At 39.6% G+C, this 72089-nt stretch overlaps 2 protein-coding genes across 2 annotated transcripts; one reads left to right on the plus strand and one right to left on the minus strand.

Moving 5' to 3' along the window:
* Positions 1–34127: 34127 nt before the first annotated feature.
* LOC138889660 (uncharacterized) lies at positions 34128–35662 on the minus strand. Its single transcript, XM_070172994.1, has 4 exons — positions 35558–35662; positions 35215–35456; positions 34818–35100; positions 34128–34730 (listed from the first exon to the last, which is right to left on the minus strand). The coding sequence occupies exons 1-4, from the start codon at positions 35660–35662 to the stop codon at positions 34128–34130; spliced, it is 1233 nt and encodes a 410-aa protein (XP_070029095.1).
* A 17402-nt stretch (positions 35663–53064) lies between these two features.
* LOC104239701 (putative glucose-6-phosphate 1-epimerase) lies at positions 53065–56939 on the plus strand. Its single transcript, XM_009794417.2, has 9 exons — positions 53065–53408; positions 53516–53650; positions 54632–54706; positions 55266–55322; positions 55406–55563; positions 55656–55787; positions 55886–55988; positions 56167–56266; positions 56362–56939. Exons 2-9 carry the CDS (start codon positions 53573–53575, stop codon positions 56577–56579), a joined length of 921 nt encoding a protein of 306 aa, XP_009792719.1. The 5' UTR covers positions 53065–53408; positions 53516–53572; the 3' UTR covers positions 56580–56939.
* The last annotated feature ends 15150 nt before the right edge of the window (positions 56940–72089 follow it).

Genomic DNA, 72089 nt, shown 5'->3' on the forward strand with positions numbered 1-72089 from the left:
AAGAACTCCAAGAATCTCTTAAATTATGTTTTCGATCAAAAACTTTATCAAATCTCGTCCGAATGACCTAAAACTTTTCACACACATCCCAAATGACATGACGGAGCTACTGAAACTTCCGGAATTCCATTCCGACCCTCTGATCAAAATCTCACTATCGGACCGGAAACTTCAAAAATTCAAACTTCGGCATTTCAAGCCTAAATTAGCTACGGACCTCCAAAACACATTCCGAACACGCTCCCAGCCCCAAATTCACCTAACGGAGCTAACGGAACCGTCGGATTTCCATTCCGAGGTTGTCTCCCCACTGTTCCGACTTCGGTCAACTTTCTAACACTTAAGCTCTCATTTAGGGACTAAGTGTCCCAAAAACTCCTCAAAACTCAAAACTGAGCATCCCGGTAAATCACATTAGCAGAAATAAACTTGGGGAAAGCAGTTAATAGGGGATCGGGGCATTAATTCTTAAGACGACCAGCCGGGTCGTCACATCCTCCTACACTTAAACATTCCTTCATCCTCGAACGAGCATAGAGACATACCTGAAGTAGTGAAAAGATGAGGGTAATGGCTGCGCATATCCTGCTCGGTCTCCCAGGTCGCCTCCTCGACCGGCTGGCCCCGCCACTGAACCTTTACCGAAGAAATGTTCTTTGACCTCAACTTTCTAACTTGCCTGTCCAATATTGCCACTAGCTCCTCAACATAGGATAGATCCTTGTCCAGCCGGACTGAACTGAAATCCAGCACGTGCGACGGGTCACCGTGATACCTCCGGAGCATCGAAACATGAAATACTGGATGCACTCATGCCAAGTTGGGAGGTAAGGCAAGCTCATAAGCAACCTCCCGAACTCGCCTCAATATATCAAAAGGGCCAATAAACCTCGGACTCAACTTCCCTTTTCTTCCCAAATCTCATGACGCCCTTCATAGGCAAAACCCGAAGCAGAACCCGCTCACCAACCATATGGGAAACATCACGAACTTTCTGATCTGCGTAACTCTTCTGTCTGGACTGGGTTGTACGAAGTCTGTCTTGAATCACCTTAACCTTTTCCAAGGCACCCTGAACTAAGTCAGTGCCCAATAATCTAGCCTCGCCCGGCTCAAACCAACCCATCGGAGATCTACACCGTCTCCCATATAAAGCCTCATACGGTGCCATCTGAATACTGGACTGATAGCTTTTGTTGTAAGCAAACTCCGCCAATGGCAAGAACTGATCACAAGACCCTCCAAACTCAATCACACACGCGCGGAGCATATCCTCAAGAATCTAAATAGTGCGTTCGGACTATCCGTCCGTCTGAGGGTGAAATGTTGTACTCAACTCTACCCAAGTACCTAACTCATGCTCAACGGCCCTCCAAAACTGTGATATGAACTGAGTACCTCTATATGAAATGATGGAAATCGGGATACCATACAGACGAACAATCTCCCGGATATAGATCTCCGCCAACCGCTCTGAGGAATAAGTAGTACACACAGGAATAAAGTGAGCGGACTTGGTCAGCCGATCCACAATCACCCAAATAGCATCGAACTTTCTCAAAGTCCGTGGGAGCCCAACTACAAAGTCCATGGTGATCTGCTCCCACTTCCACTCCGAAATCTCTATCTGTTGAAGTAACCCACCTGGTCTCTGGTCCTCACACTTCACCTGCTGACAATTGAGGCACCGAGCTACAAATCCAACTATATCCTTCTTCATCCGCCTCCACCAATAGTGTTGCCTCAAATTTTGATACATCTTCGCGGATCCTGGATGAATAGAATACCGCGAACTATGAGCCTCCTCCAATATCAACTCCCGAATACCATCAACATTGGGTATACAGACCCGACCCTGCATCCTCAATACCCTATCATCATCAATAGTCACATCTCAGGCATCACCGTGCTGAACCTTGTCCTTGAGGACAAGCAGATGAGGGTGATCATATTGCCGCTCCCTGATACGGTCAAACAAGGAAGACCTAGAAACCACACAAGCTAGGACTCGATTGGGCTTCAAAAGGTCCAATCTCACAAACTGGCTGGCTAAGGCCTGAACATCCATTGCCATAGGCCTCTCTGATGCTGGTAGATATGCCAAACTCCCCAAGCTCTCCGCCCGGCGACTCAAAGCATCGGCCACCACATTGGCCTTGCCCGGGTGATACAAGATAGTGATGTCATAGTCCTTCAGCAACTCTAACCACCTCCTCTAGAGCAAATTTAGATCATTTTGCTCGAACAAGTGCTGCAAGCTCCAATGGTCAGTATAAATATCACAAGGCACATCGTATAAGTAATGGCGCCAAATCTTCAGGGCGTGAACAATGGCAGCTAACTCAAGGTCGTGAACAGGGTAGTTCTTCTCATGTATCTTTAACTGTCTGGACATGTAGGCAATCACCCTACCATCCTGCATCAATACCGCTCCGAGGCCAACCCTCGAGGCATCACAATAGACTGTATAAGACCCCGAACCTGTAGGCAGTATCAAAATTGGGGCTGTGGTCAAGGCTGTCTTGAGCTTCTGAAAGCTCACCTCACACTCCTTCGTCCACTGAAATGGAGCACCCTTCTGGGTCAACCTGGTCATACGGGCTGCAATCGATGAAAACCCCTCCACAAAACGACGGTAGTAGCCAGCCAAACCAAGGAAACTGCGGATCTCGGTAGCTAAGGATGGTCTAGGCCAACTCTGCACGGCCTCTATCTTCTTCGGATCCACCTGAATACCTTCACTCGATATCACGTGGCCTAAGAACGCCACTGAATCCAACCAAAACTCACATTTCGAGAACTTGGCATATAACTTCTTCTCTCTCAGAGTCTGAAGCACAGTTCCCAGGTGTTGCTCATGATCTTCCCGACTCCGGGAATACACCAGAATATCATCAATAAACACAATGACGAATGAGTCAAGATATGGCCGGAACACACTGTGCATCAAATGCATAAAGGCTGCTGGGGCGTTGGTCAGCCCAAATGACATAACAAGGAACTCGTAATGGCCATACCGAGTCCTGAAAGAAGTCTTCGGGATATCTGGTTCCCGAATCTTCAACTGATGGTAACCTGAGCGCAAATCAATCTTAGAAAACACCCGTGCACCCTGAAGCTGGTCAAACAGATCATCAATACGAAGCAAAGGATAACAGTTCTTAACTGTAACTTTGTTCAATTGGTGATAATCAATACACATACGCATAGAACCATTATTTTTCTTCACAAACAAGACAGGAGCACCACAAGGAGATACACTGGGCCAAATAAAACCCTTATCAAGCAATTTTTGTAACTGATCCTTCAACTCAGGAGGAGCCATACGATATGGGGGAATAGAAATGGGTTGAGTGCTCGGCAAAAGATCAATGCCAAAATCAATATCTTTATCAAGCGGCATGCTTGGAAGATCAGCTGGAAACACATCGGGAAAATCCCGTACTACTGGAACTGAATCAATTGAAGGAGTATCAATACTGACGTCTCTCACATAAGCTAAATACGCGGAACACCCCTTTCCAACCATATGCTGAGCTTTAACAAAAGAGATAACTCTACTGAGAGTGTGATCTAAAGTACCACTCCACTCAACACGCGGAATACCTTGCATAGCCAGCGTCACGGTCTTGGCATGACAATCAAGAATAGCATAATGGGGCGACAACCAGTCCATGCCCAGAATAATATCAAAATCAACCATATTGAGTAACAATAGATCTGCTCTGGTCTCAAAACCACAAATAGTAACCAAACACGACCGATAAACGTGGTCCACAACAAGAGAATCTCCCACAGGAGTAGAAACATAAACAGGAGAACTCAACGAATCTCGGGCTACACCCAAATACGGAGCAAAATAAGAAGACACAAAAGAATAAGTGGATCCTGGATCGAATAGAACCGATGCATCTCTGTGACAAACCAATATAATACCTGTGATGACGGAATCGGAGGCAACAGCCTCGGTACGAGCAGGAATGGCATAATATCTGGCCTGGACTCCCCCTCTAGGGCGACCTCTACCTCCCCGACCTCCACCTCTAGCTAGCTGAGTAGGTGGGGTAGCAACTGGAGTTGTAACCATAGCCTGAGAACTCTGCGGGGCACGCTGTGGCTGAGAAGTCTGTGGAGGTGCACCCCTCCCAAGTCTAGGGCACTCCCTCACCAAGTGGCATGTGTCACCACACTCGAAACAAGCTCTGGGAGGACGTGGTGGTTGTGACTAGCCAGGGCCAGGTCTGCTAGACTGACCTCTGAAAGCACCCCACGCAGGAGGCGCGCTAGAAACCGGAGGTGCATAATATGGCTCCTGAGATCTGGAGGAGTTGGAGCATTGCTGGCTGCTGGAAGAGTTGAATGAAAGGGGCGACTCATATGGCCCCTACCATGACGACCTGCAGCTAGGGTATGGGCACCAAAATAATGGCCCGACTCACGAGACCTCTTGGCCTCCCTCTCCTCTCTCTCCCTAGCATGCATACCCTCAATCCTCCTAGCAATGCTCACCATCTGCTGATAAGAAATGTCCATCTCCAACTCACGAGCCATGCTAGATCTGATGGGAGGAATAAGCCCCTCAATAAACTGGTGAACCCTCTCGCGGACAGTAGCAACCAAGGTTGGTGCATGCATAGCCAATCTGGTGTAATGGATAGCATACTCTGAAATAGTCATAGCTCCTTGGTGCAAATGCTCAAACTCTGCGCGCCATGTGTCCCTGAGGCTCTGAGGAACGAACTCTCTCAAGAACATATCTGAGAACTGGGTCCAAGTCAGTGAAGCAGCCTCGTCTGGACTGTCTAACTCATAGGTGCGCCACCACTCATAGGCGGCTCCCTGAAGTTGGAAAGAAGTGAAGGAAACCCCGCTCGATCCGGTAATACCCATAGTGCGAAGAATATGGTGGTAATCATCCAGAAATCCCAAGGCATCATCTGTCGCTAGTCCACTGAAAATCGGAGGATCATACTTCTTGAACCTCTCGAGTCTTCGCTGCTCATCCTCAGAAGCAGCTGCCCCATCCTCGGGCTGAACTGGTACTATAGTCTATACAGGAATGATCTCTAGGACCTGCTCAACCTGCACTCGCTGCTCAGGAGTGCGGGCGGCGGGAGTCTGTGCCCCTCCCCCAGCCTGGGATGTGGCTGCAGCAAGGGGAAGTAACCCTGCCTGAGCCAGCGTGGTATACATACTCATAAATTGTGCCAATGTCTCCTGAAGGGTTGGAGTAGTAGTGGTTGTAGGCGTTTCAGGTGCCTGAACTCCGGCTGGATCTGCTGGCGGTACCTTAGCGGCAGCTCGCACATGTGCTCTGGCTGCACCCGTGCGCGTCCACGGCCTCTGCCCAGACCCCTGCCTCTGACGGCTGCAGGAGGGGGTGCGGGTGCCTGATCATTCCGAGTAGCACGTGTCCTTACCATTTGTGAGAGAATAGAAGATAGAAGTTTAGAATTGATGTCAAAAATATCGCACGACAACGAAATCAATGAAGTGAAGAATTTTCCTAAATAGTTACATAGCCTCTCAAAGATAAGTACAGACGTCTCCGTACCGATCAGCGAGACTCTAAATAACCGGCCTGTGTTCCGTGACTCCTATGAACCTAGAGCTCTGATACCAACTTGTCACGACCCTAGTTCACCAACTGTGAACATGTCATGACGGCACCTAGTCTCCGTGACCAGGTAAACCTAACACTTGCGGAAACATAATAATTGCGGAAAAATAGAATACCATATTTAATTATCTAAAAAGGAAATTATACTGAATGCCGCTAGGCATATACGACTCAATATCTCAAGACTAAAACAATCCCAAAACCCGGAAACTCACGGGAAAACACAGGCTACAGAAATGTATAGTGAGGCTCCAAACTCCAGAATATCTAACAAACGGAAGGAAAGAGAACTAAGTACTAAAGATAGAATAAAGAGGGAGACTCGTCGGTCTGCGGACGCAGCAGATCTACCTCGAAGTCTCCATAGTCCTCCTGCCTCACAGATAGTGCGGCTGAGTAGAGGTACCTGGATCTGCACATGAAAAAAAAACATGCGCAGAAGAGGCGTGAGTACACCACAGCGGTACTTAGTAAGTGCCAAGCCTAACCTCGGTTGGGTAGTGACGAGGAAGGTCAGGGCCCTACTGAGGTTATATAAAATATAAATATGGCAAGATAAAATAAGCAGTGCAATTAAGAACCTACAGTAAGGATCTATGCAGGATAATAAGAGTACAATAACGGAAACAATGATGAAAGCAAACCATAAGGAAAGTAACCGGGGATCTCTAAGTATCCCGAGGATCTCTTAGTATCCTCGACATGTACTAGTGATCTCTTGGTATCCCGAGGATCTCTCGGTATCCTCAATATAAGCCAGGGATCTCTTGGTATCCTAAATATGTACTAGGGATCTCTTGGTATCCCGAGGATCTCTCGGTATCCTCAATATATGTGCAGGAGATCTCTCGGGAATCTAACCCATAGTCCCAAAGTAAATGTGCAGGGGGAATCTCCCGGGAATCTAACCCGTAGTCCCAAAGTAAATGCGCATGGGGAATCTCCCGGGAATCTAACCCGTAGTCCCAAAGTAAATGTGCAGGGGGAATCTCCCGGGTATCTAACCCGTAGTCCCAATTTAAAACACAGAGCAGCAATACAAGAATATTAAATTAAACGCTAATTTCGTACCAAGTAAACATTTACTTCTAGCCTAACATGCTTCACGTAATGCAATTCAGGAAATTTAAGCAAATAGGCAATTAAGTCAGCTAAACATGCCTTTCTAGACTAGCAACATGCTAAATTCACAAGTAGAATAAAACAAGAAAAAGAACTCAATTGAAATAATTAAGGAAAAATCGAATTTTCAACAATTAGCTCAAGTACGCGCTCGTCACCTCACGTACAGGGCATTTTAATTATCAAATATAGCACATCCTAAGGGGAAAGGTCCCCCACACAAGGTTAGACAAGCCACTTACCTCGAACCGGCTCAAAATCAACTAGAAACCACGCTTTTTCCACGATTATCCTACTCCAAATGGCCCAAATCTAATCAATTCAATTGCATATCGTAAATATCATTTCAAACAAATGATCCTATGTTTTAATTCAAAGCTAATACGTGAAATTATGGAAAATGACCAAAACGCCCCTCGGGCCCACATCTTGGAATCTGTAAAAATTTATATTCCCAGAAACCTCGCACTCTCACGAGTCTAACCATACAAAAATTATACAATTCCGACACTATTTAGTCCTTTAAATCATCATTTTATATTTTTGAAAGGTTTCACAATTTTCTTCCCAAATTCCCTCTCAAATCACGAATTAAATGATGAATTCAGTGTTAGATCCATGTATTCTAGCCAAATATGAGTTAAAATCACTTACCCCGATGAATTTCTTGAAAAACCTTCGAAAAATCGCCAAACTCCGAGCTCTCTAGGTCAAAATATTAAATATAACCCAAAACGTCGTATTTATAGGTATCCCTCAGGTTTCTAGCTACTGCGTGCCGCACCAAAACTCACGCGGTCCGCGCAAAGGAAACATGCGGCCGCACAGGCCTCCCTCTGTAGTAACAGGCTTTAGTATTTTGGCCATAACCTTTGCTACAGATGTCCAAATTGCGATATCTTTACCTTTCTGGAAACTAGACACGAAGGGCTACAATTTTTGTTTTGCATCACCTCAAAATCCCTTGTATATCAAATGATATGAGCTTCCGAAGTAGGACCAGCGGGAGGGCCCTTCACCGTGGCCGCGCCCCACTTTGTGCGGTCCGTGCGACGCCTACCACGGCCGCGCCTGCTTTTGTGCGGTCCGCACAGCACTCAACGCGGGCGCACTAATTTTTGTGCGGACCGCGTGAGTGAGTTTTGGGGTCTGCAACCCCTGTAGACCTGCTACAGCTATGATTTTTGCACTAAAACATCCCGGAACTCCCGGAACTTGAAACCAATTATACCAACATATCCCATGACATCGCTCAAACTTGATCAACACTTCGGAATGCTTATAACAACATCAAATCACCAATTTCACATAGGATTCAAGTCTAAGAACTCCAAGAATCTCTTAAATTATGTTTTCGATCAAAAACTGTATCAAATCTCGTCCGAATGACTTGAAATTTTGCGCACACATCCCAAATGACATGATGGAGCTACTGAAACTTCCAGAATTCCATTTCGACCGTCGGATCAAAATCTCACTATCAGACCGGAAACTTCAAAAATTCAAACTTCGGCATTTCAAGCCTAAATTAGCTACGGACCTCCAAAACACATTCCGAACACGCTCCCAGCCCCAAATTCACCTAACGGAGCTAACGGAACCGTCGAATTTCCATTCCGAGGCTGTCTCCCCACTGTTCCGACTTCGGTCAACTTGTTAACACTTAAGCTCTCATTTAGGGACTAGGTGTCCCAAAAACTCCTCAAAACCGAGCATCCCGACAAATCACATTAGCAGAAATAAACTTGGGGAAAGAAGTTAATAGGGGATCGGGGCATTAATTCTTAAGACGACCGGTCGGGTCGTCACAGCTATGCTTATGAAGATGGCAAACAAGCAGTTGGCAGTTTTCAAGATAGCTGTCAGAGCGGTAACTAAGGTTTTTGAAGCTCCAAAACATTTGTTCTTCTACAGATCATATGTTGGCCAACTTTTTCGCTTTAGGCTATACCTGCTTATCGTGCGGGCTGAGACGGGATGAATGGGAAAAACTCCAGCCCGTTCGGTTATCGGGCGAGCTGTTTAACGGGCTGGGATAATGGGCTGGGGGCAGGTTGGGAAATTTTGGGTTATTTAGGGACCGTTCAGGTTTGGGCTAAACGGGTTCGGGCGGGCCGGGCTAAGTGTATATTTTTTTTAAATTAAATTTTGTTTTTCTTATTCAATGTTATTGATACTTAAGTATTTGCAAACTTTTAAGGCTTAGAATTAAACTTTGAAATTTAAAGTTTAACGTTTTAAATTTAAAATTTGTATTTTAAAATTATAAAATTGAAATTAGAAAGTAAGTGGCTACAAAAAATTATTTAATAAGACCAATAGGCAATATGTAAGGAGTAAACTCCGAAGGCTTTCATTTTATATTTTTAATACTTCAAATTAATTGCAAGTTCTTTTTTGATTTTTTTATTTTTGAACTTGCAAATTAAAAGATTACAATAACAATAAAAAAATAAGAAATGGTACATCACATACTTTGCATCATTTTTGTAAGTTCTTCCATGTCAACATGAGGTTCTAGGTTTCCGGCATTGGTTGAATCGGAACCATAAACCATTATATCTCCAATTTCTTGGTCCTCCTCTTCGTCTTCCTCGGCACGCCTTGATTTCGCCGTTCTGATCTTATCCAATCTCTGAGGCACACTAGAATTTCCAAAGCGTTGCTGCCCAATGAATGACGGGTATCTCCTAGATGCTACCTTGCTTGGCTGAATGCGCTCTCTGATGCGACTGTTGAAATTGGCACATTTAGCACGTCTCGAGCCATGGCCGAAAAAACATGAAATTTATTTGAGTTGCTCTTCCACCAACCCAGCGGTAGAAAATCCTTTGTGAGGGGCTCTGGTGACTTTTGCAAGTAGAATTGAAGTTCATCAATATTCCTGCTACTGGTTTGTTGATGCTCTCCTAGTGTAGACCAAATCAGATAATCTTGAACACCATCATCATCATCCATAGTTGTTCTAGATGTTGAAGGATTAGTTGAAGGAATATTTGCATCTACAACCGAAGAAGCATCAACAATGTTAGCATAATAATTATATAAAGTTTGTAAATGTGTGTGTAGCTCAGAAATACAAGTGTCAATATCAGGAGTTTCAGCTGGTCCAATATCCATATAAGTATATAAAGCTCTAATTAATTGGCGACACTTTATCATTTTGACAGTAGGGTTTGAAATAGCACCAATTAGGTAAATATGAGGAATTGGGTAGAAATATTTTTTAAACCTATCTAGCATAGATTCAACAACAGTAGCATATCCTTTTCTCTTCTTCAAATTATGTAGTAAAAAGAGAAATTTCAACAATATGAACTAAACCATTTGCAATAGTCGGATAATAAGCTCCAGAAAACTCAAGTGTAGCCACATAAAGTTTTTGTAAAAATTGTACAACATCATGAATAACATCCCAAGTTCTAGATGTTAACAAACGGCTAGGATCGGTACAATGAGAATTAGCAACTTCAGTTATAGACATTCTATATTTATAACAACATCTTAAGAATAAATAAGTATAATTCCACTAGTAACTATTTCTTCAGGCATGAGTCTTGGTTTTAGTTCATAGTGTATATATTTTTCCTTAAATGCATTTAATATAGCACTTCTATTATTTTCTTGAATTACACCAACAGCTCTCCTAACTAAAGTAATTTCATCTTTAAATAATACAAGGCCACTCTTCACAATCAAGTTATAAAGATGACATGCACATCTAACATGAAATATTTTAGGAAGTGGTGGGTATAGATGCAATTTTAATATTGTAATAGCAGCATTGTTGTTAGAAACATTATCAAATGGCATACACAAAACGTTTTCGGCAAGATTATAAAATATAGCAACTTCATGGATAGTATTACTTATAAATGCACCAATATGACTTTTATCTTCATCATATTTAAAAGCAATAATACATTTTTGCATACAAAATTTATCATCTATCCAATGGCATATAACAGTCAAATAATCATTTCCATTTACAGCACGGCCAATATCAGAAGTAAGAGCAACTATACAAGGAAGACTTGCGAACAAATAACGTATATATGTCTGATATTGTCCAAAAAGCCTAAAGATATCAGCTCTACAAGTACTTCTAGGAATACCTTTAAACATAGGGTTATAAATTCTTTGAATATAAGTAACAAGATACGGTAAAGAAGAAATACTAAAAGGTAAACAACCTAAAATAATCATTTTAACTAATTCTTCTCCTTTCTTAATATCGTATTTATCCATTTACCTCCCAGTACTCGGGTTAAGTTTTTGTTGCCCAGATTGCTCATCTACTCCCCAATCAAGAGGGTGTTTCTGTTCCATATGCCTACGAAGTTTACCCGTTCCCCCTCCCTTACCAGATTCATGTTTATAATGTTCACTACAAATTTTACATTTTACATAAAAAAAAATTATCTTCTAGTCTTTCAAAAAAATGACCAACACTTACTTCTTAATCGTCGATTCTTCTTATTAGGAAGAGGAGGCCTACTTGTTGCACCCCTAACATTTTGAGTTTGACTAGCATTACCAGGTGTAGGTGGTGGTGTTTCAAGATTATCGGGTGATTGAATGTCATCTAACATATCATCTAAATCATCATCTACACTAAAATTTTCTTGCATTCGCTCATAATCTACATTTAAATTTTCAGGTGAACTTTCAAAAATATGTGTAAAGTTACTAGAAGAACCAACACCGCCTCTTGTTCTTTTGAAAGTTTTCTTACTACCACCTCTACTAGTACACGCTTTTTTGGCCGCTCTAAGTAAATCCATTATGTAAATTAAATTAAGAAATTAAATTAATAATTCTAAATAATAATATAAGTGTAAGCCAAATAAGAGAAAGAGATGGAACGAGTGTACCAGAATTCCGGATGTCGCGCTAATTTTATCAAAAATCAAACTTCAATTGATAGACCGAAACTTGATAGTTGATACTTGATACTTGATACCACACTTCACTTGAATACTTGATATTTGATAATAATAATTTTGTAATAGCTACACTAAATAATTGATGAAACTTGAAATAATAAATAATTGAGAATTTAAGAGCTATAATATCAAGAGAAAATTAGAGTAGTAAGAGAGTGAATTGTTAGAAAAAATGAAGAAGAAGGGGGGCTATTTATAGATTTTAAAAGGTTAAAAAAGTAATTTTTCAATTATTAGGGGTGGGAGGGCTATATTTTTAATGGGGGAGGCAAAAATGGCCATTTATGCAAAATCTGGCCATTCCCCAATTGTCATTTCTCAATTTGACCGTTGGCAACGGTCCAATTAATTTTTTAAAAAACATTAAGCAACGGTAATGGGCTCCTAACGGGCTGCAGCCCGTTAACGGGTCACGGGCTATGCTGGTTTGGTGTACCGTTAAGCAGAACATGCTCGTCCAAAATCCGCCCCCAATCAACCTGTCCCAGCCCGCACAATAAGGAACAGTACCGGGCTGACCCGGGTTGAAGTGGGTTGAAAATGGGTCAGCCCGGCCCGATTAACACCCATAAGTTTAGGCAATCCATATCCTAGACACACTAGCCATTCAATCCACATTCTCGCCCCAGATAGGCTGCCCACTAAGGAGTAAAGGCTCTCTCCAAGAAGTTCTCAATTCATTGAGTAACTCAAGACTTTTGGTTAAGAGCGAATAATCCCAACTATACACCATATCATTTGGCGATTTCTTCAAAAATATAGGAAAAAAACAGTACTAGCAATTGCAAAGGTGCATTTAGGATTTTTATAACATGGGTACACCACTGAAGAGAGGAGAAAAAAGAAACTATTAAGTGGGAATTGATCTATGCTCCTCTACGTACAAAGCTAAGCATTCAATCAAGTGCACTATTTAGCATATTTAGAGCATGGTTGCCAGGAAAATAATATAAGATCAGTTTTAGCAAATACTCCTCCCGTTTACTTTTACTTGGCACGTTTTGACTTTTCACGCCCCTTAAGAAATAATAAATGAAGTGCATAATTTACTATGATACCCATATTTATTGATGTATATTTTATTGGATTTGAGAAAATGATTTGAAATGAGTAATAAATATTGTGGGTATAACAGGAAATTTTTTTGTCTTCTCTTGATATGCGTAAAGTGACAAGTAAAAATAAAAATCTATTTTTAGTATACATGTCAAGTAAAAGTGAACAGAGGGGGTATGTAATGAAGAGATCATGGGTTCACTTGCTCATAAAATAGGCTATAAATCCGTCCCTGGTTGATTGGGTCATTAAAAGTATCTATAGGATTTTTGGGTGCAGTAATTCTTATTGTGTACTCCCTCCGATCCACAATAAGTGAGAAATTTACTTTTTTATTTTGGTCCAAAATAAGTGTCTATTTATATAATCAAAAAAAATTTAATTTATTTTTCTAAAATTACCCTTATGTAAGTATCCCTAATAATCCTCACATTTTAGTAGAGAAGTAAGTGCTACTATAAATATGGTATAACATTTAATAAAGGGTAGTTTAGTCATACTAACTATTTTCGCCTATAATTTAGTATTTTCTTAATGGGTATGCCCAAAGTAAGAGTCCTAAACCTAAATGGCAAGTTTTTGGACTCAAAACACGTTTCTAAAGTTTTAAAAAAAAGTTACTTTTCTACCTAAAATGTAGTATTATACTGCATTTTACTTTAACGGAATTTTAGCCGTTAAAGTAAAGCGCAGTATAATACTGCATTTTACATATAGCGCAGTATTATACTCTGTTTTACTTCTTTTTGGGGCCCACCAATAAGTGTTCTACGGTTAATTCACATAACAATAATTCAGATATATAAAGCGCGGTATTATATTGCGGTTTACATAAAAAAATTCTGCACCCCCAGCTAGTACTTGTCTTATTTAAAGGCGTTAGGATTTTATGAAAATCCATTTAAAACTTTCCTTCAAACTTTCGTTCATACTTTTCTTCTTCTTATCAAGCATTTTTTATAAATGCCTGAAGAGCCAAAAATAAGGGTTTTATTATATTGGGGGGGTGAGGTTGTAATGGGGAATAACTCTGTGAGGTATAGTTCACCTCCACAGTGTCATGTTAAATTGCCGCTTACAATGGAGTACGATAAATTGGTATCATTGTTACATAAGAAAATGAGTGTGAGAAAACGTTCGGTGAACATTAAAGTAACCGGTAGATTTTCGTATTCTGTGACTCCGCAGGGGTTTGCTTATTATTCTGAGTTTAACATCAAAGATGATGAAACTCTTAGAGATTTTTTGAGGATTACGGATGAATACAGGGAATTTATTGTAATAAAATTATTGAAAATGTACGTCAAGGTTAAAGATGTTCCCAATAATGAGGGTGTGCATAGTAGGGATAACCCCCAGTCATCGGGTGGTTATTCTAGAGCAGTTTTTGCCGGACTGATTCTTGATGAAAGAGCTTGCGTTGATTTAAACTTATCACCATCGGCGAATGAGCAGTGAGGAAATAATTTTTGACTTTATATAATCCACAAGACGACTAGTAAACTTCAATTTTTCTATGCTTTAGTGGTGTTTATTTTATGTTTGAATTGGATTTTTATTAACACTCAAGCGTGTATGTCACCTCAATATAGCACAACGATATGCAATTCGGGGTTCCATACCCTCGGGACATCATTTACAATCATTACTCACCTCAATCCGGTCCAAACTCGAGCCCGCGACGCCTTTGCCCCTCGAATCGGCCTCCACTCGCGTCGAATCTATCCAATATCAGAATCACGGCGTCAAAATATGCTAAGGGAACGAAGCCCAAGTGAAATAATCAATTTACAACTTAAATCCCAAAAATACCAAAATTCGACCCCCCCCCCCCGGGCCCATGGCTCGGAATTTGACAAAATTCACATCAATAGATTCCCAATATCTCCACGAGTTCATACATATCTGCCAAAATTCGACCACAAATGGTCCCTCAAATCCTCAAGTTTAGGTCTATAATACCAAGCCCTAGTTTTCCCAATTTTAACCCTTAAATCCCATTAACTATAGCTCTAATCCGTGAAATAATACTATAGGAACGAGTTTTAGGTCCAAAATCCTCACTTCAATGAAGTTCCCTTGAAATCCTTCTTCAAAATCGTCCAAAAAGCTCCAAAGCTGACTTAGAAATGGTGGAATATCTCAAAATATCGCGAAGGAAGCAATTTATATGTTCTGGCCCAGGGAATTTGCATCTGCAGCCACATTCCCGCTTCTGCGGTACCACATTTGCGGTCAACGAAACACTTATGCAGTTTCCAGTTAAGTTACCAATATCGCATCTGCGATGCACCAGCCGCACATGCGCCATCGCAGGTGCAGTTCACCAACCGCTTCTGCGGTCACAGCCTTTCCAGCCTATCTCCGTTTATGCGGCCAATCGTCCGCATATACGGCGTCGCACCTGCGGTCCCCAATCCACAGGTGCGGAAACAACAAAACAGCAAATCTGCAGCTTCACCAAAATTCCAAACTTCTCTGTTAACCATCCAAAATCACCCAGAGGCCCCCAGGACTTCAACCAAAAACACAAACATACCCCATAACCTTATTAAAACTTATACAAACCTTCAAAACACCTCAAACAACATCGAATCAACCAAAACACATCGGATTCAAGCCTAAGTTTTCAAAATCTTCTGAATTCCGCCTTTGATCAAAAACCCAACCAAACCACGTCCGAATAACCTGAAATTTTGTACACACATCCCAAATGACACAACAGAACTACTACAACTCTTGGAATTACATTCCGACAACTATATCAAAATCTCACCTATCAACTGGAAAATGCCAAAAATCCAATTTCGCCAATCCAAGCCTAAATCTACTCCAGACCTCCAAACACCATTTCGATCACACTTCTAAGTCCCAAATCACCTCCCGAAGCTATCCAAACCATCGGAACTCACATCCGAGCCCTCTAACACATAAGTCAGCATTCGGTTGACTTTTCCAACTTAAGCTTTCTCAAAAGAGATTAAGTGTCTCAAACCTTACCAAATCTTTTCCGAACCCGAGCCAACCAACCCGATCACACATAGAATTGATAGACAAAGCAATAAGAAGCAGAAATAGGGGAATCGGAGCGGTAACTCATGAGACGACTGGTCGGGTTGTCACATCCTCCCCAACTTAAACAAATGTTCATTCTCGAACGAGTCAAGAAATATACCTGAAGCCTCAAACAGGTGAGGATATCTGGTTCGCATCTCCCGCTCGGTCTCCTAGGTAGCCTCCTCCACGAGCTAACCTTTCCACTCAACTTTCACTGAAGCTATATCTTTTGATCTCAACTTTCAAACCTGACACTCCAAAATAGCTATTGGCTCTATATCATAGGTCAAATCATCATCCAACTGAATCGTTCTAAAATCCAAAACATGAGACGGATCCCCAATATACTTCCGGAGCATAGAAACATGAAATACCAGATGCACACTCGACAAGCTGGGTGGCAAAGCAAGCTCATAAGCCACCTCCCCAATCCTCTGAAGCACCTCAAAAGGTCCAATGAACTGATGACTCAATTTGCCCTTCTTCCCAAACCTCATAACACCCTTCATAGGTAAAACCTTCAACAGAACCTTCTCACCAACCATGTAGGACACATCCCGAACCTTTCGGTCAGCATAACTCTTTTTTCTCGACTGCGTTGTATGAAGCCTCTCCTGAATTACCTTCACCTTTTCTAAAGCATCCTGCACCAAGTCTGTCCCCAATAGCCTAGCCTCACCCGGTTCAAACCAACCAACTGGAGATCTACACCGCCTCCCATACAAAGACTCATATGGAGCCATCTGAATACTCGACTGGTAGCTGTTGTTATAAGCGAACTCTGCAAGCGGTAAAAACTTATCCCATGACCCTTTGAAATCAATGACACAAGAACGCAACATGTCCTCTAATATCTGAATAGTGCGCTCGAATTGGCCGTCTGTCTAAAGGTGAAATGTTGTGCTCAACTCAACCTGAGTACCCAACTCTCGCTGCACAGACCTCCAAAACTACGAAGTAAACTAAGTGCCCCTATCTGGAATGATGGAAACTAGGACACTATGCAAACGAACAATCTCCTGGATATAGATCTCTACCAACCGCTCTGAAGAATAGGTAGTACACACAGGAGTGAAGTTCGCGGACTTGGTCAGCTGATCCACAATCACCCAAATAGCATCGAACTTCTTCAAAGTTTATGGGAGTCCAACTACAAAGTCCATAGTGATCCGCTCCCAATTCCACTCTAGAATATCCATCCGCTGAAGCAAGCCACTGGTCTCTAATGCTCATATTTCACCTGCTGACAGTTGAGACACCGAGCTACAAATCCCACAATGTCTTTCTTCATTCTCCTCTACCAATAATGCTGCCTCAAATCCTGATACATCTTCACGGCACCCGGATGAATGGAATACCGCGAGCTATGGGCCTCCTTTAGAATCAACTCCCGAAGCCCATCCACATTGGGCACACATATCCGGCCATGCATCCTCAACACCCCATCATCACCAATAGTCACATCTCTAGCATCATCGTGCTGAACTCTGTCCTTAAGGACAAGCAAGTGCGGATCATCATACTGGCACTCTTTGATGCGATCATATAAGGAAGATCGAAAAATCACACAAGCCAATACCCAACTAGGCTCCGAAATATCTAACCTCACGAATCGGTTGGCCAAGGCCTGAACATAAACTGCAAGAGGTCTCTCCCCAACTGGAATATATGCCAAACTCCCCATAGTCACCGCCTTTTGGCTCAAAGCATCGGCCACCACATTGGCCTTTCCCGGATGGTATAATATAGTGATATCATAATCCTTTAGCAACTCCAACCACCTCCGCTACCTCACGTTAAGATACTTTTTCTTGAACAAGTGTTGGAGGTTACGATGATCAGTAAACACCTCACACAACACACCATACAAGTAATGCCTCCAAATCTTCAACATGTGAACTATGACAGCCAACTCCAAATCATAAATGGGGTAGTTCTTCTCATGGGGCTTCAAATGACGAGAAGCATAAGCGATAACTCTACCCTCCTGCATCAATACACAACCAATACCAACTCTTGAAGCATCACAATACACGGTATATGAACCTGAAGCTGATGACAAAACTAATACTAGAGTTGTGGTCAAGGCTGTCTTGAGCTTCTAAAAGCTCTCCTCACACTTGTTTGACCATACAAATGAAGCACCCTTCTGAGTCAACTTGGTCAAGGGCGATGCGATGGATGAAAATCCCTGGACAAATCGGCAATAATAACTTGCCAAACCAAGAAAGCTGTGAATCTCTGTGGTTGAGGACGGTCTGGGCCAACTTTGAACCACCTCTATCTTCTTCGAATCAACCTAAGTACCCTCGCTGGACATTACGTGCCCCAAGAAAGCCATTGAACTGAGCCAAAACTCACACTTGGAGAATTTTAAATAAATCTTCTCCTCCCTCAATCTCTACAACACAACTCTCAAATGCTCTACGTGCTCCTTTTGACTACGCGAATACACCAGAATATCATCAATGAAGACTATGATAAATGAGTTGAGATAAGGCCGGAACACGCTGTTCATCAAATGCATGAACGCTGTTGGGGAATTGGTTAGCCCGAAAGACATCACCAAGAACTCATAATGACCATATCGGGTCTTGAAAGCTGTCTTAAGAATATCCGAGTCCCTGATCTTCAACTGGTGATAACTCGAACGGAGATCAATCTTGGAGAACACTCTCGCTCCCTGAAGTTGGTCGAATAAACCATCAATGCGAGGCAAAGGATACTTGTTCTTAACTGTTACTTTGTTCAATTGCCTATAATCAATGCACATCCTCACAGTGTCATCCTTCTTCTTCACAAATAAAACCAGCGCACCCCAAGGTAACACACTAGGCCGAATGAACCCTTTATCAAGGAGTTCCTGAAGCTACTCATTTAACTCCTTCAACTCCACTGGTTCCATACGATACGGCGGAATAGAAATGGGTTGAGTGCCCGGCACTAGGTCAATACCAAAGTCAATATCCCTATCTGGTGGCATACCCGGTAGATCTGCAGGAAACACATCGGGAAAATCCCTCACAACTAGAATAGAACCAATATTGGGGGTCTCTGCACCAACATCCCTCACAAAGTCTAGATACGAAAGACAACCCTTCACAACCATATGCTGGGCTTTCAAGAATGAGATTACTCTACTTGGAACATAATCAGTCAAACCTCGCCACTCAATTCATGGCACACCCGGTACAGCCAATGTGACTATCTTAGCATGTCAGTCTAGAATAGCACAACACGGAGATAGCCAATCCATGCCCAAAATGACATTGAAATCCACCATACACAATAATAAAAGATCCATTCGGGTCTCTAGACCCCAATAGTCACCACACAAGACAGGTACACAAGGTCTACAATAATAGTATCGCCCACCGGGGTAGATACATGAACAGGTGAAGCAAGAAACTCATGAGACATACCCAAATAACGAGCAAAGTATGATGACACATAAGAAAAAGTGGAACTGGGATCAAATAATATAGAGGCATCTCTGTGGCAGACTGAAATAATACCTGTGATAAGAACATCGGAAGCAATAGCATCGGGTCTAGCTGGAAGTGCATAGAAACGGGCCTGACCGCCACATGATCGACCTCTCCCTCTAGGACGGCCCCTAGCTGATTGACCTACTCCCTTAGCTAGCTGTGCGGGTGGTGATAAAGTAACTGGTGCTGAAGCCGATGACTAACCCATCTGCTGAGATGAACCTGCAAGACAACGAGGGCATTGCCTCCACATATGACCCATCTCTCCACACTCATAACAACTCCCAGGTGCTGGAGAAGGGGACTAAAGGGAACCCCTAGCACCGGAGTGACTAGCAAGTGCACCTGGCATAGAAAAGCCCTGAACTGATGGAGCACGGGACGAACTCTAAGCTGGAAGGGCACTAAGTGATGACTAGCCCTGATGAGAACTGTGAGAACCATGACCCAATGATTCCCCATGATAACTTGGGCGAGCTAGTTGAGTATGCCTAAATGGACGACCTCTGCAGTGCTAAAACTGACCTCTTGAAGGAGTACCACTGTAACTACCATATCCTCGAAACCTCTTAGCCTCCCTCTCCTCTCGCTCCTGGCGACAAACAGACTCAATCTCCCGAGCAATGTCTACAACCTCCTCAAAGGTAGCACCAATCACCCTCTCCCTAGTCATGAGAATACGAAGCTGATAAGTGAGGCCATCAACAAACCTCCTAATCCTCTCTCTCTCTGTCGAAACCAACCAAATAGCATGACGAGCTAACTTGGAGAACCTCATCTCATACTGTGTCACCGTCATCTCTCCCTGATGTAACCACTCAAACTGCCTACGCAGCTCCTCTATGCGAGACTACGGCACATACTTCTCCAGAAATAGAACGGAGAACTGCTGCCAGGTAAGGCGTGCTGCACCAATAGGCCTACGCCTCTCAAAAGTCTCCTACCAAGTGAAGCTAGCTCCCAAAAGCTGATAAGTAGTAAAAGAGACCTCGCTGGTCTCTAGAATACCCATTGTACGAAGCATCCTCTAACACTTATCTAAGAATCCCTAGGAATCCTCGCCCTCAGCACCACTGAAGGTCGGAGGCTGAAGTCTACCAAACCTCTCCAACCTACGCTACTCGTCCTCTAGCATGGCAGGAACTACATAGTCCTGAGCAGCTACAACCGGCTGGGCTGGATGTGCCCTTGGTGTCTGAAGTCCCTGCACGACCTGCTCAGGTGTGCGAGCGGCGGGAGTCTGATTGCCTTTCCCGGCCTGAGAAGTAGCTGCGGCTGTAGTGACTGAAACCGCCTGAGTTAGGCCAGTGCAAACTGATAGAATCTGAGACAAGGCCTCCTGAAGACCCGAAATCACAATGGGCACAACTGGTGCCTAAGATGGTGCTGCTGGAGCATCCATAACTGGGACCTGATCCTAAACTGGGGTGGTCGGTATGTTTGTAGGTGCTGGCCTAGCTGCTGTGCAAGCCACACATCTGCCCCTACTACGACTACGACCGCGTCCTCGGCCTCTAGTGGCCACAACTTGTGGTATTGGTGGTCGTCCATCCTGACCGGTAGCGCATGTCCTCACCATCTGTGAGAGAATAGAACAACAAAAGTTTAGTACTCGGATCAACAAATTCACACGATAAGAATTTCAATAATACGAAGGTTTTCCTAAAGGTTTTGCAGACTCTCGAGGATAAATACAGACATCTCCGTACCGATCCGCGAGACTCTACTAAACCTGCTCATGACTCGTGAGACCTATGTAACATAGGCTCTGATACCAACTTGTCACGACCTTAAACCCGGACCCGGTCGTGATGGCGCCTCTCATGAAGACAAGGCCAGCTGACACATTTCCAATTCCGTTTTTAGCAATTAAACAATAAGCATTTAGTCTTAACCATGATATAAATCCAAAAGTAAGTAGTGACAATACAAATAATTTGCGGACTACAACCCAACACAGCCCGATACCGGGGTCTCACTAGTCACGAGAATCTACCAATTCTAACACAAGTCTGAAAAGTCTACAAAGCTATTACAAAGCCACTACTAAGGGAAAAGAAATGAGATAAAGAGGGAGAAGCACGGGACTACGGACGCCAAGCAGCTACCTCGTGAACTCCAAAGTCTGTCGGGAGCTCTCAACTCATGCTAGCAGGATCAGCAATGCCTGAAGCTGCACACGGGGTGCAAGGAGTAAAGTGAGTACTCCAACTCAGTGAATAATAATCATAAATAAAGACTGAAATCAAGAAATCACGTAAGGCACATTACAAGCTATAATGAAGCAGTAAAAGCCGGTAAAACAGTGAAGCAGTAAAGATGTGCAAAATTATTGAGTTTAGTTTAAAACTTCATAAAAGGCCTTTTTAACAATTAAACAGGTAAATGACAGGAAATAAGGAAGATAAGCACATAAAGGTTTGTCCCTCGGGCACCATGTCAACAAATCCGCCCCTCGGGCTATATCTCACAACACAATGGGTACCCGAGCTCATTGGGTGTGTGCAGACTCATGGAGGGGACCCTTACGGCCCAAGCGCAATATCAAGTCATCTCGTGGCATCACCACTAGGTTCTCGGTCTCATATCAACAAGCCACCTCATGGTGTAAATATCTCAGGCCCTCGGCCTCATAATCATAATTAGTGTTTCCTCACAAATACGCCCTCGGCCCTACTCAGTCAAAATCCTCACAAACCGCTTGAGCAATAATAAAACATGATTCTCTGCCCAAATAACATTTAAAAGATCATTTAAGTGTTAAAACATAGTAAACATGGCTGAGATATGAAAACAGTGGAATATAGCATGATTGGGTTCAAGTATAAAGTCAAAACAGTGAGGAAATATCAATAAAAATCCCCTAAGGGTTCAAATAGTTGGCATGAGGCCCAAATATGGCTTTCAGCCCTAAACATGATGTTCACAAATAGATTTCAGTCAAATACATGGTAAAATAGTCATTCGGGACGGACTAAGTCACAATCCCCAACAGTGCACGTCTCCGCGCTCGTCATCAAGCATGTGCGTCACCTCAATATAGCACAACGATATGCAATCCGGGGTTTCATACCCTCGTGACATCATTTACAATCATTACTCACCTCAATCCGGTCCAAACTCTAGCCTGCGATGCCTTTGCCCCTCGAATCGGCCTCCACTCGCGTCGAATCTATCCAATATTAGAATCACGGCGTTAAAATATGCTAAGGGAACGAAGCCCAAGCGAAATAATCAATTTACAACTTAAATCCCGAAATTACCAAAACCCGACCCCCCCCCGGCCCATGTCTCGGAATTTGATAAAATTCACATCAATAGATTCCCCATCTTTCCACGAGTTCATACATATCTGCAAAAATCTGACCACAAATGGTCCCTCAAATCATCAAGTTTAGGTCTCCAATACCAAGCCCTAGTTTCCCCAATTTTAACCCTTAAATCCCATTAACTATAGCTCTAATCTGTGAAATAATTTCATAGGAACGAGTTTTAGGTCCAAAATCCTTACCTCAATGAAGTTCCCTTGAAATCCTTCTTCAAAATCGTCCAAAAAGCTCCAAAGCTGACTTAGAAATGGTGGAATATCTAAAAGTATCGCGAAGGAAGCAATTTATATGTTCTGGCCCAGGGATTTCGCATTTGCGGCCACATTCCCGTTTCTGCGGTACCACATTTGCGGTCAACGAACCACTTCAGTGGTTTCCAGTTAAGTTACCAATATCACATCTACGATGCACCAGCCGCACCTGCGCCATTGCAGGTGAGGTTCACCAACCACTTCTGTGGTCAAGCCTTTCTAGCCTTTCTCCACTCCTGTGACCAATCGGCTGCATATGCGGCGTCGCACCTGCGGTCCCCAATCTGCAGGTGTAGAAACAACAGAAGCAACAAATCTGAAGCTTCACCAAAATTCCAAACTTCTCCGTCAACCATCCGAAATTACCCCAAGGCCCCCGGGACCTCGACCAAAAACACAAACATACCCCATAACCTTATTCAAACTTATACCAACCTTCAAAACACCTCAAACAACATCGAATCAACCAAAACACATCGGATTCAAGCCTAAGTTTCCAAAATCTTCCGAATTTTGCTTTTGATCAAAAACCCAACCAAACCACGTCCGAATGACCTGACATTTTGAACACATATTCCAAATGACACAACGGAACTACTGCAACTCTCGAAATTCGATTCTGACCCCTATATGAAAATCCCACCTATCAACTGGAAAATGCCAAAAATCCAATTTCGCCAATCCAAGCCTAAATCTACTCCGGACCTCCAAAATTCATTCCGATCATGCTCCTAAGTCCCAAATTACCTCCTGAAGCTATCCAAACCATCGGAACTTACATCCGGTTGACTTTCCAACTTAAGCTTCCTCAAAAGAGACTAAGTGTCTCAAACCTTACCAAATCCTTTTCGAACCCGAGCCAACCAACCTGATCACACATAGAACCGATAGACAAAGCAATAATAAGCATAAATAGGGGAATTGGAGCTGTAACTCATGAGACAATTGGCCAGGTCGTCAAAATACATGCCTTGAAGTGCTTTCAACAAGTTGTTTTTGGGGCAACCAACTATGTTGATAGGCAATACAGTATTGCTGTATGCATAGCCACAAATAGTGGGCAGCTACAGCCATTGGGTGTTGAGCATTATTGGCCGCTGAAATCATTTAAAATGGTGTGTAACAAGGACTATTTGCGCAAGCTGCAAGTGCAAAAGAGAATGCATATACGGAACCAAATGGATGTTGGTGATACCGTTTATGCGCGTAAATATGGCATATGCTCGCAAATAGGACACGATCGTCATAAATGTCCTCCAGCTGGTGTGGGTGGCGGTGGTAATCCAGCTCCAGCTCCTGGTGCAAGTTCGTCGAATATACCCAACTATCAAGGATACACCTAGTGTTTTGTTTTCGTAATGTTTTTTGTAATAAGTGTCTGTACTTGTGTATGTTGCAATATCTATCAAATAAAATTATATTCCACAATCTTGTTACATCTTATTTTTAAACATGACCTTTTGAATTTGGATATGTATAGCGCGGTACAATACTACATTTTGTGTGTTCTCTTACCTATAAATAACGGGCGCATTGTAGTTATTTTCTGCGCTTAACAATAACCAATAGCAAATATTTCCATAAAAGCAAGGTTTTTCTTTACGCTTTAACAAATGTCTCAACCCCTATTATGTCCCAAGGTGCGAGTGCGGCAAAAAATGCATGATTCACGATTGTGCGAAGAAGCTGGACGCCGCTACTGGGCGTGTATGAACAAGTTTTATAGGGTTCCTGATGAACCTGTTTGCAATTTTGAGGTATGGATTGATGAACCATGTCAGCATGAATACTACAAAGACAAGTTGTATTCTCTTCATTGTTTGTGTTTGAAGCAGTGGAAAAGAGAGCGTCAATCCAAACGAGAAGTTGCGGAGTTGATGGAGAAACTCAAGGAGGTACAAGAAGAAAAAAATAAGCTGGAAGACAAATTTAAGTGGTTGGAGCAGAGAATACTAGGCGGTCGTGACTAAACAATGACATGTACGTGTTGAGCGTAGTAGTGTATCTTTATGTTTCCCATGTCATGTATTTTCATTAGTTGTACTGAATTTATGTTATGTTAGGTTTGCTATGTTTGTGTTTGTGTTTTAGTGTTAAAATAAAATTGTTATTAAAGTAAAATTCTTGATATTATTTACATAAAATACAAAAAAAAAATCAATGTGTCCAATAGCATGTGTGCTTCAATTCAGCTGATGGCCTAAGGCGTATCCCCTGTCGCTCGGGTACACTATCAGGATCATCCTCATCACATCGCCTCTTTATATGAGGCTGCATTGCAGCATGATCGTTAGTAGTGCTGGCAGGATCGGTAGAAAGGGTCATTGGTCCGCCAGTAACCTACAAAACAATTACTAAGCTTAGTATATGAAAATGTATATTATTAATGTATGTGTTAAGTAAAAAATATTTTCTTACCATTGTCTCGTCGGGCTCCTGAATATAAGAATTCGTGGTGTCCTCATCATCACATAAAGTGGCCTCCGTGACGGGCTGGGATGAAGCCTTAATAAGAAAATAAAAAATTAATTTATGGAAAATCATTGAGAAAAAAAATAAATTAAAATTTATTAGTAATACAAACATACCTACGCCTGTGATAGATCCGCCACACCCGACGACGATGAGCCAAAACTCAACCTGCGCCCACCATCCACGTCTCAGGTCGGCCTATCCTCAGCTGCGGTCGATAAGACTGAAAAGAACTACTCTATATTTGTGGTGAATCTCGTGCATGTGATCAACAATGGATCTGACGGGGTGACCTGCGATGCTGGCAGCTCCAGCTGAAGGCTGTACGATGGCATGCTGCTGGAAGGCTCGTCCTTCTGAGGGATGTAACCCGACTGATCATCTCCAAGATCCTCATCAGGTGCCTCAACAGGTGGATCAACAAGTGCCTCAACGCCCCTTTGCTGGGGACCACCTCCTCGCCATCCCCCACCACCTCGTGGGGCACCCCTGCCTCGTGGGACAGCCCTGCCTTATCACACCTCCTTTTTAACATCCGCCCGAGGGGGATATAAGGGAGTTTTTCCACTTTAAGTGACATTATTCGATATGGGATTATTTAATTTATTAGAGTCGCCACTTGGGATATTTATTATGGTATCCCAAGTCACCGGTTTATTTTGAATCCCAAATTGAGGAAATGTCAACTTTATTTTAAAAGTTTGCGAACCAGAAATTCTAGATAAGGAATTATGTTAACCCGGGAGAAGGTGTTAAGCATTTCTGGGTTACGTGGTTCTACCATGGTCGCTTAGCAATTTATACTTGGCTTAAATTGTTTAAACTATTCATTTTTAGGACCTATGTGCATTTACCTTTTACCGCTTTTAATCACTTGATTTATTCGTAATTAAAGAATCGAGTTACGTGTACGTATACTCATTTCTTTTGGCGCATCAAAAATCATGTCATGCGAATGTGTCCACAATTAATGACGCATTGTTTATTTATTAAGAAAGTTAGGTTGAAGTTGCGCGAACACATCTCTCGATTTGTTTTTAAAACAAAATTCGTAATTATATTACGTGAACGTATACATAATCACTATATTAGTAAGTCGAGCCTAAAGCAGACTACAAGTGTTTAAGAGGATGTGAGGGCCATAAGTTATGGGTTTTATTTATGTATGGCACACCTTAATTTTATTTTTTACAAGGTTTGTATTTCACCTAAGCAAAGTATAAGGATGCTAATAATTACTCTAATTTAGAATTCAATAAAGATCTATTAAATTGTGGACATGCTTAAAGGGTGAAAGGCTAGGCTTTTAAAATCACTTTAAAATAAAGAGCTTTGGGTTTGGTCCAATAGTATCCTATCGCTTAATTAAATTAGGAAAACCCAGCTTTAAAAGTTGTATTTGGGCTCAGAAATTGGCCCAGCAGAAAAGAACTTAAAGACCCTCTGCCCCTATTGGAATTTTGATCGAGTTTTGCCCATACTGGGCCATAGACGGGCCCAGTTGTAATTGTCTAACGTCTGGGTCTATCCACCTCTACCCTTAACCATACATACACACTTATGACAAATGAGCTTACAAATCACGTGTTTTAAACAGAAATAGAATATAAAGATTAAACATGATTTTGTACTGAAAATTAATCAACTGAACATAAAAAAATGATCCATGATAAAAAGGCTCCTAGACTTACTAAAAGTTTGGGCCTATAGACTAGGCCCAAATCATTTGAAGTTAGTCTTTCACTTGGGCTGCAAATTTAGCCCTTTTTTAATCGAATTAGCAACCTTTTGGTTCTACTGAGTGGGCTCAAAGCCCAGCTTCTTTACACCACTGCTGCTTTGTAAAATATATCAAACACATAATTAGACTCCTAATGTGTCTTAGTACATGACATTAAAACCTGATTCATTACAGTCTTCAAGTAAACTAAACAGCTTTTCAAAATCAATGCCTTACATTACAACTTATTACATAAACTAACCACATTAAGAGCTAAACTATTACAAATCTGCATGACTGACATCATGAAGAATTTCTGCCTCTTTTGGACATGATTTGTCCATTAGAGCTTGGTCTCCTCTTGTCAAAAACAGCATGATTCCATATTCCAGCTTTTGAACCTGCTGATTTGGCCAACTAGTGACCAAATCTGCAGGCAGTAGCTCATAGCCAAATAGACAAAGAAAGAAGACAAATGGCTTTAAGTAAGGGAAAGCTATCTACTCAAATAAAGGAAAGAAGAGAAAAATGACTAATGTTTCATAATCAACATTAATAACTAGAAGATTTGGCTAAAGACATAAATAAAGCTATTTTTGCAAACTAAAACTATAAGGCATTCAAGTATTAGCTAGGTTTTTCATGCTCAAACTTTTAAACTCACATGGTCAAAGTTAATCACATTCATATCAATATAAGCTAAATACTAGCATGAAAGGGCATTCACTTCTACAAATACCATTTACCCATTTGATTTTATATCATTTTAACAAGTCATTCATGGCATTACATAGAGAAAAAGCTGAGGTTAAATACCTAAGCAGCAACAACAAGACCAGCAAATAACAGGAGAAAGAAAAGAAGGAAGTTGGCTGAAGCTTGCAAGGACTGAAACCAACACAGCAGCCCAAAATCAAACCCAAACCCCAATAGTTAACAGCAGCTAAACCAGTATATCCCCAAAGAAACCAAGAATCTTCACTTTTAATTCATTTCTCAACTCATGAAGACCAGGAATATCAAGGAAAGATTTAGAGTGTTTTTGTTTTAAAACCAAAAGAAAAAGACTCAGCTCGTTTTTAGAGAAAAGCAGTAGCTAAGATTAGAGAGTATTTTAGGGTTCTTGAAATCTTATTTGTTTTAGAGGAAGGTATCTATATATAAGCTGCCTAGGATAGGTATTCTTTTGGAATATTCCTTATCATATAGCTAAAAATAGAACTGTCCTTTTTTCCACAGCCCTGGTACAGCTGTCCCTTTTATCCTATTTTCAGCATCTTTTTCAACAGCTAGGACAACTGTGCATTTTCTAGAAACTTCTCTTCCTAGATATTTTCTGAAAATTGTCCTAAGTCTTTTTAATTCAATTAAGACCCTACAGGTTTCTAATGATTTTCAATTCAAGGTAAATAAGGACCCAGCCATAAGGATTCAAGGTCCAAAAACAAATGATGTAATTTAAACACTAATATTTACCTAATCAGTAAGAAAGCTCATTTAATTAATCCTAAACAAAACACTGAATTTAAACAATTAAACCTCTAAACAACAATCAAACCAAGATTAAAACAAAGCTGTAAAGAAATCCTAGAAATTAGACTACTTAGTTTATAAATCAAAACAAATTAATTAACTAAAATCAACATTTAGGAATCTGCCAAAAACTAGTTAATTGCAGACTACAGGAGAGGAATAATCAAACAAAAATGGAAGCAAAACAAAATAGTCATGCAAGATTAAAATCATTTCAAAAGAAACTTAGGTATTAATCTAGCCGAAATAACAAAAATAGAGAAAAGAAATAAAATGGAAATTCCAACAGTTATTTTTTAAGAAGAAATCATACACTTGAGCCATGAAAAGCAAAGAAAACCTAAACATGCTGATACCCGGAAATTTTAAGAGAAGAAGAACAGAGAGAAGGATTATTACCTAAAAAGAACGAAAAGAAAGTCTTCAGATAGCACTGGATTGACACATGGGTCCCAACTTCTCCAAAATAACCCAAAATCAACGCTAATCGGTTGTTCTTGCCAAGAACAAACGACTAGCATACATTTCAGGCCAAATCGAGCCTTGGAACTTAACGAATTAGACAAATTTGGCAAAACTGAGTAAGCTAGGGTTTTTTCGGGAATTAAAAAGGGGAATTTAGGGGTAATAGTGATGAGGGAAGGCTGTGAGTTACTTGGTGTAATTTTCAAGCTATTTGGGTGATTTGGACTTTTTGGGCATCGATATTAGATTTAAGATTCGAGATGTTTAGTGATGATTCGAGGGAAATAAGTTAGAGATTTGGAAAGGGGAGAACAGGGTGGTCATAGGGTGTCGATCTGGTGGTGTTTGGAGGTGGTCCGCTGCCGTGAGGCGATTTACGATTGGCGGACCACGGCGGAGACGGCGGAGGTTATAAGGGCGGCTAGGGTTTTATTTTGAGAGAATTTGGAGAAAGAAATGAAAGGGTCTCTAGGGTTTTGGGGGGGTTCCTACACTTCAATATTTAGGAAGTGGTCAGTTGCGAGCCGTTGGATCAAAATGATCCAACGGCTGGGATTGTATGGGGATCAAACGGTATCGTTTTGGACGATAGGGAGACGGACCGTGTATGGCTGGTTTGGGCTTGGGTTTGGGTTAAAATTTGGGCTGGTTTTGGCTTAAAGATATGGCCCAAATTCAAAATTTAAACCCCTCAATTAACCCCTTATTTCCTTTTTTTTCTTTTTGTTTTTTTTTCTTTTTATTTAATTAAAATCTTAAATTAAATTCCTAAATTAGTCTAAAATTGTAAAATTAAGCCAAATATCTAATTACAATAATTATAAAATTACTTGATCCTAAATTAAAAGAGAAAAATCACTAATCTAAAAATTAAAAGGTAAAAAATGTCAAAATTAGCCATTTTGTTATTTTTATTTTTTAATAAAACAAATAATTAACCTTAAAAATGTAAATGCAATGCATGGTATTTTTTGGTATTTGTCATGATTTTAATAAAAATTAAACATGCACAAAAATGCAAAAAAAAAATAAAATCCTACAAAATTCATATAAATTGGCAAATAATTGGAAAAAATCTATTTTCTTGGATGTTATAGGTGTAATTCATATAGGGAAAAAATCACATGCTCACAGCTGCCCCTCTTTGCTCGGAACATGAAGGATTTTCGGACAAAGATAAAATGAACAATTACGAGCGGATTTTGCCTGTTTGAAACTCCATGAGAAACTTCTTTTGAAAAAGTCTGACTGAACCTTGCTTCGGAGGTTGCCTACATATCCTTGGCTATAAAAGAATCAAGTCAGTGTAGTTCTGAAAGTTTTGATAGCTGGGACTACCGGGGAACTGTGATTTCACTGATGTTGCTATTGTTTCTGCTTGCTGAGCTCCTTATTACACCGAAATAAAAGATGAAAAGCTAAACTAGCTAAGCCTATCAACTTCGAGTTACAAGATTCCTATATGTAAACCTTCTAAAGCTTGATCTTGAGCCTTGGAGGGTTCTTCCTGCAGACTCTGATCTGAATCTTGATGCTTGTTAGTTGCAACCATTGGTTCATTCTTCTTCAGCTTTTCAGATCAAGGTGGGACATGCAAAACTTGTTACTTCAATCATATCTTGGGTAGTTCGCATCTTTTCTCCGTTTCTATACTTAGAGTTCAACTTCTTTTCCTGTTCTTTTTTCTTTTATTTGGGTTGAGACTTCTTCTTTTGGTCATCTCAAACCTTGTGCCTCACGGTAAAAACTTGTTTAGGCACCAAAGCAAACAAATGAAAGAAATTTTCTGCCCCAGTTTTCACTAGGAAAATTTCGTGAATTATTGTACCAAAATCTAAACTATTTCTTTATTGAAAGCAATTAAAATCGGGATGGTGTACCCCTGAGAAAAAGAAATTACGGAATGGAGACCCTATATCTAAAATGCAATCAAATGGGGATCGGAGGCCCCAAGTTGGGAAGATTACCAAGTTATGCTGGAGAAATGACCGGGTTATGCCAGAAAATAAAAAAAAGGTCATCGGGTTATACCGAAAAAGAAAAAAGGTCTACGGGTTATGCTGGGGAAGGTCGTCGGGTTATGCCGGAAAAGAAAAAGGTCTGCGGGTTATGCCGGGGAGGTCCACGGTTTATGCCGGGAAAGTCATCGGGTTATGCAAGAAAAGAAAAAGTTCCTCAGTTATGCCGTGGAGGTCCATGGGTTATGCTGGGAAAGTCATCGGGTTATGCCGAAAAAGAAAAAGGTCTTTGGGTTATGCCGGGGAGATCCACGGGTTATGCCGAAAAAGTCATCGGGTTATGCCGGACAAGAAAAAGGTCCTCGGGTTATGCCGAGGAAGTCCAAGTTTTTGTCAGGAAAGTCACCGCATTATGCTAGAAAATAAAAAGTTCCTCGGGTTAAGCCGGGGAGGTCCACGGGATATGCCGGGAAAGTTATCGGGTTATGCCGGAAAAGTCATCAGGTTATGTCGAAAAAAAAAAAGGTCCTCGAGTTATGCTGAGGAGGTCCACGGGTTATGCCGGGAAAATCATCGGGTTGTGTCGGAAAAGAAAAAGGTCATCGGGTTATGCCGGGGAGGTCCACGGATTATGCCGTGAAAGTCATTGGGTTATGTCGGAAAATAAAAAATTCCTCGGGTTATGCCCGGGATGTCCACGGGTTATGCCGGGAAAGTCATCGGGTTATGCCAGAAAAGAAAAAGGTCTTCGGGTTATGCCGGGAGGTCCACAGGTTATGCCGGGAAGGTCATCGGGTTATGCCGGGAAAGTTATCGGGTTATGCTGGAAAAGAAAAAGGTCCTCGGGTTATGCCGGGGAGGTCCACAGGTTATGCCGAGAAAGTCATCAGGATATGGTAGAAAATAAAAAGGTTTTCGGGTTATGCCGGGGAGGTCCACGGGTTATGCCAGGAAAGTCATCGGGTTATGCCGAAAAAGAAAAAGGTCTTCGGGTTATGCCGGAAAATAAAAAGGTCCTCGGGTTATGCCGGGGAGGTCCAAGGGTTATGCCGGTAAAGTCATCGGGTTATGCCGGAAAAGAAAAAGGTCCTCGAATTATGCCGGAAAAGAAAAAGTTCCTCGGGTTATGCCGAAAAATTCATCGGGTTATGCCAAAAATGAAAAAGATCCTCGGGTTATGCCGAGGACAAACTAGGGAGTGGAACCTATAATGAAAACGACTACCAGTTTATGCTGGGAGTGACTAGGGAATGGAACCCTATGTTGGAAAAGATGTAGATAGAGATTGGGGACTCTAGGCTACCATGATTTTGAATTTTTATTCTTTTTTTTTTACTTCACCTTTCATTTTATTTAGGGGAATGCATGAAGAGTTTAAAAGGACTTCCCTTTTCGGGTTAACTTTTTGTTGCAGAACCATTTTGGTTTCTACATGCCTTGCTTTTATTGCACCTGCTTCTTGCAGGATTGTTTTGGACTGCACCTGTTTTCCTGTTTTCGAATCAAAGAACAATTTGTCAGTTTGAAACGGTGGTTGATTTTGTGGCCTTGATTGTTTTGAGCACTTGATCTTGGCCCAACTCTTTCAATGAAAATCTCCATTGCTCGCTGGCTTTTTGGAAATCTGTCTCTTTTCTAAACCTAGGGATCAGGACTTTCCAAAATTTCACATGATGGTTAGCTCGTGTGGGTCTTGGCCTTTTCATCTTATTTTACCTTTATGGGCACATGACTTTGGATTTCTTTCCTTTTCAATAATTTTGACTCTGAAGCATCGGCCATCATGGCCAGTCGATATCGACTTGATGCACCTGCTGAGGCTAGGTGCTTTCCTTGCATTTTAACTTTTGTCAAACGAAACCCTGTAAAAACCAATCATGCCACCTTTTCTTTGTATTAGTTTCAGAGGAGAATTTTACCGAAAGGGATTCAAAGAAAATGTGAATAACGGGCAGGATAATGAATTTAAACGAGAAATGTCCCTTTCAGGGAAAGGAAAGAAGGACTTATCTGGAGTGCATGCAGACTTCAATAGACATGACATGCTTCTTGGACTGGATACTCGATCTGTGCACACCATCCAACTCTCATAAAACCCTTCATAATTCATATCTCAAAACCGAGAAACCTTGCATAGGATTTTTATCAGTGCCGATGGTTGTAAGGAATTCCTTTTTCGATCAGTGGAGCCCTTTGCGGGTTTTCATCAACTGACCTCTCTCGTTTCTCTTCTCACCGTTGCCTTATAGTGCTCTTTGTGAGTTTTCACTAACAAGACTCTCTCATTTTCAATTTCTCTGTTCACCATCGCCTTACGGTGCCCGTGTGGATTTTCACCAATAAGACTCTCTCATTTTATTTCTCTCATTTGATTGTATCAGATCCAAGTAATCAACATCCTCCCATTTTGAACATCTTTACCGATTGATCAGAAGAACTTTGAACGGATTTAGGGTAAAAAGAGTTTGGATTTAATTACAACTTTGGAACCTTTCAGACGAACCGTCGCCGATCAATTATAAATTCTGTCCCAGTTTCAACTTTGGGGTGAATATGGATTTTTGTTTTGGTGTGACTGAACCCTAGAGAGAGGCTGTCTACGTATCCTTTCAGAATCAAGTCAAATGTAGTTCAGGGAAACTCTTTTTTTACAGATGTTTTCGGGTTCCAAAGAGGGTAATCAAATAAAGGTAATCGGCTCAAAGGGTTAGCAAAAGGTTGAAGTGTTTGGGGTAGCGGGAATGAAAGCCTTCGTCATCCCAATCGTATAATATCGGTACCGCAGAAGGGTTAAACGTAACATCTTTTGACCGTGTCTACATTGACAGTTGTTTCAGGGTTATTTCCTTCAATGTCTCCCAAGTATAATGCCCATTTCGGCAACAATTTTCTTATAATGTATGGGCCTTTCCAATTTGGAGCGAACTTTCCTTTTGCTTCCTTGTGGTGTGGGAGAATACATATCAAAACGAGTTGCCTACTTTAAAGTTCCTAGGCCGCACTTTCCTGTTGTAGGCACGGGCCATTATTTGTTGATACAACTGCCCGTGGCAAACTGCGGCCATCTGCTTTTCATCAATCAAAGTCAACTGTTCTAAACGGGTTTTGACCTACTCACTATCTTCAACCTCAGCTTCAACAATGATTCGAAGAGATGGAATATCAACTTCTGCGGGTATTACGGTATCAGTGCCATAAACCAATATATATGGTGTTGCTCCAACTGATGTACGCACGGTTGTGTGATATCCCAACAATGCAAACGACAACTTTTCATGCCATTGTCTAGAACTTTGAATCATTTTTCTAATAATCTTCTTGATATTCTTGTTTGTTGCTTCAACAGCGCCATTAGCTTGGGGAAGATAAGGGGTAGAATCCTGATGTGTGATCTTAAATTGCTCACATATCTCCCTCTTCAAATGATTATTCAAATTTGCAGCATTGTCCGTAATGATAGTTTTAGGAATACCAAAACGACAAATGATGTTGGCGTGCACGAAGTCTACCACTTCTTTCTTAGTGACGACTTTGAGAGTGACTGCTTCAACCCATTTTGTGAAGTAATCAATGGCAACCAATATAAATCTATGCACATTTGAAGCTTTTGGCTCGATTGGCCCAATGACATCCATACCCCAAGCAACGAACAGCCACGGTGCTGACATAGGATGCAGTTCTAAAGGTAGTGCATGAATCAGGTCACCGTGTACCTGACATTGATGACACTTTCAGACAAAATTGAAGCAATCTTTTTCCATAGTCATCTAGTAATAGCCTACTCGAAGGATTTTCTTTACAAGGACGTATCCATTCATATGGGGACCACACACTCCTGCGTGCACTTCATTCATGATTCTTCCGGCCTCTTGGGCATCCACACATCTTATAAGGTTCAGATTTGGAGTCCTTTTGTACAAAACCTCGCCGCTCAAGAAGAAACCACTAGAAAGCCTTCTAATGGTTCTCTTTTGGTCTCCACCAATTTGCTCGGGATATTCTTTTGTTTTCAAGAATCTTTTGATATCATGATACCATGGCTGAACATCAGGCTCTATTTCAACTGTGCCGCAATAACCATGTCTTTCTCGAATTTAGATTCCAGTGGGTCAATGTGGACATTTCCTGGATATGGTAACATCGAGGCCAAAGTGGCTAGTGCATCGGCCAACTCATTGTGAAATCGGAGGGATGTACCTGAACTCGACGGATTTGAACTGCTTGCTCAGATCTTCCACATGTTGTATGTACGGAATAAGTTTGACATTCTGAGTTTCCCATTCTCCCTGAGCTTGTCGGATTATCAAGTCTAAATCTCCCATGATTAATAATTCTTCCACCTCTTGGTCGATTTCCATGTTCATGCCCATAATGCAGGCTTCATACTCGGTAGTGTTATTTGTGTAGAAAAACCAAAGCCGGGCTATGACCGTATAGTGCTGACCAATGGGCAAGATCAAAATTGCCCAATCCCGACACTTTTTGCATTCACAGCTCCATCGAAGAACATTTTCCAAGCGTTGGTGTCTTCTGAGATTACCTCAACTAAATTTACTTCCTCATCCGGAAAGTAAGTACTCAAAGGCTGATATTCATCCTCAACAGGATTTTCAGCTACGTGATCCGCTAAAGCTTGAGATTTCATTGCCGTGTGGGTGACATAAACTATGTCAAACTCAGTGAGCAAGATTTGTCATTTCGCTAACCTCCCCGTGGGCATCGGCTTTTGGAATATGTACTTCAAAGGATCCAACTTAGTGATGAGGTAGGTGGTATAAGCCAACAAGTAATGCCTAAGCTTTTGAGCGACCCAAATTAGGGCGCAACAAGTTCTTTCCAACAAAGTGTATTTGGCCTCATAACTAGTGAACTTCTTGCTCAAACAGTATATGGCTTGTTCTTTCTTCCTGTTCACATTGTGTTGCTCGAGAACACACCCAAATAGACTCTTTGGGTGGGACCAAGACTGGTGGATTCGACAGATACTCTTTGATTTTGTCGAAAGCTTCCTGACACTCATATGTCCATCTAATCGTCACATCTTTCTTCAACAGCTTAAATATGGGTTCACATGTGGAAGTCAACTGAGCAATGAATCTGATGATGTAATTCAACCATCCCAATAGACTCATAACCTCTTTCTTGGTTCTCGGAGGAAGCAAATCCCGAATAGACTTTATCTTTGTTGGATCTAGCTCAATGCCCCTCCAACTGACTACAAACCCCAAAAGTTTCCCATATGGTACTCTAAATGCACACTTAGCTGGATTTACTTCAAGTTATACTTACACAGACGCTCAAAGAACTTTTTCAGATTCCGAACATGGTCGTCCTGTGTTCTTGATTTAATGATCACATCATCCACATGCACCTCGATTTCTTGGTGCATCATGTCATGAAATATGGCAGTCATAGCCCTCATGTAAGTTTCCCCAGCGTTCTTCAAACCAAAAGGCATAACTCTGTAACAATAAGTGCCCCAGGGTGTGGTGAAAGCTATCTTTTCCGCATCTTCTTCATCCATCAACACCTGATGATATCCAGCATAACAATCCATGAAAGACTGTATCATATGTTTGGCACAGTTGTCAACAAGGATGTGGATGTTCAGCAAAGGGGAGTTGTCTTTGGGACTTGCTTTGTTCAAATCTTGATAGTCAACACACACTCGGGTTTTCCCGTCTTTCTTTGGCACTATGACAACATTAGCCAACCATGTGGTGCATCGAACCACTCGGATCACACCCACTTTCAATTGTTTGGTGACTTCTTATTTAATCTTGTCACTGATATTAGTTTTGAACTTTCTCTAGTTTTGTTGGACAGGGGGATGACCGGAGTAAGTTGGCAATTTGTGCACCACTAAATCAACACTTAATCTTGGCATATCATCATAGGACCAAGCAAACACATCTTTGAATTCGAACAAAAGTTGGATCAATGCATCCCTAGTTCTTTCATCCGTGTGAATGCTTATCATGGTTTCTTGGACCTCTTTTGAACTACCCAAATTAACTGGCTCAGTTTCATTTAAGTTTGGCTTAGGCTTATTCTCAAATTGTTCCAGTTCTCGATTTATTTCCCTAAAAGCCTCATCTTTATTGTATTCTGGTTCTTGATTCATTATTTCACAATTAGACAACGCATTAGGATCTGGGCATGAAGTCTACAAGCCTGACATGTTATTTTGTCCGCATTATTAGAACTGAAAGAAGAAATAAGAAAAGTAACAAAAATCAGAAATAATAAAGAAAGAGATTCATAGACGATGAAATATTGATTTCATTTCATTGAATTTGAAGATATAAGAGTTTACATTGGAATTTTAATAACAATAAACCAAAAGAAACATTGGAGTTACACCCTGAAATAACTCGGAATGCAGAAAAGGTGGCAAGACTGGACTACCAGGATTCCCGCCTGACTGGGAACGGAGTAACCTTCCAATTTTGAAGCTTGGAATTGGGCCCCATATATTGGACCTCAGCAGTGCTCGATCCTTCACCCGGCTGGACAATGTGAGCCTCGTATAACATTTGCCTCATTGCCGCATAGATGTCCTCAATTTCTTTGGCTGTAAAGGCCTCATCTTCTTCCTCTATGTACCTTGGTTTAACAAAAGTTCTAGTAAGATGCGGGACCGGCTGAGGTAGAACCCATCCGTCGTTCTTACGTTCTTTATCCCATTTCATATCAGCTTCTATATCTTGGAAACCGACACCAAAGAAGTTCTTACTAGCAGTCAAGGTGATGGGCTCCATAATGCCTTGAAAAGATGCCCCGAGCCCTTTCCTGGGCTTGTAGCCATGCCTGATCATCTCACTGGCAACCATGATTGATGCATTGGACAAAAAGGGTTGAGGACACGGGGTTCCTTCCTCACATTGGTCTGCGACCACAATCTCAAAATCTTGGTAGACTATGTGCTCGCTACCTTCTTTAGCCTCCAGACATGGGACTGACGGGTCCCCATAAATTGATTGCTCATCTTCTCCATGAACTACAATTTCCTGATCTTCATGTTCAAACATAACCATTTGGTGTAGAGTAGAAGGTACGGCCCCTGCCGCATGGATCCAAGGCCTTCCTAAGAGAAAATTTTAAGAAGTGTCCATGTCTAAGACCTGAAATGTCACTTCAAAATCCACAGGACCGATAGTTAAGATCAAATCAATATCACCTATTGTGTCTCTCTTGATGTCGTCAAATGCGCGCACGCAAACATTGTTGGGCTGTATTCTCTCAGTCCCAATTTCCATTCTTTGCAAAGTTAAGAGAGGGCAGATGTCAACCCCAGATCTGCCATCTAGCATGACTCTTTTCATATAGTACCCTTCACATTTAACTATCAAATGAAGAGCTTTGTTGTGGGTGTCACCTTCCGGGGGCAAGTCATTTCTACTAAATAAAATCCGGTTGACTTCAAAGAATCGTTCCTCCATTCTTTCCAATTGCTCAACAGTGATCTCGGCCGGAACATATGCCTCATTAAGGGTTTTTATCAGCACTTTCTAATGTTCACTCGAGCTTATGAGTAAAGACAAAAGTGAGACCTAGGAAGGAGACTTACGGAGTTGGTCAATTACTTCGTAGTCCACAGTTTTCATCCTTCGGAAGAATTCCTCTACCTCTTCGGCACTGACTGGTTTTTTAAGCGGAAAACACTTCTGTTTGGCATTGTTCGCTTCTTCCGGATTGAGATACTTCCCCGATGGGTCTATTTCATTCACTTCCCCCATGATTTATTTTCCCTTTTATGTCACTACCTCTTTGTTGTAGTTCCAGGGGATGGCAGCAGGATCTTTCATGGGCTTCTATGTGCGCGGCTGATAATCATGGGCTCAGTCAGTCTAGGTGAAATTACCGGCCCCCGTGCCACATAAATCCCCTTTGGTACATACCTCTTTGGTACTGTCAGCGTGACATTATTTTGCTCAAACCTTTTGGGGGGACTCAACACAAACTATTCTTTCCTGGGTGCCTTGGGAACATATTGAATGGCATCTTTAGGAAGCACTACCCTGGTCTTGGTTTCCACGACCTTTTCTACGCTTTGAGGAATGGGAATTCTTTTCTTCTTATCCTTAGATTGCTTTGTCGCCGTTTTGGTCTTCTTTTCAACATAAACAATAGCAATGATAGCTTTCGAAGCCGGTTCAAACACTTTGTCTTCACAGATCATCCCAAAAACCGACCCATTGTTGTGATCTAGTAATGGGTTGTTGGTTACATTGGGGACCTCTTCATCTCTTAGCACTACCTGTTTTTGTTCTATCAGGTTTTCAACTATCCTTTTTAGGGTCCAACAATCCTCAGTGTCATGCCCTTCTATCCCTGAATGATAAGCACATCGGGCACCATGTTGGTAGGAGGGCGACTCTGGATTTTGCCTATTTAGAGGTACGGGCTGCAACAGACCCATTTGGACCAACTTTGGGAAGAGGCTGGAATACGACTCACCAATGGGTGTGAAATTTGTTCTTCTGGGTGGCTCACTAGCATGAGCATTATATGGTACATTATTTTGTGGGGGACAGGGATTATATGGAGCTTGGTGAGGAGGGTTATTTTTAGGAGGTGGAGCTCGATTTTGGTTAAACTGTTGTTGTGGCTGAGCGTATGGCTGGGCATCCATCACCGTATAAGGCTGAGGAGTCATATCATAAGCCGCATCCTGGTTAGGATAATAATATTGTGGGGTGTTTGGAGGGTAGTAACCTTGGGGCTGACGAGGGTTTCTCAGACTTGAAGCCACCATTGCCACTTCTTCTTTCTTTTTTTGATTTGTTGTACCCCCTGACCTGCTCTGGATTGCTTGAGAAATAGCTCTTATAGCCGACTAGCTCAGGATGCGACCCGTTTTCAAACCATTCTCTACCATTTCCCCATTTTTTATGGCTTCCGCAAATGGCTTGCCCATAACGGACATCACGTTTTGGAAGTAATCAACCTCTTAGGCTTGCAGGAAGACACTGACCATCTCGGTCTCATCCATTGGGGGTTTCACCCTGGCAGCTTGTTCACGCCACTTGACAGCATATTCTTGGAAGCTCTCCGAAGACTTCTTTTTTAGATTAGATAGAGAATTTCTGTCTGGAGCTATATCTATGTTGTACTGGAATTGCCTAACAAATCTCGAGCCAAATCATCCCATATGTGCCAGTGAGATATATCTTGATTCATATACCACTCGGATGATATGCCGACTAAACTCTCTCTGAAATAAGCTATTAGGAGTTCTTCTCTTCCACCTGCTCCTCTTAATTAATTGCAATACCTCTTGAGGTGGACTATGGGGTCCCCCTGTCCATCATACTTTTCGAACTTGGGAGTCTTAAAATCCATGGGCAGGTGAACATGTGGGAACATACATAAATCAGCGTAGGATACGCTCTTCTGGCCACTTAAACCTTGTATATTCTTGAGGCTCTGTTCCATGCTTCTCATTTTCTGAGTGATTTCCTCTTGCTCAGGATTCTTTGTAGTTTTCTCTTGTCCTGCGGTAAACTCATACCGAGGTTGTTGAGGGTAAGAATTGGTGGTAAAATGAGTCGTGTCCGATGGAAAGGGCGGTGTTTGGAAAGTAAAGGATGATGGCTCAAAACTTGGCCTGGGCAAGGTTGGCTGTATCGTACCTGAAGTTGGTGGTGCGGTGAATATGTTAGAAGACACTCCCGAAACTAGAGCCTGGGGGAAAACCTTAGAAGGCGTTCCAGCGAAATGGGCTGAGATAGTAGGGTATCCGAATGGGGTGGTCGGGTAATTTATTGGGATGTTGGAGGTCCCACTTGTTCTTGGAATCAGTTTAGGAAAACCAGGTATTGCACTAGGCGGCTCTCTACCATTAGACCAAGCCTCCCACATTTCCAACATGCGGAGGCGCAATGCTCTGTTCTCTTCAGTAACTCCTGACTCTAACGCCGGGATCACCGACAACGGGCTATCATCTGAGGGGTTAATTGTTGGTAGCTGAATTTCTGACATCATTTCGACACTTCCTTTGGATCTTGTAAAGTATGGGTGTGAAGCCAGGTCACCACAAAACCATCCACCTTAAAGAACAGAACCTAATCTCAACAGCAGACACAACAAACCGGTTAGTTTGAGACAATTAACACATAAGGTATCGCACGTTGGGGAATGCAATGCACCTAAACAGTTAAATGTGTTTTTACATGTTTTGCAACGGTTGTGTGTCTCATCCCGGCTTTGGTCTATCTCCCAATCCTTTGCATCTTTCTTTTCTTTTGGCTCTTTTATTATTTGCTCTCTTTTCTTTGCACTCTCTAATTGTTTTCTCTCCTATTCTTGTTTTCTCTATTATTCTTGTTTTCTCTCTTTTCTTGTTTTCTCTCTTATTCGAGTTAATTAAAACCACGACCGGATCCGATAGGGATTGCCTACGTATCACGACATTGCGTGATTAAGATCATCACGTAGTTCAAAGGATAAATGCGAAATAAATAAATAATTTTTGGGGAGTTTTTTTCAAATTTTCATTAAAACAAAAACTTCTAATTTTTCTCGATTACAAAGACTCGATCATATATACTTAAGAACTAAAAAACTAAAACAGACTCAAAATAGACTCTAGGAATGAAAATACAGACTCGAAAAGAGAAAAGAAAACAATCAGGAGTACATAAGTGCCTCTAATCCTACCCTAGGGACACCAGTTGGTCTTGTCGCGGGCCTACGTGCCATGTCTTCCTGGAGGCGATAGAGGTCATCCATTATCTGCCAAACAAAGATCATTACTGTGGCAAAGAACATGGACTCGGTCATGTCCTTTCACTCGTTGCACTTCATCACAATATAGTCGGCGATTCTTCTAACCCTTTCCCTGATGATGCCCTTCTCTTGTAACAACCGCCCAATCTACTGAGATTTGGCCTCCAAAACCTGGGTGGTCGTATGATTCTGCTCTTGCAAATGTTGTAGGTTTTCCTCTAGCTGTGCCATCAAAGCGTAGCAATGTTCTCTCTCTGCTTTGAAGCTCTTAGCTTGTTTAGTAATTTCACCCTCAAGGCTATTAAGCTCCTTTTCCAGCCCATGACACCTCTGTCATATCTTTCCTTCAACTGTCGAACGAAAGTTGCCCGTTCTTCTGCATTTCTGGCCAACTTTGTTCGGGATTTTACTAGCCCAGCCTCAGTCTTTTGTAAATCATCCTCATAGTCACGTACTTTTTGCGTAAGGTTGTATATGAGCTTTTCATTTTTTCTGCTTCTACCCAGGTTCTCAGCTGCTATTCTCATCTTTTGAACTTGGGCTCGGAGAGCTTCATTTTCTTGGGCCAACCTTCTTCTTTCATCTTCAGCTTCTTGTGCCAGTAGATCATTATTGAATACGACGTTTCTTAATTCTTCTTACAAAGTGTGAATGGTGGCTTGATATTTTTTCTCCTTCTCTCCCCAGGCCAACCTTTTCCGGACTTTATCATCAAAAGCCTGAACATGAGGTCTTTTGGTAGGCCTTTTAGGCTCGGGCTCTGGCTCATTATTTGCACAAAACCTTCTCTCAAACCACGCAGCATAATTTGGATCCACCTCTCCTCTCGCAAGATCTGGTACCTGGGTGTCACTTTTCAGATATCGACAACCATTCCAATCCCGTTGGACTAAAGCCTCAGGTAGTGTTGCTTCTGGGTGTAGCTCAATGACTTGGGTACTCAAATCTACATCTTCGAGTACCACTTTATATCTTACCAGTTGCCTTAGAACTCTTTGCGGTGCATATGGTTGGATATTCCTTAGACCCATTATCATCAAGTAGCCTTTTGAAGCCGTCATGTATACGACTTCCGTTACCGGAAGCCATTTTATGGTCCATTCAATTTGACTTGCTCTTAGAGTTCTTAAGTGGGAGACCCATGCCTCAAACCCTTCTGGAGATTTGTAGTCTTCCACCCTTTCCTCATAATTCTTGACGAATTTGTTCCTGTCCGAACCATAACTCATGAACTTGGGGTGACGGCGGAGATGTTCAATCAACCACATTTGAAGAAGAATGTTGCAACCCTCAAAGAATTGAGCCCTAGATTTACACAAGGTTAATGCTCGATAAATGTCTACCAGCACTAACGGAACAAGTGTGTGATCTTTCTTAGTAGTGAGGATTTGTGCAATTCTATCCATGCGAGTATCTATTGTCCCTTCTGCATTCGGAAAGACCATGATTCCCAAAAATGCCACGATGAAAGTGAACCGACGATGAATCTGTCATGTGCTCTTTTCTTGTTTGTTATTTAATCCCTTTTCATGTGTTTCAAACCCATATGAGTGCCTGAACCTGAAGTACAAGAAGTAGAAAGAACAACATCCTTTGTTTACATAGGCCTTCTTCATTTGCTTGCTTATATTAAGAAGATCAAAGAACTTGTGCACAGAGGGAGCCCTTGGGAATATAAGTTGTTATTTCCTCAAGTCCTGGCCAAAATCAATATATCCGGCCATTTCCTCCAGAATAGAGGTGAGCTCGAAATCCGAGAAAAGGAACACGTTGTGGACAGAATCTCAAAAGGTTACCAAAGCTTTGATTAGATCCTCCCAGGGTTCGATTTTCATGATGTCTATAAGGGCACCCAACTGCTCTTTTACCCAATCCTGACCATCTTTATCTAAATCATTCCACCACATGCGAAGCTGTAGCTGAAACTGTTCTATGACCAGTTGTGACGGGTTCTGGACAGTATTCATTTGTATATGTGGAGGGTCAAGGTTAGGGTTGACTCTGATGGACTCTTTTTACAAAACAAGTTTTCAATTTTTAAAAGAAAATCAACGGACAATGACCCCATTATGCTATTTTAGCAAAAATGGCCGTTTTTGTAAACGTGGCCCCTTCACAATTCCAAATAAATTTTGAGGCCGGGGGAAAGTATTTTATGGAAAAAAGACACCTTACTAACAGACTTGCCTGTTCTTCACGAAAATAGCCTTTCGACAATTAAAAAATAATCTAAGGCTATCCCGATAAGAACGACTTAAACATAACCGAAGCTGGGTCGTCTTGTTCTTTTGACCGAAGCCCTAAACTACACTTTATTTGATTTTTTTGCAAAAAATGAGGTTGAACCTTATGTGGGTTGCCTACGTATCCCACATCCGGTGAGAATCAGACCTGCGTAGTTTGGTCAATTTTGACATAATTGGAAAAGACATGATATTTGACTCACTCTTTTTGAAATACATTTTTCTCTTGATTTTCTTTTCCTGGCCGGTCAACAAGCAAGCAAAAACAAATAAATATTCATATAGCATGTAGGATGCATCCGGATGGTCTTTTATTTTGGGTACACCTATCCTAGACGGACCCAAACCCTGTGTTGAGTCCCCAATGTCAAATTCATGTGATACAAATAAACGTTCTTACTAGGGATCCGGTATGAGGTTACGTTATTCTAGGTTTAAATCTGGGGTTGTGTTCTAGACCTGGCTTACCCGAGCGAACAACTCGAGCCGAAGAGGGGGCAATGTATAGGGAGCACGAAAGTCTGCTCGGCCTTGTTACTTGCCCAGACTCGTTCTATTTGGTATAACTTCTAATAGAAAAAGTGGGTCACGCGAACGTGTGCACCATTTTTTAGAAGACTCAGAAGGGAGGCGTAAGAAGACATTTAAATATAGTTCAAGTAATATCAAAGCGGTAAATAAATGGCAATTAGAATATTAGGTACACAAAATACAGTAATATCAACAATAAATAAAGCCAAAAATTTACATTAATAAGCTCGAATTATTGAACCCTAAACCAGAGATTCTGAGTTCTTATCCCCAGTAGAGTCGCCAGAGCTGTCACACCTCCTTTTTTTACACCCGCCCGAGGGGATATAAGGGAGTTTTTCCACTTGAAGTGACATTATTCGATATGGGATTATTTAATTTATCAGAGTCGCCACTTAGTATATTTATTATGGTGTCCCAAGTCACCGGTTTATTTTGAATCCCAAATCGAGGAAGTTTTGACTTTATTTTAAAAGTCTGTGAACCAGAAATTCTAGATAAGGAATTCTGTTAACCCGGGAGAATGTGTTAGGCATTCCCGGGTTTCGTGGTTCTAGCACGGTCGCTTAGCGATTTATACTTGGCTTAAATTGTTTAAACTATACATTTTTAGGACCTATGTGCATTTACCTTTTACCGCTTTTAATCACTTGATTTATTCGTAATTAAATAATCGATTTACGCGTACGTATACTCATTTCCTTTGGCGCGTCAAAAATCATGTCACGCGAACGTGTCCACAATTAATGACGTTTTGTTTATTTATTAAGAAAGTTTGGTTGAAGTTGCGCGAACACATCCCTCGATTTATTTTTAAAATGAATTTCGTAATTATGTTACGCAAACGTATACATAATCACTATAATAGTCTAAGTCGAGCCTAAAGCAGACTACAAGTGTTTAAGAGGATGTTTATACTATACTAAGTTAATACTTAATGTGAGGGCCATAAGTTATGGGTTTTACTTGTGTATGGCACATCTCAATTTTATTTTTTACAAGGTTTGTATTTCACTTAAGCAAAGTATAAGGATGCTAATATTTTACTCCTAATTTGGAATTCAATAAATTGTTGACATGCTAAAAGGGTGAAAGGCTATGATTTTAAAATCACTTTAAAATAAAGGGCTTTGGGTTTGGTCCAACAGTAGCCCATCGCTTAATTAAATTAGGAAAACCCATCTTTAAAAGCTATATTTGGGCTCACGAATTGGCCCAGCAAAAAAGAACTTAAAGACCCTCTGCTGCTATTGGAATTTTGATCGAGTTTTACCCACATTGGGCCATAGGCGGGCCCAGTTGTACTTGTCTAATGTCTGGGCCTATCCACCTCTACCCTTAACTATACATACACACTTATGACAAATGAGCTTTCAAATCATGTGTTTTAAACAAAAATAGAATATGAAGATTAAACACGATTTTGTACTGAAAATTAATCAACTGAACATAAAAAAAATGATCCATGATAAAAAGGCTCCTAGACTGACTCAAAGTTTGGGCCTATAGACTAGGCCCAAATCATTTGAGGTTAGTCTTTCAATTAGGCTGCAAATTCAGCCCTTTTTTAATCGAATGAGCAACCTTTTGGTTCTACTGAGTGGGCTCAAAGCCCAGCTCCTTTACACCACTACTGTTTTGTAAAATATATCAAACACATAATTAGACTCCTAATGTGTCTTAGTACATGATATTAAAACCTGATTCATTACAGTCTTAAGTAAACTAAACAGCTTTTCAAAATCAATGCCTTACTTTAGGACTTATTACATAAACTAACCACATTAAGAGCTAAACTATTACAAATCTGCATGACTGACATCATGAAGAATTTGTGCCTCTTTTGGACTTGATTTGTCCATTAGAGCTTGATCTCCTCTTGTCAAAAATAGCATGATTCCACTTTACAGCTTTTGAACCTACTGATTTGGTCAACTAGTGGCCAAATCTGCAGGCAGTAGCTCATAACCAAACAGACAAAGAAAGAAGACAAATGGCTTTAAGTAAGGGAAAAGCTGTCTACTCAGATAAAGGAAAGAAGAGAAAAATGACTAAAGTTTCATAATCAACATTAATAACTAGAAGATTTGCTAAAGGACATAAATAAAGCTATTTTTGCAAACTAAAACTACAAGGCATTCAAGTATTAGCTAGGTTATTCATGCTCAAACTTTTAAACTCACATAGTTAAAGCTAATCACATTCATATTAATGTAAGATAAATACTAGCATGAAAGGGCATTCACTTCTACAAATACCATTTACACATCTGATTTTATATCATTTTAACAAGTCATTCATGGCATTAGATAGAGAAAGAGCTAAGGTTAAATACCTAAGTAGAAACAACAAGACAAGCAAATAACAGGAGAAAGAAAAGAAGGAAGTTGGTTGAAGCTTGCAAGGACATAAACCAACACAGCAGCCCAAAATCAAACCCAAACCTCAACAGCTAACAGCATCTAAACCAGTATATCCCCAAAGAAACCAAGAATCTTCACTTTTAATTCATTTCTCAACACATGAAGACAAGGAATATTAAGGAGAGATTTTGAGTGTTTTTGTTTTAAAACCAAAAGAAAAAGACTCAGCTCGTTTTTAGAGAAAAGCAGTAACTGAACTTAGAGAGTATTTTAGGGTTCTTGAAATCTGATTTGTTTTAGAGGAAGGTATCTATATATAAGCTGCCTAGGATAGGTATTCTTTTGGAATATTCCTTATCCTATAGCTAAAAATAGTACTGTCCTTTTTTCCACAGCTCTGGTACAGCTGTCCCTTTTATCCTATTTTTCAGCATCTTTTTCAACAGCTAGGACAGCTGTGCATTTTCTAGAAACTTCTTTTCCTAGATATTTTCTGAAAATTATCCTAATTCTTTTTAATTCAATTAAGACCCTACAGGTTTCTAATGATTTGCAATTCAAGGCAAACAAGGACCCGGCCATAAGGATTCAGGGTCCAAAAACAAATGATGTAATTTAAACACTAATATTTACCTAATCAGTAAGAAAGCTCATCTAATTAACCCTAAACAAAACACTGAATTTAAAAAACTAAACCTCTAAACAACAATCAAACCAAGATTAAAAGAAAGCTGTAAAGAAATTCTAGAAATTAGACTACTTAGTTTATAAATAAAAATAGATTAATTAACTAAAATTTACATTTAGGAATCTACCTAAAACAATTGCAGACTACAGGAGAGGGATAATCAAACAAAAATGGAAGCAAAACAGAATAGTCATGCAAGCTTAAAATCATTTCAAAAGAAAACTTAGGTATTAATCTAGCCGAAATAACAAAAATACTGAAAAGAAATAAAACGGAAACTCCAACAGTTATTTTTTAACAAAAAATCAAACAATTGAGCCATGCAAAGCAAAGAAAACCTAGACTTGCTGATACCCGAAAATTTTAAGAGAAGAAGAACAGAAAAGAGGATTATTACCTAAAAAGAACGAAAAGAAAATCTTCAGATAGCACTGGATGGACACATGGGTCCCAACTTCTCCGAAATGACCCAAAATCAACGTTAATGGGTTGTTCTTGCCAAGAACAAACGACTAGCATATATTTCAGGCCAAATCGAGCCTTGGAACTTAACGAATTAGACAAAAATTGGCAAAACTGAGTAAGCTAGGGTTTTTTCTGGAATTAAAAAGGGGAATTTAGGGGTAATGGTTGTGAGATGGTGATGAGGGAAGGCTGTGAGTTACTTGGTGTGATTTTCAAGCTCTTTAGGTGATTTGGAGTTTTTAGGCATCGATCTTAGAGTTAAGATTCGAGATGTTTAGTGATGATTCGAGGGAAATGAGTTAGAGATTTGGAAAGGGGAGAATAGGGAGGTCATAGGGTGTCGATTTGGTGGTGTTTGGAGGTGGTCTGCCACCGTGAGGTGATTTATGGTCGGCGGACCACGGCAGAGATGGCGGGGGTTATAAGGGCGGCTAGGGTTTTATTTTGAGAGAATTTGGAGAAGGAAATGAAAGGGTCTCTAGGGTTTGAGGGGGGGTCCGACACTTTTATATTTAGGGAGTGGTCAGTTCCGAGCCGTTGGATCAAAATGATCCAACGGCTGGGATTGGATGGGGATCAAACGGTATCGTTTCGGACAATAGGGAGACGAACCGGGTATGGCTAGTTTGGGCTTGGGTCTGGCTCAAAATTTGGACTTGTTTTGGCTTAAATAAATGGCCCAAATTCAGAATTTAAACCTCTTTTCAATTAACCCATTATTTCCTTTTTTTCTTTTTGTCTTTCTTTTTCTTTTTCTTTAATTAAAATCTTAAATTAAATTCCTAAATTAGTCTAAAATTGTAAAATTAAGCCAAATATCTAATTACAATAATTATAAAATTACTTGATCCTAAATTAAAAGAGAAAAATCACTAATCTAAAAATTAAAAGGTAAAAAATGTAAAATGAGCTATTTTTGTGATTGTTATTTTTAATAAAACAAATAATCAACTAATTAACCTTAAAAATGTAAAAACAAAACCTAAATACAATGCATGGTATTTTTTATAAAAACAAAACCCAGTACAGCACCCCAGCTGTACTGGGTTAACTCATCTAGATGTTGAAGATGATGTAGAAATCGCATACTCACTAGATTTCCTGAAGTGTTCGGGAACAGAACACCTCCAAAAAGAAGGAGCAGCACCAACCTCGTATACCGGTAAATATGTAGAACATCTATCTGGCCGGTGATGTCGGGGGTGCAATACCTCCAAATGTTGTGTAATAGTTGTCACATAAATGCGACTGCCCCCTGAAGTTGCAACCTCACCTTGTGGCCTAAAACTAGTGAACTGCTGCAGCAAGTCCAAATACTGGGCATTCGTCATAGATCTCATATACTAAGGCAGTGCAACGACTAGTCCATCAACAGGCAGCCCATATAAAACCTGAACATCCTTAAGCGTGATGGTGGCCTCGCCAATGGGCAGGTGGAAAGTGTGCGTCTCCGGTCGTCACCACTCTATCAACACCATGATTAGAGACCAGTCGAGCTGTAGCCGCCCAATCTAAAAAATCCTATAGAAACCCTTATCACGTAGGCACTGGACTATGCGGGAATGGAAACCTCTCTCCCTCATAAAGTCCCATACGCCGTCCACTCTCCTGGCGCGGAGAGTTTGCTCCACTAGCTCTCCCTCCCATACGTAGGCGAACCTATGAACGCCCTGTAACACTAATATCTCATCCGAGAAAGGTCCAGAATGCACAGGCGGCACGTCCATGTCGTCTATTGTACATTAAACAACATTAATTGTGTGTTAGTTTTATAAATTAAATATTTAATTATTTAATTGGACATAGTATATATCTATGGGTTCTAGGCTTAATATTTGAGGCCCAATAGCACCAAGCTATCCTTAATTCTTATGTGTGTCAATTTCAATGTTTTTAGAATTTTGTTTGTGTTACAGTAATTAATATTTAATTAGTTAATTGGACAAAGTATATATCTATGGGTTCTAGGCTCGATATTTGAAGCTCAGTAGCACCAAGCTATCCTGAATTCTTATGTGCGTCAATTTCAATATTTTTAGAATTTTGTTAGTTTTATAAATTAAATATTTAATTATTTAATTGAAACATAGTATATATCTATGGGTTCCAAACTCGATATTTGAGGCCAAGTAGCACCAAGCTATCCTGAATTCTTATGTGTGTCAATTTCAATATTTTTAGAATTTTGTTTGTGTTATAATAATTAATATTTTTTTATTTAATTGGACAAAGTATATATCTATGGGTTCTAGCTCGGTATTTGAGGCCCAGTAGCATCAAGCTATCCTGAATTCTTATGTGTGTCAATTTCAATATTTTTAGAATTTTGTTTCTGTTATAATAATTAATATTTAATTATTTAATTGGACAGAGTATATATCTATGGGTTCCAGGCTGGATATTTGAGGCTCAATAGCACCAAGCTATCCTGAATTCTTATGTGTGTCAATTTCAATATTTTTAGAATTTTGTTAGTTTTATAAATTAAATAGTTAATTATTTATTGGACAGAGTATATATATATATATATGGGTTCTAAGCTCGATATTTGAGGCCTAGTAGCACCAAGCTATCCTAAATTCTTATGTGTGTCAATTTTAATATTTTTAGAATTTTGTTTGTGTTATAATAATTTATATTTAATTATTTAATTGGACAGAGTATATATCTATTGGTTCTAGGCTCGATATTTGTGGCCCAGTAGCACCAAGTTATCCTGAATTCTTATGTGTGTCAATTTCAATATTTTTAGAATTTTGTTAGTTTTATAAATTAAATAATTAATTTTTAATTGGACAGAGTATATATCTATAGGTTCTAGGCTCGATATTTAATTTGACAACATATATTAATTTGTTAGTTCTCTGTGTTTGTTTTATAAATTAAATAATTAATTTTTGTAAAGTGTAATTGGATAGTTCTGTCTGTTTGTCTTAAATTACAGAGATTCTACGCTAAAAGACTCTATATTTTATTACACTAAAAGGCTCTATATTTTACTACGCTATAAGGCTCTATATTTTACTACGCTATAAGGGCACTATTCGTTGAGCAAATAAATAATCTAAACTAAATAAAAATAACAAATATATTTTAATAACATAACATTCACGAAATTACATATAAAACAGTAAAGAAATTTATGAACATTTTTATTAACATAAAAAATTATTTCTCAACTTTTAACTATTTCTTTTTAGACACTAATAATTTAATCCGGATAAAAGTAACATACAAATTTAATCGCAAACAAAACACAAAACAATGTGAAAACACATTCAAGACAACTAATATGCATTATTATACGAGTTTCGACATAAACTAAATCGGAATACCTCGATTTATGTTTTTAGAAAAGTTGAAAATTTGAAATTTTGAGCCCGAAACGAGGAAACCACAACAATCGAAGGCTTGGGTTGTATGCGAGACCTACAATCTCCACTTTTTGTGTAACGGGTGGGGTCCACTCGAATTTATCTTTTTAGAATCGGGGGGAGGGGGGACCGCTGTCGCAATATTTTAATGGAGGGGGAGGAACCCGTGTTCTGTCATGGGGAAGAAAGGGGGGTTAAATTTAATATGTAAAACGCAGTATAATACTGCGCTATATGTAAAACGCAGTATTATACTGCATTTTACATTAACGACTAAAATTTTGTTAAAGTAAAATACAGTATAATATCGCATTTTAGGTAGAAAAGTAACTTTTTTTTTAAAACTGTAGAAACGTGTTTTGAGTCCAAAAACTTACCATTTAGGTTTCAGACTCCCCAAAGTAAATTGATCACTTATTGTGGACCAGAGAGAGTAATTGAGTAGTGCTGAAAACGAGTGAAAATGATGCAAAAGTTTTTGCTAAACACTAAGGGGTCGTTTGGTAGGAGGTATTAGAAAAAATAATGCAAGCATTAGCTCTATGCATTACTAATACATTATTTGGTACATTTTTTCAACCTATACATCATACTTGGTATTATCCTATGTATAAGTAATGCATAGAAAACCATGACATTAGTAATACCAAGGTTATTAATGCATGCATTTGTATGGTTAAAGACAAAATTATCTTTAAAGTCCCTTAAAGCTAGAGAATATGGAGGGCATATTTGTAAATAACTATTTTTCTTTAAAATTATGTAATGCATTATAATTTTAATACACCACACCAAACAGTAGATAATAAATAATATCTGCATAATTAATGCTTGCATTACTAACACATGCATTACTAATCCATGCATTACTAATACACTTTATTCCGCACTATTCTTATACAACCTACCAAACGACCCCTAAGATCTTTAACCAGGGAAAGTAATTATATTGGACGGCGGGAGGGTCCCTCGGGGGAATCTGCGCACTCTAAATAGTATCTATAGGATTTTTGGGTGCACTAATTCTTATTGTGTATTCCCGATCCTCTGATTCATAATAAGTAATTATTTTAATTTTAACACACAAGGAAATACGAATTCCTAAAGAAAAAAAGATGTATTCATTAAATTAACCTTAATTAATTATTACTTTAACACAATAGAATCTGTAAATAAGGGCAAATTTTGGAAAAAAAATTATTTTCTTCCTGATTATGTAAATAAATATTTATTTTGGATCAAAATTAAAAGATAAGATGGTCACTTATTATTGACTGTTGGGAGTAGTTGACTAGTGCCGAAAAGGAGTGAAAATGATGCAAAAGTTTTTGCTAAACACCAATATCTTGAAAGAGGGAAAATACTTCATCCGGTTCACAATAAGTGACCAATTTGCTTTTTCATTTTGGTTCAAAATAAGTGTCCAATTATGTAATCAAGAAAGAATTCAATTTGTTTTTACAAAATAACCCTATATAAATATCTCTAAAATATTTTCTTACTCCTCACATTAAATGTTTAATTAGGGGTAGTTTAGTCATAGTAGGTATTTTTGTATAGAATTTAATATTTTCCTTAAAATCAAATTGATTATTGTGAATCGTGGAGGGAGTAATTAGATTGGACGGCGGGAGGGTCCGTCATAGGAATCTACGCACTCTAAATTATACGAGTACTTTCTACATCCACGAGTTTTTTCCCCCAAAACAATCAAACCTGAAAATGGAAGAATGAAAGATTCCCATCCTTATCTGAAAGTGACGCAAACTGCATAGCAATTCAACTTCATTGGGTCTTCTTTCCTTGAATCTCCTGTTACCTTTAACTCTTCAACTTCCTCTAAAGTCTCTTTCTCTTCCAACAAGATGATGACACAGACTTTGTTTCTTTGTTCCTACTCGATGATGACTCAGAGTTCTCTGTATATAAACAGCCATTTTTGTACAAATGGGGTCAAACTTGAAATCAATTGTGATAAAGACAGCTAAAAAGCAAGGTACTTTTCGTCTTCCCATTTTATTTTAATGCCGTGATCAGGTACTTTTGAGGCCAAGTTCTTTTTGTTTTTCGAATTCCTTACATGTTGTTTCTTGTTTATCGTAGCTGGATTGTTGGGTGAAGAGAATTATAAGGTGGAGGTTTTTCAGTCCAATAAAGCAGATGCCTTTTGATGTTGTAGATGACTCCAATGGCTTTCCCCGTGTGTTGTTGTCTGATCCTGGTGGCTCCTCAGCGGAGGTCTTTCTCTTGTTGCAACAACTTTACACTTTGATATTTCTGAAATTCATGATATATTTTTGTGGATTAAGAATTTAATCCAATTCTGCTTTTCCCAAATTATTATGCCAGGTGGGTACATATCCCGCCATCGTGGATTAAGAATTTAATCCAATTCTGCTTTTCCCAAATTATTATGCCAGATGGGTACATATCCCGCCATCGGATAAGTTTTCGTTATAAATGGATATAGGGGGTTCAGATCGTAATAATCTGAATTTTTCACGCTAGGGCTTATGGACATCAGCATGTCCTCGATAATAACCACGCTGAATGAAGCGTTCTTAGTTTTCTATAAATAAATAAAAAGTTCCATTTTCATTCAAAGAAATTAATCTCAAGGGACCAGTAATATTGGTTAAGGTTTATATAAATTCTCTTGTATTATGTCTCTGACTATGAAGTGCATACTAAAGGACCACCTATTCCATGAACTCCGGCTAGTCTAGCTACTATGCTTTATTCATCTTTAGTTCCTATTTGCTTCTTCATTAGCCCCTGTTTCTTCCCACTAGATTTGGATGCAAAAGGTAACATATAGAAGCAATTGCATATTAACAGCTTCCGAAACTTTAATCTCAGCTTCTTTGGTATTTTCCTGAACAACTTTCCTGTTTGAGGTAGGCTTGAAATATTTAGTTTGGTTTAAGAACACATTTCCTCAAACTTTTCATGTTCTTTTTTCCCTTGAATATCTTGTTCAAGTTTCTAGAAAGCTTAAAATGTGGCATAGCAGGGCTTTTAGTTTAACCAGCTAGTCTGTATTGGTTTTGGAACATTTGAACTAGAGGTGACACTCAGGCTTATGGCTAGTGCGTGCCGTAGATGGTACTGGCTGAAGTATAACATCAAGTCATATTAGCTGGCTGGTTGAATCATGAACCAGATGGATTCTCTATATGATTTGGTATATGTAACTCCATTTTAATAATTTAAAAATAGGTACTCTTGTATGGTGGTCAAGTTGTCTCATGGAAGAATGAACGAGGAGAAGAACTACTGTTCAGAAGTACCAAGGTATGCAACATGGATGGTCATATTCAATTGTCTTTTCGTTCTATATTTTTTAAGCAATTATGTGTGAGGACGAAAACAAATTGTGAAGGAGTCACCAAGATATACATGCTTATACTTGTAGCTTGCGAGGAGAAAACAAAGCCGATGTGTTTTCTGCATATGCTTCTTTCTCGTTGTCATAACCTATATTTACAGTTCACATATTTGCATACAGTGAATCACAGTCATTTAATAGTTCTTTGTGTGTTCATTTCAGCTGCATTCAAGTGTTCTAGGCCTAGATTTTGTAGCCTGTATGTATTTCTTTCTAACATCGACTACAAAGTGGCCTGCATTACCTTAGTTCTCACACCATGTTGCTTGCTAAATAGTGGTTTTTTTTATAGCAAACGCAAAATGGTTGTCTATTTAGTTTTGTCAGAAGATGGCAAGAACTACTACACCATTTTGTATACGTATGAATATCGTAAGCTTCATTAATCAGTGAGATATTTATCTAAGTGGCCGCTGAGGTCTGTGATAACGTTATCTTACATGTTGGTGCCTTTTCATTCTTTAGGCTCTTGCAAAATCTCCAAATGCATATAGGGGCGGGATATCTGTTTCAATTTCACAGGTGAGATCACTTGCCAATATTTTTAATTAATCTTGTTTCTTGATTCTAAGCATTCATTAAAGAGCTTTAGTTTGTCTATGCAGCTTGGTGCTACAGGGCGAGTTCTGCAGCATGGATTGGTGTGCCAGAATCTGTGGTCATTAGATAGTAGCCCTTTGCATCTACCTTCCTCTGGAAGCCAGTCATCTATTGACCTCATCTTTCAGCCCGTTGGGAAAGATTTGAAAACTTGGCCTTGTAGGTATGCTCAGCTGATGGTTGTGGTTACCAAATAATGAAACATTTTTAGGAGGATCACTGCATTTTATGGTGATGTATGGTGGTCTCATGCAGTTTTGAACTCCGGCTTCATGTATCATTGGGTCCTGGAAGGCTGAAGCTGATACCCTCTGTGAGGAATACTGATAATAAATCCCTTTCCTTTACGTTTGGCCTAAGAAATTACTTGTCAGTATCCGATATCAGGTCTGAGAAGTAACTTATGTTGCTGTATTCATGGTCATCATATAATCTTTACAATTAGGCTTAAACGGCATGTTAACATTTTACTAAGTCGATTGTAGTGAGGTGCGCATTGAAGGTCTAGAGACACTTGACTACTTGGATCTTCTGTTGCAAAAGCAGAGATTTACTGAACAAGCTGATGCTATTACATTTGACCGTGAGGTATATTTCTCTTTATTTGACTGATAGGCTATGCTTTGCTTGATCTTAAATTTCTCTCGCGTTAAAGTCTATAAAAGTTAAAGCATTGCTGGCTTGTTAATCTAAATTTCTTCTCGTGTGTAGCATTTGGTGAGAAACTAGGATTTCTCATTACTGAATATTGCTAACTGTGTGTCAGGTCCATCGTGTTTACTTGAGTACACCACCAAAAGTTGCCATTATAGACCATGAGAAAAAGAGAACTTTCGTTCTGCGAAAGGAAGGCCTACCAGATACAGGTCTGCAAAATCTGTTAACTAGTTATTTATTTTTGTGTCTTTTGGGCATTGTATTCCCTCTGTAGTTTATATTGAATCTTCATTTTGACTGACAGTTCTTTGGAATCCATGGGACAAAATACCTAAGGCTATTACTGATTTTGGAGTGGAGGACTACAAGATTATGATGTTAGTAGATTCCGCAGCCTTTGAAAAGCCAATTGAGCTAAAACCTCATCAAGAATGGAAATGCTGTCAAGAGATTGTTGCTGTCTCTTCAAGCTATTGTAGTGGGCAATTGGATCCTCAAATGGTTCTTCATGGTTTGAGCTGAACTTAAATATAAGCTACATATTGGGCTCCCTTATGTGTTATGTTGCTGTCATATGTTTGTATGTAAAGATAAACTTGATAAGATGATTCTGCAGTTCTTCGGTTTAATGTTCTATGTATTGACCTGCCCCGTTTATTGGTGAGGAGGTGAGGTCAATTAAACATATGATATTGTGGTAAGTTTCTTCTATATGTTCTTACAAAGTGAAAGTTATGGCGGACCCAGAATTTTATATAAGGGGTTCAGTCAAAGAGTATAGTAACCACTTGTATAATCGCCGACACTTAGTTTTAGTCGTCATGTGACCTCAAAATAGTCATTGACACCCTTTATTAATCAAAGTTGGAAATTTATGTGAAATATGATATTGTGGTAAGTTTCTTCTATATGTTCCTGTTAGGACAGAAAAATCAGGTGTCATGCGGAAGCTAGCAAAGCAAACCTTCAGCGACGATAAATTAGATAACAAACAAGAAATATACCAAAAGAGACACATACACGTAATGTGGTTCGGTCAACTTGGTTCAGTCAATTGACCTACGTCCACGGCGAAGATAAGCAATCCACTATATAAAAAAAGAGTACAAAATATTGAGAGAACAACCTCACGAAGAGGCAAATACAAGTGATACACTAACACTTGTTCCATAAAGTTTTCCCCATAAACACGACTCTCTAACCTCATATGGCTACATTGTCGATGCTAATGAATGAAAGGAAGGATCCTCAATTTATATAAGTACAACCCTTTTCCTACAAGAAAAAAGGACTATCCAAATATGAGAGATTTATAATTTCGTTCTACAAAAAAGAAAATTCAATTATGGTAAATATGTTGTCCTTCCTTCAAGAAATAGGAGAACCAAATATGGCAAGAAAATCAGGACAACACCTAACAATTTTCCCCCATTTTCCTGAATTTTCTGACAAAATAAATTTGATCCACTTTCTTCACATAGCCTTCAACAGGTCGCATCTCCAAATCTCCACCACAAAGTTTGTCTCAACGTGCATAGCACTCCGGTCAAATTTCTCAAACAAAAATCACGATTACCGTCAAATAGGTTACAGCTAAAACTGAACTCGCTAAGATGAACCTGTCTTGAACCTCGCTCTGATACCACTTGTTAGGACCGAAAAAATCAGGTGTCATGCGGAAGATAGTAAAGCAAACCTTGAATGACGATAAATCATACAACAAAGAGAAATATACCAAAAGAGATACAAACATATAACGTGGTTCGGTCAATTGTCTTACGTTCACGGCGGAGATGAGTAATCCAATATAATAAAAAGAGTACAAATATCGAGAGAACAGCCTCACGAGAGGCAAACACAAGTGATACACTAACGCTTGTCCCGTAAAATTCTTTCCCTAAACAAGACTCTCACGCCGCTTATGGCTATGTTGTGGATGCTACCATATGAGAATGATAGATCTTCAATTTATAGAACTCCAAATATTTTTCTATAAGAAAAGGGACTAGCCAAATATGGAAGAATTATATTTTCCTTCTAGGAAAAGAAAAATCCAATTATGGTAAATATATTGTCCTTTCCTTCATGAGATAGGAAAACCAAATATGACAAGAAATCAGGACAACACCTAACAATTCTCCCCCTTGGCTAGAATTTTCTGACAAAATAAACTTGATGCATCTTCTTCATATAGCCTTCAACAGATCGCATCTCCAAATATCCACCACAAATTTGTCTCAATGTGCGTAGCACACCAGTCAAATTTTTTAGACAAAAATCATGATTATCGTCAAATATGTTACGGCTAGAACTGAACCCGCCAAGATGAACATGTCTTGACCCTTGCTCTAATATATCACTTGTTAGGAGCGAAAAAACAAGGTGTCCTTTTCTTTCTATAGTGGTTGCATGTAATATTATGGTATTTGGACCTTGACTTACTTCTACTTTTACCTCTATTCCTCGAGCTTCTTGTTCTATCTCTCCCCCGTTGTTCTGTAATCAAGATATCTACTTGTGAGGACGAACCCTGAGATTTTCTCCTTACTTCCTTGTTCAACACACCACTCTTGGCATATTTCATGGTCACCTTACCTCTAGGAGCAGAATTTGTCAAAGAAATACGAAGAGCTTCCCAAGAGTCTAGTAAAGTATTAAGAAGCTAAAGTCCTTGTATTTCATCATCAAAATTAACTCCCATTCCAGACAGCTGATCACAGACGCCTTGAAAATCATTTATGTGATCAAGGATAGGGCTGCCTTACTTCTATTTAAAGGTCATCAATTGCTTTAGCAGGAACAACTTGTTGTTTCCAATTTTTGAAGCATAAAAATCTCTAACTTTTCCCACAATGATCTCGCATATGTATCATTCACAATATGGTTGTGAACATTATCTTCAACCCATTGTCATACATATCCACATACTTGTTGGTGCTCGAAATCCCAATCATCATCATCAGATATAGTCTCGAGTTTATGAGCTGCTAAAACGAGTAGATGCATCTTCTTCACGAACAACAAATCTTTCATCTTGCTTCTCCAAATATTATAATATATCCCATTTAAATATACCATCTTGCTCATATTCGCCTCCATTCTGCAACAACCCAGATAAATAGCCAAGACTCAGATACTATTGTTATGTCGAGGAAGAGGCAATCCAGAAAATAAAGAAGATAATGAACACCAAATTTTAACGTGGAAAACCCTTCAAATCAAAGATAAAAACTACGGGATCACAAAGATCCAAAAAATTCTACTATAACAATAAGAGGGTTACAGAAATTCTCCAAATTAGTTACACAACAAGTGCCAAACACAGAGCAACAACAACAACAAGAGCAACGAAAAATCAATTGAAGAAGGAGGAGAAGTCACAAAACTTGAGCTGCTATTCGGGGCTCGAAACAGATGCTACAAGCCACAAAATCCGATCTTCATCGTTCAAGTCAAAGACTAAGATGTTACGAACATTCAGTCAAAATGTCAACCCGATCCAACGGTTAATGAATCGGAAAACGTGATTTGAAATTGGCTGATCGGAATAAAAATCTGCAGCAAAACAAATATTTTTCTTCTATCTTCTCTCTTGATGAAAGCTCTCTCAAAACCCACTCTTATGTGCTTAAGTCTTTCAAAGACTTGTATTAATGAGCATAAAACAATTCTCGAAGGCTGTCTTATTTATAGATAATGAGTGATGCTTTCTCTTAAAGCCAAAACAAATTATAAATGGGAATAAAAATCAAATCTATTTCCGAATAAGAACGTAAATCAAAAGAGAATAGGATTACGTCATTGGGCCTTTGGCTAGATAACATGGGCATGGACCCAACAGTTCCTACAAAGTGAAGAGTAGTGGCGGACCCCGAATTTTATATAAGGAGATTCAGTCAAAGAGTATAGTAACCACTTATATGATCGGCACATGTAAATAAAATTTGCTCGCTACTCAGTTTTAGTCATCATGTGACCTCAAAATACTCATGACACCCTTTTTAATCAAAGTTTGAAATTTTTGTTAAAAAATAAAACTATTTACTTTTAATTTTTAGAATTTTATCTATATATATTAACAAATTTTACTTCAATAAATTTATAAATTTATTAATTTTAATAAAAAATATTTAACCAACTTAAAAATCTTATACACTCTTAAGAAGTTTAACATAATAAGTATCTGCAAACAAAAAAAAAGTAAAAAAAGAGAGTTATGATCTAAACTAATTGATACAGACGATTAAAGTAAAAGAGATTATACACCAAACTAAAAATTTTAGTATAATAAAATTAGCAGTTTCAACATATATAAATTAAACTACATTAAATTAAAAAACTACAAATAATGTTAACAAAACACTCTCATGCTTTAACAGAAATTATGAAAGAGAGAACTACTTAACGGAAAGGTTTTTTTATCTTGAAGTAAAATACAGTTTAATAAGAAAAGCTATTGTGGTTATAAGCAGAGAAAAAAAATCACAAAGAGAAACATAAAAAGAAGACAAAATAGAAAATAGCAAGGTAACAATAGGTGATGGTAAAAAAAGGTAACATAAAATGCTGAACTGGAACATAAAATACAATGTGGAATAAATATGAGCTTGTCGCTGAAACAGAGATTTGAACTTTGTTGGAAATCTGAATTTGAAACCAGAAAATTAGAGAAGCAAACAAATTCAATAAACAAATCGTAAAATAATTCTGAGCCCACTGAATGCACAGTGTGTCCTTAAGGAATTTAATCCCTTTACTGTTGCCCAAGATATACGGATTAATTCCTACCAGGATAGGACGAAATAATTATTCTGTGATAGCGGCACTTCAAATCACAGAATTTCAGCGAACTCAACAAACGGAGCAAATCACGCTTGACACTTATGTTTATTTAGAAAATAATGCAACAATGTGGGAAAGAGAGGAGAACATTTCAGATTTTTCTTATCTTAAAAATGAGGTCAAGCCTCTAAATTTATAGACAAAGGAAAGTGAGATGGAGAGGTGCAATCCAAAAGGTGCCTCTTCCATTTCTCATTCATACCCTTTAAAAAACGCAACAATCCCCCACATGAATAGGGAATGGACATATGTGGAAAACCATGCATGAAAATACTGTGTGATTTACAAGTAATGATTAATCGCATCTGGAGAAGTAGGTTTTCCTTTGAACTTTCCGTAGTGAACTTATGTCGGATATACTCGGTCAATCGGTAGATGTAATATCTTTGAACTGTCGAGCTTTGGTGTATACCTAGACAAATATAAGTCACCCAATCAATCCTTAACCGTCTTTGGTTCTCACGGTTGTGTTCGTTTCATCCATGAACACCGCCTGGTTTCATGAGTGCTTAGAGAATGAGTCTTTACTTTCATTCCTCTTAAAGCGGCTTACATTTAACACTCACATAGGTGATTTTTAAACGTGTAATCCTATAGACACACTATCTGGTCATATCCTGCCAGACATAAAAAATCATTAAAAAGCTTTAAGCTTTATTGACTCATCAAAAAGCCTTAATGCTTTACATTGATTTCTGAACATTGTCTTCATCACGAGAATGGGTTGAGTTATTTGACAATGTTGAACCGTCATTCATAACTTTGTTTGATCTCTTTGAACTTAGCTCTTGGGATCTCCAGTTTGCTAGGTAGAGTTACCGCCATGATGACTTTTCCTAGGCCTTAGCCCCATTCCCTTCAATGATATTTCAACTGTCTCTCTAGATAGGCCTTTGGTAAATGGATCTGACACGTTATCTCTTGACTTTACGTAGTCAATCGTGATAACACCACTAGAGAGTAGTTGTCTAACGGTATTGTATCTCCGTCGAATATGACGAGATTTTTCGTTATACATAATGCTCCTTGCCCTGCCTGTTGCCACTTGACTATTGCAATGTATACATATAGGTGCCAAAGGTTTGGGCCAAAAATAGAATATTTTCCAAGAAATTCCGAAGCCATTCAGCTTCTTCACCGACCTTGTCTAAGGCTATAAACTCAGCCTCCACTATAGATCGGTCAATGCAAATTTATTTGGACGATTTCCAATCCATCGCTCCGCCACCGATGGTTTAGAATTGGTTGAACCGGTGATCTAATTTGCATCACTATACCCCTCTATTATCGCGGGATACTTATTGTATTGCAAAGCATAATTTGGAGTATATTTCAAATACTTCAAAACTTGTTTTATATTTTCCTCTCTTTCCCAAACTCGTTTTATTGTCATGAAAGTCCAATGGAAACTTTCTTATGTCATAGAGTAATACGTCTCAACTTTCGATTGCATATCATATTATTGACTATACATAGTAGGAATAGTATATTATAATAATAGTTGGAATGATTGGCATCAGTTGTGGCCACAACCTTTTAATATATAGCACATTTCACAATCATTCAACCATTTTCAAGCATTTGTATGCTATTTATTCATACGTTCAAGCATATGATATGCAAATTATAGCACCTTCATTCATGAAACAAATCCAACTTGGAATGGATCTTGGTCATGTTCATCGGTTGGTTCACCTCATTATAGACCAACGTATTAACATATTTGTTCATGAACGGTCATGTTTATACAAAACATGTAAACGCATTTTTCATGAAAAGTTGCAGACTTCCAGGTGACACCCTCTCATAAAAGAGATAAACATTATAAATGTTCAAGAAAGAACAAATCATTTTTGGAAAGGCACATAAACAACTTTCGAATTGTAGTTTCATCACTAGTCATCACTAAAACTGAACAAGTAATGAATTCACCGACTACTATATCAATATCCCTAAGGATTCGTGGGGTTCGAAGAATCATATCATCTAGATAATATATGCATCAAATCTAACATTAGCTTTTGTTATGCATAAGCTAAATGCCCCCATATTTTACATATTTCATGTGCCTTTTCTATCAACATATAATTCATATATAAACAAATAATAACAACATAACTTAGAGTATTCTTAATGTAAATACACTAGTCTGAAACCATTTGACAATATTTTCTAGTCAAATTTCGCATGTCATTGTTTGAGTGCTTGTTTTAGTCCATAAAGTGCCTTAACAAGTCTAAGAGTAGAGTATCTTTGAAAGCTCGTTCATTACATTATGTACAATCGAAGTCGTGCAAAATAAGAAAAGGGATAGCCTCACATACCTTGTATATACTGCCCCAATCACAAGCTATGCAACTGTCACAACTCCTTAGTCTACAATAAGAGAAATGATACTATCGTTATCATTTAAGCGTCATAACTATTATGTATCGACCACAACCTATTTTACGTTGAAACGGACAGCACCTCCCCTATATATATGACTTCACACCATTCAAAACAATCACCAAACAGCCCAAACAACATCAATAATAAACATATTAAGCCTCCCAAAACAGTCCACGCACAACCTAATTGCATCATACATACGATGACCACCGTAGTCGTGTCAAACGACCCGGAAATGTTACGAATAACTATCAGCCCACAACCCTACAAATATATGGTGTTCCTCCACACCCTTCCACCCCAAAACTCCACAAAATAGTAGTAAAACACGCAGCCCAATAGCAACACAAAACAGTCCACAAAACAGTCCGCTACAAGTGAATAACTCGAACTCACGGCTTCCGATCACCGTCCCGTGAGTTCTTACATGTATAGAACGAATTACCATGAATTCACAGCAGAGAAAAATGTATGAAAGATGGCAGTAACTTACCTTACTTGTTGGATAACTCAGCCCTTCCCTTGGTTCTTCAAACTCTAGGTTTTACCTTCAAATAGAACTTGAAAGAGAGGGAAAATCGATTAGGGTTTGTGTGGGATTTTTGGGGAGGAGTTGCAGGGGTTAACTTTGGTTTTGAGGGTCTGAAATATGGATGAAATAACTGAGTTCATAACCCCTTAAAAGTCCTCTCTTGGCCGACTTAGGTCTTTTAATTTTGTCCTATCATTTTGGCAAGTAGGTGATGCACCTACTTGTCATCTACCAATCTGCGCAGGCTTGCGAAAATATGAATATCTCTCTACTCCGAGATCGTATTGACAAACGGTTTAATGCGTTGGAAACTAGACTCATAGATATTTAATTTTGTGGGTAGAACACCCCGTAATTCCTTGTAAATTAGGAGAAAAGCTTAGAAATATATAACCTAATGTTTAAGTAAAATTATGAACCTAAGTTGCGACAACGTTTGTCGACTTTTGTTTCATAACTCGTTTGACTTCAAGACTTATGATACGGATATTATATGATTCAAATACCTTAATACATGACCTCTTGAGTGTATTAAGAACCTCTAGGTTTACCTGAAAATACGAGTTACAACATCCTTGATTCGTTTAACTTCTAATACTTGTTAATCACCCTTATACACCCTTGTATCACTTAAGACCAATAGGATTAACTTCTTATCATCTCAAAGGTAATTCCTTCTTGGATTTATGTTAACTAATATATGGAATGAACTAACGCATATGGATATGGGTTGTAACAACCCTAAGGAATATCGACCCCACCGACGATCATATGAATCACGTGCTGCGGTTCCTCCTGTTCATTTTTCCTATTTGAATCCTTGTCTCTGAAGTGATTTTTTGCTCGATAACTCAAGAACTCGCGAAGATGATTTTCATTGAATAAACAAGATACCTCATCCCTTAATTGTCTGTCGTCTTCTGTTTTCTGACCATGGGTTCCATGGTACTTGCACATTTTATTTGGATTCCTTTGAGCTGGATCAGTCTGCAAGGGTCTGGGCCACGTAATATCCTTGATTCGTCCAATAGCTGATACAATACCTGAAGCATCGACACTGAAGTTGTATTCCGATAACCGTGGTGCTTCCCTAGGCTCGACATGTTTATCGAAGCCACTCTTACTCATGAGCCCTCGAAAATTTTGACCTCGAAAATTCCGTCGATCATTTCGAACGGGATTAGGTCCTGGTCCATTATTTTTACGATTTGCGCTATATGGTTGGTGCCGACATTTGTTTGATTGGGGCTCTCTGTCGATCTCTCTTTCAATCTTGCCTTCGGATCTATTTGGGTAAATAGAACCGAATGGGGCTCTCAACTGATCATCCTCAACTCTGATCTTTGATTGGTATCGATTATGCACATCATCCTAGGTCACCGCTGGATATTCAATCAAATTATGCTTTACTTGGCATGACGCTACCAAACATTGCTTGTTCAAACCCTGAGTAGAGGCTTGGACAACCGATTCATTGGTAACCGGGGGTAGGTCCATGCGCTCTATCTGAAATCGAGATATGAATTCCTTTAACATTTCATTATCCTTTTGTCTCACTTTGAAGAGATCCAACTTCCTAGTCGCGACCTTTACTGCTCCGATGTGTGCCTTTACGAACAAATCGGCAAGCATGGCGAAAGAATCAATAGAATTGGGCGGTAAATTGTGGTACCATATCATTGCCCCCTTCAATAAAGTTTCTCCAAATTTTTTCAACAGAACAGATTCAATTTCATCGTCTTCTAAGTCATTTCCTTTTATTGTGCATGTATAAGAAGTGACATGCTCGTTAGGACCAGTGGTTCCACTGTACTTGAAAATTTCTGGCATGCGGAGTTTCTTTGGAATAGGCTTCGGAGCCGCACTTGGTGGGAAAGGATTCTGTACGAACTTTTTCGAATCCAAACCCTTCAGAATCGGGGGTTCCCCCAGTATTTTATCAACCCGGGAGTTGTACGTTTCAACTTTTTTATCATTAACCTCAATTTTCTTTTCTCCCACTTCGACCCATTTAGTGAGCTCCTCGAGCATCTTCATGATGCTGGGATCAGTTCCCAATCCATTATCGTTCAATTTCTCATGCCCAGGTTCGACCCTATGAGCAACTTCTTGTGATGTATCGAGTTTGATTCTGCTTGGGGCTCGATTCTGATTTTGGAGTTGCGTTATCGCGGCCTGCTGAGTTTGTAGCATGTCAAATATTATTCGAAGGCTAATTCCGCTTTCTTCACCATTTTGTGAGTCCTGATCAGCTGCCCGGGCGTCTCTACGGATACTATTTTTAGGGTCGACGCCTAAATCTCCATGAATGGCGACATGAGAATTGACATCAACCGGATCTATGGCCTGTGGTGCGTCGAGATTGATTGGAGGCACTCCGTTTCCTGGGGAGACTACATGTTCGTTTTTGCTATGAAGACCAAGGCCGATATTAGTGTGAGTGGGTGCTGTTTGAGAGTTTGACATGTTGATTCCTGAAATCAAAAACACTTACGAGAACAAGTGTAAAAGCAGTATGTGTTATGAAGGTTAGTATTAAGCAATCACATTTATCCTTAGTCTCACGGTGGACGCCAAACTGTTTACCCTAAAAATTGAGTAATAATTAAGCTTATAATGTAGTTTTAAGGATACATGATTTCACTTAATATCAATTGATAACGTAAAGATTAGTGATGCAAATTGACATTAATACAAAGCAAACTAGCATTTGGTCAATGCTCTCGAGCTAATGAACCCTCGAGCTAGATAGAGCAAGAACAATTAAAGAATAGCAAGTTGATAAAGAAAAGAACGTGAGTTAATGAGAATATTATATTGTTTTGATCTGTATGAATGAAAAGTGCCTTACAAATGATGGGGACTCTCCTTTATATACTAGAGAAATCCTAATTATGGTACAATCCTAATTACGGAAGTAAATCCCATGATTGGTACAAATAACCGCCCTTGATTCGATCTGTTCCGGGATTTTCGCTGTGACCTTCGACCGCTTATGTATATCTCGCCTTTCCGTTATTGCACTTCACTCGAAGTCAGTCATACTTAGTCTCAATTGCTGTTGGCCTCAGTCCGACAGACATCTCGATTCTTGAACTCGACACTTCGTCTTCGTGTTATAGCCCGATCCATTGTGAGACTGGTGCTCGATGTGATCTCCTGGTCTCGATCAAATAGCAAAATCGGACAAGCCCGATTTTAACCGTATGCAAACAGATTAATCATCATCATCCATTGCAAATGCCAAATAAGCACATGGAAATTGCAGTTTGTCATTACTATGTCTTCGAAAGCAGCTTTCTCACACCAATACAAGTGCTTCTCTCAAAGCTAAAAAGATCACGTATGACACAATACAACTGATATGAACTTGCATTTTCTACATGGATAGCTGGAGAACTTCTACCAGGAACATCAAAAAGCACAAACAATACACATCCACATTCATTCCCTTTTCTTGGTTAGATGGATCTATTGAGGATTTTTGCTAATTCCAGTTAAATTTATGCACCGTATCTTAGTTAAAAGGGGGAGTAAGGTGTCACCAATCTGAATTTTTCTTTTCATAAGCATGTCATTAATTCAAACACATCCATTTAAAGCTTTACCATTATCGTCATCTGAGCTATTTCTACTTGAGCTTCCTGCTTATTTCAATCATTAACAAAAGAATGAGCATACTGATACATCTAACTATGTCCGTCAAAAAGTTAATCTAAGATAATTCTGTACGCAGAACGTGCTGAAATTTTTTCTGGAAATCTCACAACAACTACAACAACAACAATCCAGTGAGATCCCACATGTGGGATCTGGGGAGGATAGTGTGTACGCAGACCTTACCCCTACTCCGGAGGAGTAGAGGGGCTATTTCCGGTAGACCCTCGGCACAAGAAGGAAAGAGACAATGTATCAGTAGCAGCAAACGAATCCTAATAGATAACACCAGCAACGCAATAACTAGAAAATAGAGAGCAAAGTATTAACACTAAGCATCAACAAAGGCACAATACTACATACACAAGAGAATAATATGTACATACAGGGCCGATAAACATACTATAACCTAACTTTCGACCCTAAAGAAGTACTAAGAACACAACTGGAGCCCCTAGCTGCCTAAAACAAGACACTATCACACTAGCCTCCTATCTCTTAACCTACAACCCTAGTGCTCGACCTCCATAACTTCCTATCAACGGCCATGTCCTCGAAAATCTACATCCGCACCATGTCCTTCCTGATCACCTCTCCCCAATATTTCTTAGGCGGCCCTCTACCTCTCCTTATACCCGTTAAGGCCAGCCGTTCACACCTCCTCACCGGTGCATCCAGACTTCTCCTCTTCACGTGCCCGAACCATCTAAGCCTAGCTTCCCGCATCTTGTCTTTGATGGGAGACATACCCACCTTCGCCCGAATATCATTATTCCTAATCTTATCTAGCTTAATATGTCCGCACATCCATCTAAGCATCCTCATATCTGCAGCTTTCATTTTCTGGATATGAGAATTCTTCACTGGCTAGCACTCTGCACCATACTACATGGCCGGTCTAACCACCATTCTATAGAACTTTCCTCTAAGTTCCGGAGGCACCTTCCTGTCACACAGGACACCAGACGCTAGCCTCCATTTCATCCACCCCAATCCACCCCACTCCTATTTCATAATTTTCCAATATTTTGTCAGTCAAACACTATTATAGGAACTTTGTTTTAGTTTTTGCAATTGAAAAACACCTCTGGGTAGCCGTTCCAAAAAGTTTTACCTTGTTTTCGAAACAAAGGCCACCTAATTGTTTCCACTGGGCCTTAAAAGAAAAAGGCAGGGAGGCAATCAGAGGAGTTAGGGAAAATTTAATAGGCAAAATTTATAGAGAAGTTGATTTAACAGGATTTTGGATAAGACCTCCTCATATTTATCTTCGAGCTGCTTCCGTATGCTTCTCTATCCTTACAAGATAGGGGTAAGATTTGCGTGCACACTTCCCTCCCAGACCACTCCTTATTTGGTTAGGCGTTGTAGCAGTTCCTTCTCAATACTCTGCATAATAAAGTGGCATAAGCCCAGATAACCTACTAAACAGAGATAAAGCAACAAAGATTTAACATAAACAAATAACAAATACTTCTAAGCATGTGCTCACTTTATCCAGAAGAGCTGCTTTTTCAGCCTTTTTCCTGCCTCCTAGACTCTCTCTTTTGTTCTTTCCTAGGTGTGGTCATTATCTTCTCCCTGTTTGCATGCAAAATTATGAACATATGAGAAATGCAAAAATAAGTATATTAAGTTTAACCTTCAAGACGAAGGTCTATTCTTGAAGGGCAAAGACCGAGGCAATCGAACTAATATAAAGTCCGTTGGTAACATTAGAAAAAATGATTATTCTGAAGTTCACAGTATCAAAACCGGCACTATGCTGCCTCAAATGATTAATCTGAAGTTCAATGAAGAGATACTGATGAAGATGAACTCAAGGATCCTTTTGTTCTTCAGATGTAGGTATTTCAAGACTGCTTGGAGGAACATCATGCACTTAAAGATGCAATCATGCTGTAATGAAAGGAATAAAAGAAGGCTTGACCAGCATTAACCAACACTGCTGCTGCATTATAGCTAGGAGGTATATGAACTCTCGAAAAAGTCAAACTTTGAGTCCCCTCCAAATAGGAACAAGTGGGAGTACTTAATTCCCTAGGAATTCTGACAAAAGATTCCTTTTCTAGTAAATTCCGATTTGTTCTCTAATGTATGCCCTAAAATAAACATTTGTGTCGACGAATCCATCAGACAACCACCTAAATTACCAACGGGCATTTGCATTTATATCCGCTTTTTGGGTCACGTTTACTTATGCCCCTTTTGCAAAAAAAATTTGCAAGCGTACCCGTTTTTTCACGTAACTTCAGCATACGGGGCTGAAGTAGCAAAGACAATCACACAAAACTTCAGCATTCTAGTAGACAGGCCTGAAGTAGCAAGTGTGTTGAACCAAGTGTGCTGAACTTTATGTTTGTAATTGCTTAACTTAAGCATAGTAGCTGAAGTTTTGTTCTCTATTTGCTGAAATTTTTGTTTGTAATTGCTGAACTTAAGCATAATAGCTGAAGTTTTGTTCTCTATTTGCTGAAATTTTTGTTTGTAATTGCTCTAAATAAGCTAATGTTTTTTTGTCCTGGATTCATTAGTTTTGTCATTAAGCTTTTTCAAAAACTTTAGCAGAAGATGCTGAGTTATTTAGTTCATTCATAAAAACATCAGCACTAAATAAGTTGAAGTTTTTTGTCCTGGATAAGCTTTTTCAAAACTTCACCAGAAGCTGCTGAAATTATTTAGTTCATTTGTAAAAACTCCAGCACAAAAAACTTGTCACGATCCGGATTTTCCATTCTCGAGAGCCGTGATGGCACCTACTCATGAAAGCTAGGCAAGCCAAATTATTCAAATTACTTAACCTTTTATAGTTTTAAACCATTATCAGTGATGAATAGATACCATGCAAATAGCGAAAATAATTAAGCGCAAGACAAAATCTGATAATTAACCATAATACAACTGCGGAAGTCTAAATACAACTCTACCCAGAATTTGGTGTTACAGCTTCACAAACGGTCTAAGAATACTACATACAAATTCTGAAAGATAAAATATACACTGTTTCTGAAATGAGTAAAGGAAACAGGATAAAGGAAAGATAGGAGGTGACGCCAAGGCCCGTGGACACCTATAGGACTACCTCGGGTCGCCTGTTGGATTGAAGACAGCAACCTCACTACGATCCGAAATTTATAACACTGGGATCTGCACAAAAGAGTGTAGAGTGTAGTATCAGCACAACCGATCCCATGTGCTGGTAAGTGTCTGGCCTAACCTCGGTGAAGTAGTGACGAGGATAGGACATGACTACCAAATAAACATGTCCAGTTATATCATAAACAGCGGAATCGATGCAGATAATTGAAATTAAAATTGGGCAGGGGAAACATGTTTTGGGGGAATAACAGATAAAAACAAAATATCAAGAGAATATAAAGAAACCAAAATCCAATTACTAACACGGATAGGGAAAACAAATATAGAGTTCACTTTCATTTCACATCTCGTTGCAGGCGTGCAACCCGATCCCATTTCATGTATCTCATTGCAGGCGTACAACCTGATCCCATTTCATATATCTTGTTGCAGGCGTGCAACCCGCTCCCATTTCATATATCTCGTTGCAGGTATGCAACCCGCTCCCATTTCACATATCTCGTTGCAGGCGTGCAACCCGCTCTAAATTCACATATCTCGTTGTAGGCATGCAATCTGCTCATATTTCACATATCTTGTTGCAGGCGTGCAACCCGCTCCCATTTCACATATCTCGTTGCAGGCGTGCAACCCGCTCCTATTTCACATATCTCGTTGTAGGCGTGCAACCCGCTCCCATTTCAAATATCTTGTTTCAGGAGTGCAACCCGCTCCCATTTCTTTTATCAACACCAATCACAAAAAGGGTCTCGACATGGGAACAATAACATCAAAACAACATCCTGGAAAGGGAACAATAATATGACAATAACATTCCGGCAAGGGAAAAATAATGATAATAATATCCCGACAAGGAAACAGTAATGATAATAACATCCCGGAAAGAGAACAATAATGATAATAACATGTAAAGTGCAATAAACCACAATGGAGTCATAACAATTACAATACAAGACTCATGGGCATGCTTGACACCAACTTATAGATACTCGTCACCATGCCTATACATCGTACTCCACAATTAACACGTAGCAAATAAGACGCGACTCCTAATCCCTCAAGCTAAGGTTAGACCAAACACTTACCTCGATGCCACGAACACAATTCAAGCCTCTACTATCGCTTTACCTCGTGATTCCACCACCAATTCGCTCGTATCTAGCCACAAGTTACTTAATTACATCAATAAACGCTAAATGAATCAACTCCAATGCATGAAAATGAGTTTTCCAAAGTTTTACCCAAAAAATCAAAAATTGCCCCCGGGCCCACATGGTCAAAACCTAAGGTTCGAACCAAAACCCGATTACCCATTCCCCCACGAACCCAAATATATAATTTGTTTTGAAATCGGACCTCAAATCGAGGTCCAAATCCCCAATTTTTGAAAAACCTAGGTTCTACCCAAAACACCCAATTTCCCCCATGAAAATCATTGATTTTGAGTTGAAATCATGTGAAAAGATGTTAATGATTGAAGAAAACGAGTTAAAATTGACTTACAATCGATT

Source organism: Nicotiana sylvestris, chromosome 4 (assembly GCF_000393655.2).
Source record: "Nicotiana sylvestris chromosome 4, ASM39365v2, whole genome shotgun sequence".
Lineage (NCBI taxonomy): Eukaryota > Viridiplantae > Streptophyta > Magnoliopsida > Solanales > Solanaceae > Nicotiana > Nicotiana sylvestris.

Bases quoted from the DNA above. Each gene is read 5' to 3' on its own strand.
- LOC104239701 (XM_009794417.2), top strand. From the start codon at position 53,573: ATGCCTTTTGATGTTGTAGATGACTCCAATGGCTTTCCCCGTGTGTTG. The intron at 55,989-56,166 runs GTATATTTCTCT...ACTGTGTGTCAG, and splicing joins CTATTACATTTGACCGTGAG to GTCCATCGTGTTTACTTGAG. The intron at 56,267-56,361 runs GTCTGCAAAATC...TTTGACTGACAG, and splicing joins GGAAGGCCTACCAGATACAG to TTCTTTGGAATCCATGGGAC.
- LOC138889660 (XM_070172994.1), bottom strand. From the start codon at position 35,662: ATGAAATCTCAAGCTTTAGCGGATCACGTAGCTGAAAATCCTGTTGAG. The intron at 35,457-35,557 runs GTAATCTCAGAA...CCCATTGGTCAG, and splicing joins AGGAAGTAAATTTAGTTGAG to CACTATACGGTCATAGCCCG. The intron at 34,731-34,817 runs GTAAAGAAAATC...CATCAATGTCAG, and splicing joins ATATGAATGGATACGTCCTT to GTACACGGTGACCTGATTCA.